The sequence below is a fragment of the Neltuma alba genome, unplaced genomic scaffold (genome assembly GCF_004799145.2).
Source record: "Neltuma alba isolate B1F8T4 unplaced genomic scaffold, ASM479914v2 tig00004416_pilon, whole genome shotgun sequence".
Lineage (NCBI taxonomy): Eukaryota > Viridiplantae > Streptophyta > Magnoliopsida > Fabales > Fabaceae > Neltuma > Neltuma alba.
In genome coordinates this window covers 30,330-102,418 of record NW_021633696.1, presented here as the reverse complement: position 1 = coordinate 102,418, position 72,089 = coordinate 30,330, and the positions used below count along the sequence as shown (strand labels likewise).

The 72,089-nt window shown below is 31.2% G+C and overlaps 3 protein-coding genes and 1 long non-coding RNA gene across 7 annotated transcripts; 1 reads left to right on the top strand and 3 right to left on the bottom strand.

Moving 5' to 3' along the window:
* Positions 1-4,537: 4,537 nt before the first annotated feature.
* Positions 4,538-12,502, bottom strand: LOC114744640 (putative glycine-rich cell wall structural protein 1). Its single transcript, XM_028932807.1, has 2 exons — positions 12,480-12,502; positions 4,538-4,865 (listed from the first exon to the last, which is right to left on the bottom strand). Exons 1-2 carry the CDS (start codon positions 12,500-12,502, stop codon positions 4,538-4,540), a joined length of 351 nt encoding a protein of 116 aa, XP_028788640.1.
* Positions 12,503-14,568: 2,066 nt separating this feature from the next.
* Positions 14,569-33,949, bottom strand: LOC114744636 (receptor kinase-like protein Xa21). Of its 4 annotated transcripts, none has more exons than XM_028932803.1 (6): positions 33,918-33,949; positions 28,981-29,052; positions 26,977-27,048; positions 25,803-26,021; positions 15,244-16,995; positions 14,569-15,067 (listed from the first exon to the last, which is right to left on the bottom strand). In XM_028932803.1, exons 4-6 carry the CDS (start codon positions 25,993-25,995, stop codon positions 14,709-14,711), a joined length of 2,304 nt encoding a protein of 767 aa, XP_028788636.1. In that variant the 5' UTR covers positions 25,996-26,021; positions 26,977-27,048; positions 28,981-29,052; positions 33,918-33,949; the 3' UTR covers positions 14,569-14,708. The 4 variants fall into 4 exon arrangements, with proteins under 4 accessions (XP_028788636.1, XP_028788635.1, XP_028788634.1 ...); XM_028932802.1 differs by lacking the exon at positions 33,918-33,949 and adding an exon at positions 31,032-31,108; XM_028932801.1 differs by lacking the exons at positions 28,981-29,052; positions 33,918-33,949 and adding an exon at positions 31,032-31,078.
* On the bottom strand, positions 33,819-38,479 carry LOC114744639 (LRR receptor-like serine/threonine-protein kinase EFR). Its single transcript, XM_028932806.1, has 3 exons — positions 37,779-38,479; positions 33,918-34,283; positions 33,819-33,829 (listed from the first exon to the last, which is right to left on the bottom strand). The coding sequence occupies exons 1-3, from the start codon at positions 38,473-38,475 to the stop codon at positions 33,819-33,821; spliced, it is 1,074 nt and encodes a 357-aa protein (XP_028788639.1). The 5' UTR covers positions 38,476-38,479.
* A 9,802-nt stretch (positions 38,480-48,281) lies between these two features.
* On the top strand, positions 48,282-49,591 carry LOC114744638 (uncharacterized). The gene is made up of 3 exons (XR_003740123.1): positions 48,282-48,369; positions 48,997-49,102; positions 49,370-49,591. It is a non-coding gene; the product is annotated as an uncharacterized LOC114744638 (long non-coding RNA).
* Positions 49,592-72,089: the final 22,498 nt, after the last annotated feature.

Genomic DNA, 72,089 nt, shown 5'->3' with positions numbered 1-72,089 from the left:
ATGTTTATAATCTTCATGAAAAATACATGATTTTCTGTTTGCAACAAAATAATTCATCTTCTCTAAAAATATTTTTAATCTTATATTTTATGAATATATATATGTGGTGCCAATTAATTAATTAATTGTATTAAACATCAGAGGTTATTATACATGTAGTATGTTATTACAAAAAGTAGTTGCGAAAAAATGTTATGGGATTTCACGTTTAAAATCTTTAAAGAAAATTAATATTTTTCTGTTAGCAAAAAAAAAATTCATTTTTCTATAAACATATTTAATATTATGTTTTATAAATATATATACACATATTAATTATGTATTAATTATATTATCTTATATATTATTAGTTATGTTAGTAAAAAAAATTTTATTAACAATTTTATTTCTTCAAATCAAAATATATCATAAAATCTATCCCTTATATAATTATCATATTAACTTATACCCTTTTTGGTAATTTTCACATGTAAAAAGTGCTTCTGGTAATAACTATCTAAACACTCTCACTTCTCATAATCACTTTTTCTCAGAATCTATTCTCCAGAATCAATTTTCCAAACCACGGTTTGGTTTCATCCAAACACACCCTTAATCTTTCTTCTTGGACCGCATTTTCATTTTCATTGATTCAGTCTAATTTGAGAGAGTAACTCAAAAGATCTTTAGTCTTAATCTGATTGGATCTATTACATCTTTCTATCTCCCATTTGCAGATACATATGAATGGCGTGCTTGACTTAGCAGTAGACCTCAAAGTCATCACACCCATGTCATAAGAGACTGCTTCTGAATATCCCTTCTTATATGAATATGATATCATCTTGGCTAAAATAAAATTACTTGTTAAAGATACATGTAAATAATACCACTTTATATATGTGTGTGTGTGTAATATTTTGCTGTATATTGATGGTCTAGTTAAAAAGAGGAAATGTATATACAATAAATTTAAAAGGTAGTAAAACATAATCACGTTATTTACATGAAAAGAATTAAAAGCAACGCAGTGCACAATTCTTATGTCTAAAAGCATAAGGTTTAATAATATTAACGTTATAAGATCCATTCACTACGCAAGCAATCATCTATAATATAAATATTTACTAAAAGGAAAAGAGGTTAAGAATAAATACTTTTCAAAGTATGTATTCTTGTGTGTGGCAGAAAAAAGTACAGCTTTTTGTCTGCATATTTCAAGGAGCAGAATCATCAATCTAATAATAATCCATTCTTAATCTCGAGACTAATTGGAATTGCTTTATGCAATTTTAAAAAATTTTTTGAAAAATTACACTGAAGAATAAGATCGATCCAAGTTTGAAGGTATGACTTAATATGTACGCAAATGAATTCCAAGTTTGTTGCTGATGTTCGAACAAAGTTATGATTTAAACATGCTTTGATATCTGAGACGTATTCTATTACTAAACTTTGTTTAGTGATTTAAGCAAAATTCTGGAAAAAAACTTGAAATTGGTATTTTCAAATGACAGAAAAAGAAGTAAATCTAAATTGGAATTTTGAAATTCCAGATAAATGACAAAAATGCACATTTGTTAATCCTATTGAAAAAATGTATGTTAATGAGAAGTTTTGTCCCTTAATTAATTTTTTGAGGCATTCTTTCATCTTCTGAGGTAGTCCCTTAATTAATTTCATTGCGTGTTGAACAATTTCACGTCTAGGACCACACTTTCATTATTGAAAAGAAGCTTGCGTGGATATATATTGTCCCTTCAATTGTACTTTCGCATTTCGTTTTTTATTTTTTTAATTTTTGGGTAAGACAATTATTCCTTTCTTAAAACCACCATGCATGAAATCTAAATTTGAGATTAAAGAACACAGTAAAAATGTTAGTATAAAAAATACTACAGTTGTGTTTGTGTGTGTGTGTGTGTGTGTGTGTTAAGGGTTAATTAACCATTCAAACATTAAGTCGTTGTCAAAAAGAAGTTGATGCAATGAAAGAAAAAGAAAATTAAGCTAATGATGAGGAGAAAATTTGACCATATAGATAGTCCGTTCTCATATCATGAACCATATTTTTATTATTATTATATTGTATAGATTACAGAGTATCCCAAAATATATGTTTATGATAAGAATGATTCTTTGTTACTTTATAAAGTGTAATTGGACCACATTTTCATTTTCATTAGTTCAATCTAATATGGAAGAGTACCCAAAAGAATGTTGGTAAGAGGAAACGTACACCTCAAAGGTCTTTCTATCTCCCATTTTGCAAATATAGGCATTGCATGTTTAACTTGGCATTAGACCTCGAAGTCATTGCACTCCATTTCATATAAGAAACTACTAAATATATCCCCTTACATGCATATTTTATTTTGATGATATCATCTTGGTCCAAAGAAAAATGCTGCAACTAAAATGCTTGCATTAATAGCGTAACTTTTTTGGAAAAAAATTTTCATTTATATTTTTTGGAAAATTTTTTGTATTTATTATTATATCATACATATTCACCTATAAAATGATTGCATTAATAGCGTAACTTTTTTGAGAATAGTCAAACAAAGAGTTGATCGCATAAATTATACTTGGTCAGGGCAGATAACGAGAATATACTTTATTTTTAAAATTAAATTTATATAAAATTACTAATTTTAAAAAAGTACCCTTAAGTAAACATTTAATTATAAATTAATCATGAATAAATAAGATATCGTTTGTCGAATCGTTTCAACTTTTATATGACGTGTTTCTCATTCCAGAATGGTGTTTTAAATATAGCAATTTTATGTTTCTTCCTCAATTTATGCCCAAATTATTTATTTAAAGTTTCAATAACTAAGGACTGGTCTGATATTTTACATATTTCACAACAAATGTCACAAAAGTTTTTTTTTTTTACATATTTTGTAATTCGTGTCATTTTCATAATTCAAGAAGATATTAAATTATTTATTTTCTACTTTTTTCCTTTTTAATGTACTTCTTAGTGGTCAAACCATATTTATTTAAAAAGCATTAGGCACATATGGCATGGCAGAAAATTATGTTAGTGATGCGTGAAAGCTTTGATCCCACAAGTAGTTCATTATCGCATATCGAGAACCATATTTTCATTATCCCTTTGTATTGTATGAGTCATAGAGTAACCCTAGAAAATATGTTAATGACAAGAAGGACGTAACCTTTGTCTCTTTAGAATGTATAATTCCGCCTTCTCGGTCCACATTTTCATTTTCATTGCATTGTTTCTTTTACGGTCAGTCTTGTAGGCCATATATAAAGAGTACCTTCAAAAGAAGGTTACTGCTGGGAAGAAGCATGCGTATGTGGACATATTGTCCCTACTCTTCCCAAACACAAACACACACACACACACACACACACACACTCATATATATCACAATAATTGGAGGTATTATATATTAATCACCCCGTATTTATAGATATTATTTTGATAAAATCATTTTAGTTCAGGTTAGTTTACTTTATAAGAATATAGCTCATACCTTATAGAAGTATAAGGGTTGAATATCATTGTTAATAATCATTTTAGTGGTTAATCATTAAATATATTTTTGAATTTTTTTTTAACTGAGAGATATATTCTTGTCTCAGTGAGCCCACACCTCAGCCACGCTTTGTTTAATGCATTTTATGGGGAGGATGTGATTGAGTTTATAAAGAATGATAATTATAGTAGAAACGAACAATGTTTTTTTTTTCGTTGAAGCAGCATGCTTTAGTCATATCTGATACCCTTTAAATTTTAATATATAAAATTGCTTTTTTGAAAAACTGATATAATCTTACTAGAAGGGGTCTAAAAATGTTGCATATGTAAAAAATGGGTCTTATGACGATATTTTTATCACTAAAAAAGATAAAGCACAAGATATTTTCTGCAAACTTGGCTTAACAATTTCAATATTCTGATTGGAATTCCCACATTTATATTATTGACCGTTAATTAAATTTCGATATCAATGTTGAATACTGGTCAGAATAATATCGTGAAAGATAAAGTGAAAAAACGGATCCGTAGATATTGCATTGACATTTTTTTTTTTTGAGGTACAAGGGAGCAGGCTCGAACCTGCACGCACACACCCAACACACACACCACTCGGCCAAGCGGCTAGTGACTGCATTGACATATCTAAAGTATTTGTTAGTACGCACTCACATATTGTCAAAGTGTGTTTTGAAATTCCAAAAATATCTAAAGTATTTGTCAGTATGCACTTTGCAGGGGAAAAAATGTGTTCACCACCACCACCACCACCACTGCTGCTGCTGCTGCTACGCACTTTGCAGGAAAAAGAATGTGTTCATAACTGCTACTACTGCTACTACTGCTACTACGCACTTTGCAGGAAAAAAATGTGTTCATAACTACTACTACTACTACTACACACTTTGCAGGAAAAAAATGTGTACTACTTCTACTACGCACTTTGCAGGAAAAAAATGTGTTCATAACTACTACTACTACTACTACTTTACAGGAAAAAAAATGTGTTCATAACAACAACAACTACTACTACAACTACTACTACTACGCACTTTGCAGGAAAAAAATGTGTTCATAACCGCCGCCGCCGCCACCATTACCATTACTACCACTACCACCACCACTACTACCACTACCACTACTATTACCACTACTACCACTACCACCGCCACCACCACCGCTACTACCACCACCACCACTACCAGAACCACCACCACCACGACCACTACCACAACCACCACTACTACCAAGACCACCACTGCCACCACTACTACCACCACTACCACTACCACCACCACCACCATCACTACTGCCACTATCACTGCCGCCACCGCCACCGCCACCGCCACCACCACCACTACTACCACCACCACTACCATGCTACTGCTGTTGCTGAATAATGCGACTTTTTACAGATTATTATATAAGAGCTCCTTAATTTTATGTCCCTTAGCAACAAAAATTTAACAGAAAAATAATTTCAGAAACTGAAAAAATACTACATTCAGTCCTTAATATAAGACCTAGATGACTAGTTGGGAAATATTAAGAAAGCCCAAAAATTATTTTAAAGTATTTATATTTGACGTTTTTCTCCAAACTGATTTGGCTAACTTATAAACTAGTATATAACCTAATGATACAAATAAATATTTTAGAAAGATCATGTAACATATACTATAATTAAGTATTTTTTTTAACTTAATCTTTTCAATATAGTCAACTAAATCTTATATTAAAGAGTGAAGGTAATATGTTTTAACAGTAACGACCCTCAAGTTTCAAATAAGAATATGCCAACAAGAAGAAAAACTTCGTCTACCCAATAAATAATGACAATTGCCATTGGTAAATATAGAAAATCATATTTTTAAATAATAATAGTGCTACTCATAATCATAATTATATATTTTTTAAAGTTTTTTTGGGATACATTGGGAAAATTTGAATCACTGACCTCTATCCACACCCAATTGGTTAAGATTTTATTTAATTACTCTACAAATATATAAAGCCAACAATTTTATTTTTCTCAGTAAATCCAAGAAATCTCTCTCTATGTTTTAAAAATTAGAAGGACGAAAATGTTGGTTCCTTTTGCTATCGCACTCCCTCTCTCTCCCTCCGTTGCCGAGTCAAGTCAAGGCACGCGAACACAATGCCCCATTCAGCTAAAAAGCAGATTAATTATTAGTTTGGGGACTTGAGATTTTTTTTCCCCATGTTGAAAATAGTGTTGAACTTTCAAAAGTTTAAAATTTAGTTTAACAACATAAATTATAGATATCACAGTTTTTGTTTGGCCAGCACATAAATATCTCTCTCTCCCCCTTCCCTCCCTCTGAATTTTGAATATTCTAAAGCCTTTTTAATATTATTAATAGATGGATATGTAATTAAATTGAATTTATTGATACTTTGATATATAAATTGTATGGAGTCATGGATTATGATAATTTTGGCAGGCTAAAAATAAATACATAAATAGATTATGCGGCTTTTTGAAAAAAAAAATCCCAAAATAAGCAGAACAATATTTCGGTAAACTCAATAACTGAATAATTATGAAGTTTGTTCATAATGGAAACGACTCACCCATCCACGGATCCACCTCAAAAGCGTAGCCACATAACATGGTAGTTAGACTTTTCAAACATTAAGTTGTCCCAAAAGAAATTGATGGAACGAAAGAGGAAAAAGATTTAGTTAGTAATGAGAAGTTTTAACCCTACAAGTGGTGTATTATGATAGTAAGGAGCATATCTTTATTATTATAGCATTGTATGGGCCACAGAGTAATCCAAAATATACGTTAGTGATGAGAACAATGTGAAATTTTATTTTCATTGAGTCTGATGCAAAGAATACCCCAAAAGTATGATTACGAGAAGCTTGCGCGGATACATTATCCCTCCACAAACATATATCTCAAAACCATCCCTCCAAATTTCCGCTGGACCTGCAGCTTATTTTATTGTTGAAATGAAAATCATTTTAGCGGTTAATCTTTAAATACTTTTGTGAATACTCTATGAGATATATTGTAGTCGTAGTGTGCCACATCGCAACTAAACTTCGTTTAAAACATTCAGTGGGAGGATGTGCCTATAAGATTAAGTTAGTATTAACTTTTATTGATGATAACTAAAACCTCAGCAAAACCTGCAATGTTTTATTTTTTGCTGAAGCATTATGAGATATATTCTGGTCATATTTGATCCCTTGTTTGTATTTGGAGACCAAACAAACATATATCAATTTGAATAGATAAAATACATGTATTTTGTTATATTTCTTTCTTCATCCTTTAAAGATCATCTTTTCTTTTCTTTTCTCTCTCTGCTTTTCTTTTTTTTTTGGAAAAGTGATCTAGCCTGAGGAGGGATCTGAAAATATTGCGTACAAAAAGTGTCCTATGAACTTCACTTCTTGAAACACATTTTCATTTTCATTGCGTTATTTCGTTTATGGTCAGTCTTGCAGGCCACCGTTCATAAACATATATATAAAAAGTTTACAAACTTTAATATATTAATCACCCAATATTCATAGGCTCATGGACTTATTGACTTGTGAGGAGACCTCAAAGTCATGCGCCATTTCAAACGAAACAACCTCTATTTTGTGGTCAAGTTTGGTAGGCCATAGCTAGAGATTACCCAAAAGAACGTTAGCTAGGAGACGTCAAAGAAACAAACAAACACATATATATCGTCTTCGTATGGGCAAAAAGTTGGCGTGCTTGACTATTAAGTCACAATCTGTCTCGCGTCCATTAAAGTCAAATCCGTATTTTATATATCACCCCTTTTTAGAGAAGGATAAGAGTGTCATTAGTTAATTGAGATCAGCTCCATATAAAGAGGTCTAATGTGATGTGTGTTTATTGTTGTTTATTGTTGTTTATTCTCATCAAAGGGAGGAGGATAACTTGGATCTCCCTTCTTAATCTCAATAGTTTTGGGTTGTTGATTCTCCGTCTTTAAAGAAGGATTTGGTTAACCCCAAGAGGGTTGTTGTATCTTTATTCATCATTAATGACATTCATTATCTTTTATCTCTTTACTTAACACCCCTTTGTAATCACAATCCATTGACAAGAATCATACAAGAAACAACTTCATTTACGCATGTGTTAAAATTCTATATTGGTAATAATCGATGAGTTTTTGAAATCCTTTAAATTGTATAAGCATGTATCATTTTTTTAGTTAAGGCAAAACCTAAAAAGAAACTTTAGAGATTATCTACTTTTTCCTAAATATAAAATATGAAGTTATCAATATAAAAATTATCTAGTCAAGTATGAAATCATTGTTAGGGGATTTTAAAACTATGCATTTTTAAAAAATCAATATTAGTTATTTAGTGATAATTAAGTTTAGAAAGAAGAAAGATGCGCAAGAATAAACATAAAATTCTCTTGATTGGCCAAAAAAGAATAAAGATCAAATTAAGGAAGCATGCCACAAATAACTTATAAAAAATTAAAAATAAAGGTGTGCGTACTTGCTGAGTTTAAAAGCAAAACATTGCATACTAGGGTCTTCTCTGTGCAATGCACAGAGCAGTGCGTATTATATATTTTATTCATGCGATAATAATTTTATTATGTTTGCCTCTAGAATGTGATGTCTGATATTCTGGACAAAAACACTCTCTATTACAAAATGAATGGTGATAATTGATTTGTCTGGTTATACATTTATTCTCTATTAAATATGAAATAATGAATATTATGTCAAAATTCTTAAATATGAAATGGTTAAGTTATTGTGCTATCAGACATTAAGTATTTTCTCATATATTATTTTCAAGATCATTCTGTGTATCATTTTTAAAAAGCTGATTGAGAAGCAGGGATTTTTTTTTTCCTATTTAACATTATTGAACGGTTTAATAGTCAATAATTTTTAGGAATTAATAGTTGGCTGTCTAATTGAAGTTATTACAGCATTATTATTTGTAGGCTAAAATACCAAAAAATCTCCTAAATTTTGGGTTAGTTGCGTATAACCTCTCTTATCTTTAAAATTTTAAATTAATGACCATAATGTTTTATGTTTTTATTATTAACCCTTTCGTTAATACAGTTACGGCTAACGGTTTTTGTCGCGTCAACTTTTTTAGTATTTTTTATTATATGTCATGTCATGTAAAAAATAACACTTACGGTTTAAATAAGTAATTTTAATTTCTTTTAGATATTTAAAATGAAATACTTAATTACTTTAAAATATAAAATATTTAAATATTAAAAATTATTTAAAATACTTATTTGATTGAGTTGTTTTTAAATAAAAAAATTATAAATTACTTAAACTTACCTGTCAAATGACACTTTTTGTTTTTTAAATGACATGATATATCATAAAAAATATAAAAGAATCTTGATATGGCAAAAACCGTTAACTTAGATGGTAATTTTAACTGTAGGGAGGTTGATAATCAAAACATTAAATACTAGGGTCTTTAATTTAAACTTTTTAAGATAAGAGAGGTTGTACGAAACTAACTCAAAGTTTAGGAGAGTTTGTGTATTTTAACCTTATTTGAAACGTTTCAGAGTTAGAATCTGAATCAAAATGTTGATTGAGAATTGTTGGTTATCCATCGTGGCATTCAAAATAAACTCAGGTGAGCTTAGTTCAAGACAAAATCTTAGATAAGAGTTCTCCCTTTCAGGCTTTGGACTTGGCTTCTCTCTTTTACCATTCAATTCCTTTTCGCTACCTATTTCCACCATTAGATTGAAATTTCAGTGGTTCGGATATATAAAAAATTTTAAAATTATTTTTTAAACATTTTTATTTCAGTTTTAAAATGTTATGATAAAAGTGTAGCAATTTTGAATTTATTTATTTTTTTAATAATTTGACATTTACTAGTTATCTTAAAAAGCATTAAATTTGGGCTGCTCAGATTCCAAGCTTTTCCTTATATGTGTCAGCCCAAATGAGACTTCTTTTAATATGTAATGGGATGGCAATGAGTATTGATAAGAAGGAGTATGAATGGATATTACCATATTTTTGGTACTCATCATTGCTATGGTAAATCCTATTACCAAACTAAAAAGCAGCCAAATATGCATATGTTGATAATACAACCCTTATTACTATTGTAGGCCTGTAATGGGGTTAAACTAAACGGCTTTAATTTTTTACTTGTTCATGGTGGATTGTGAGTATACACTTTTTTTTTTTATAGTATAAAGTTTTATAAAATTAGTAATTCTAAAAAGGTATACTTACGTAAACATTTATATTTAGTCTTGTAGGCCATATATAGATAATACCTTCAAAATAACGTAACTACTTGGAAGAAGCATGTGTGGACATATTGTCCCTACTCTCCACAAACATATATATCAAAAGTCTATAGACTTTAATTCATTGGAGTAGACCTCAAAGCCACCCACCATTTTACACGAAACAATGTCCAATTGCTTTCATTAGCTAGAGATTACCCGAAAAGAATGCTAGCTAGGAGACATCAAAGAAAAAACTAAACATAAATCTTCGGAAATAGGGGAAAAGTTGGCGTGCTCGACTTATAAAATCACAATCTGTCTCTTGCGTGCATTAAAGTCCAATTTGTATTTTATATATCACCTCTTTGGAGTCACAATCGATTTGACAAGTTTACTATTTGTTTTCAAGTCAAAGCAAAACCTGAAAGAAATTTCAGCGATTATCTGCTTTTTCCTGTATATAAAATATGAAAAAACACAGTAAAAATTAGCTTAGTCAAGTATCAAATCATTTCTTAGAAGATTTTAAAACTATTTGTTTTCTTAAATTAATATTAGTTATTTTGTGATAACTAAGTTTAGAAAGAAGAGAGATGCACACGAATAAAGATCAAATTATCTTGATTGGCCAAAAGAGAATAAAGATCAAATTAAGAAAACAAGACATAAATATTTTTTAAAAAAAAATTCCATTTGGTGCAAAATACAAGCGTCGAATCTTTGAAGAGGCTTGATTTTCTTTTTATAAGCATCATTTTGGATTTGTATAAGCATTTAATGCATTTTTAAAATATTTTTAACCCTAATTAATTATATGTGTCTCTTGTCTATTTTTTTCAACTCATTCTCTCTCCCATTTACCCTCTCTATAAATAAGGATATTTCAGAAAAATAAATTATATTTTTTTATATATTTATTGTCTTTAACTAATTTTAACTAACTTTTTAAATTGTGTGACTTAGTTATCTGATGTTTATATTTTGAATCAGAGGAAGTAAAAACAAAGGTGTGCATACGTACCGAGTCTTAAAAAAAAAAAAAGAAATTACATAATAGTTTTAATTTGAAATTTTTGGCAACACTCATTTAATATCTCTAATAAAGAGAAACTAGGGTCTTCCCCCACATGCATTGCACGGAGCATTGCGTATTACATATTTTATTTATATGATAGTAATTTTATTATCTTTACGTCTAGAATTTAACGTGAGTGATATTTTGGATGAAAAAACACTGTCTATTATGCGTTTTCATACATTTATTCTATAAAATAATTGATTATTAAGTAATGAATATTGTGCCAAAGTTATTAAATATGAAATAATTAAGATATTGTACTATCAAAAATTATGTATTTTCTCATATACTGTCTTCAAGACCATCCAGTGTATCATTTTTAAAAAATCTGATTGAGAAGAAGTTATTTGTTGTTTTCTGTTTAACATTATTGAACGCTTTAATAGTTAATAATCTTTTAGGAATTATATCAAAATAGTTGGCTATTTAATTGAGGTTATCAATACAGCCTTATTATTTGTAACTTTTTAGACTCAGAATCTGAATCTGAATCGTTGGCAAAAAACAAAAGAGAAAACACAACATATTTAATAATGGTTTATCAGGAAAAATATTATATGTATATAAATTTTAATATATACAAAAATTGATTTAGGGGATGTTTGTCTAACTACAAAAGTACTTTTGAAAAATATTTTTCAGTAAATGGAGACAAACTCTTTTACATATTTTTTCGTATACCGTAAAAATACTTTTAAAACTATGATTTTATATCTACCTAAGCAGGGGTAGATTTTATATCTACCTAATCTGACTAGAAAGGCTCTGAAGATATTGCGTAAAACAGGGGTCTTATTATGAGAAGATACTTTTACGAGTTTAAGAACAAAGCACAACATATTTTCTATAAACTCGATGGCCAAAAAAAGATAGTATTTTCTATAAACTTAACAATTTCAACATTTTGATTGGACTTTTCATTATTATTATTGAACCATTAATGTTAAATATTTGTTATTATCACGGTCAACATCATCATTACTGCCGCTCAGGGGCATGTTGAAAATTTTGCAAAACTATAGACTTATTCCTTTAAGTTTCCCTATTTTCTTCACCCGTCTAGTTTAGTTCAAAAGAAGACTTAAAATCCATTATTAGTCTATCTATTAAATTGAGACACTGTGTGTATGGATGTAAGGTACTACCATATATATTTAATTGTTTGAGGAATTCTACGATCACGTGCACATTTTAACGTGTAATTTTTTCCCTGATAAACGATTTTATGTAGTAATTATAAATTGAAACTTAACTTTCAAAGCCCACATGTGGGACTCACAAAAGCTTGATTTGAGAGTGGGACGTGAAAGACTCATGCCATCATTTGCTCCGAAATAAAATGGGAAAAATATGGAATACTCTTATATTCGTTGGGACTCTACGGTAAGTACATTCTCATATGAAATGACGAAAGTGCTCTTAGACTCACCCCGTTTCATTGATTTTGACTAGGATTGGCGGGCCAATGGTGAATATTGATCGATCCCTGGTCTGAGTTAAAAATTAATTTTGAAAAAATTAGTTTTTAATTTTTTAATTTTTAACTTAATTGTAATTTAATTCTTCAAATTTAATTTGTGGCGACTTAGTTACTCAAATTTGGTCTGTCTAATAATTTCTTCCTTGCCGAGTTTAGTCCATTGAATATTGCTTACATGGCATCCTTCTCAACATACATGTTGGATTGTGTTAAAGTAATTGGAATTTTTTTTGAAAAAAACAGTCACTCTGAAAAAGGAAAACAAAGGAAACGAAAATAAAACAGGACGCTCTCTGGCTGCTACTGAGGAGAGATGAATTGTTCCAAGAATTGCGTTGTTGCTTCGGCCAATAAAGCAGGAGCAACGGATTGGTTAGGAGATTAATCTGAAAGCGTAATTCCTCTCAGTCCCAATCCAGAAATGGTTTGTTCTTTTTGTTTTTCCCTTTCGGATTTCTTTCTTTAATTTTTTTCCCCTAAATGAGGAGTGACTCTTTTTCTTTAAAAAAAAATTCCAATCCTTTTAACACATAATCATAGATATATGTTGACAAGAATGCCATGTAGGCAAATATTTAGTGACCTAAACTTGGTAAGGACAAAATTATAAGAGACAAAATTTCAATAACCGAGTCATGTTGAGGTAAATTTTAGAAATTGAGTCACAACAGAAACTAAAAGTTAAAATATTAAATAACTATTTTTAATAATTTTTTTTAAAAAATTCATTTAAATATTAATATTTACAAGTTTAGCCTTAGCGATTTGCTAGTAATTAGTAAATCTTTCAAATTTCTTAATCAAGCTTCTTACATTTACAAATTGCTTTCTTACAATATTAATACTTTAACGCACACTCTTAGATTTATAAGTTAATTCATACATTTTTTAATTATTGATTTATTCACCAACGGTGGGTATAATAGCATATTTGTCATTTTACACGAGAATGTATTACAATAGAGTCCCAAAGAGTATAAGAGTATTTTCATAAATTCACATGATTCTTTTTTGTATAAACAAGTCTCATTGTGCTGGTAAAAAAAAAAGGTCTCATTGGTAATTTTCCATATTTTATTTTGGACGTGTATATTTGTATTAAAGACTATCTATCTTTTTTTTTTTTTTTATCTTTTAAAAGAGAGCACATGGAGGCATGAGTCTTTCACGTCCTATTCCCAAGTCAAGCTTTTGGGAGTCCCACAAGTGCCCTTCGTAAGTTAAGTTTCAATTAATACAAAATACTACGTAATAATGGTTTACCAGGAAAAAAAATTAAATATTAAAAATTAGGCTAAAATATATGTTTTGTCTTTTATGTTTACATCAAATTTCATTTTAGTCTCTTAAGCTTATAAACTGCATTTTTGGTCCTTCGATCTTAACACTGTTAACGGAAAATGCATGCTCATCAAACTTAAGTAATAGATGTTCAATTAAATAGAGTTATTTTATTTCAATTTTTTTACTTTTACGAATATAAATATTATATTAAAAATATTAAAATGGAAGTATGATTTGTCATCTTTTAATTGCACAGTCATAATTTAAATTTGATGAGCTAGCATTTATCATATAGAGATATAATATCTTATAAGGGATTACATAAAATCTTTGGGAGCCCTATGCGTGATATATATCTACCAAGAAACTGTTGAAATAGATTGTGTTGCAAATTATTAGACTTGTTCCTTACACCAAAAATAGCTTAATTAAATTACTTAGATAGACTCACTTCATGCTTACATAGTTGTGATTAATCCTTTAAACACTACTCGTATGGGACCATCATACATCTAATAAGAATAAATACTAAATTTTTAGATACAAGAGGTATAATATACAAATTAATATGCCACACATGAACTCTTGCTCCATTTTAAAGCTTGACGGACAAGAGAAGATTAGGAAAAAAATTAATGCTTTGTTCATTTCTCAAGTTTTGAATGCTTGCATGAATGAAAAAAAAAAAAAAAAAAGAAGCCCAATAACCATTTCTATGGAGGAAGAGGGATCCCTTCTTCAAAATCTTGTAATTCAAATAATCTAGACTCCTTGAAACCCAAAAACATTGCAAAATATAATGTTCACATTTGCACGTTACTTACAGAAAGCAGAAAACCCTTATCAACTATGTAAATTTTCTCATAAGTTTATTCAAGATTTTGAATAATAATCCTTTTTCTTAAAAGAACAAAATAAATGAATCAAATACAATTGTAATGAATAAAATAATGTAAGAAAAAGAAAAATAACTCAAGACATAAAAAATGTAGTGACTTCACATATTAATATAACAAACATATAAATCATGGCCATGTTAACATATGACATGTTTCATAGACAAAATAAACCAAAGGATAAAAGAAACAGTAACTAAAACTTCCATATAAAGATTATTCAACTAGTGGTGCATCTCTGACATTGAACATAAATATGACCTTATCTTTTTCAATGAGACCACAACATCATTCATCAAAATTCGTGCTTCAGGTAATTCAGTGCAACAGCTTAATGCCAACTCAAAAATTGATGACATATGCGGCAATATATTGTTGATATTTGGATTTGCTTCATGTAGCAAATTGACATCTAGAATATTGATGATTGAATGTGGTGTTGATTTGCTAACCCAATCTTTCAAACCAAGACTTTCAACAAACATTTCATCGGTTGGCTTCTTCCTTGTAAACATCTCCATTAGCATGATACCATAACTATATACATCTCCTTTGAAAGAAACCGCTCCTTTTGATCCATACTCTATGCGTCAAAAGAGAACATAAGGATTGCCGTTAAACTTTACTTATATAGCTAATACATATTTTTGTAGATAGGAATGGAAAATTTATGTTACTGATTGTATAATATAAAATTTCACATAGAATAATTAAAAAAAATAACATAATTGAACTAAAATATTATTATTAAACTATTACCTGGTGCTATATAGCCAACTGTAGCCAATGTTTTAGTATAAGTTTCCAATTGTCCTTCACCTAATAGTTTAGCTATGCCAAAATCACTAACATGAGCCACCATATCTTCATCCAACAAAACATTGCTTGGTTTTATGTCACAATGAACAATTGGAGTAGAAGTACCATGATGAAGATACTCTAATGCAGATGCCACATCAACCATTATATTCAACCTTTCAAGGATATCTAAACAGTAGTTATGAGAGTACAACCATCTATCAAGACTTCCATTTGACATGAATTCCATGATTAGAGACCTGAAAGCATCATTTGAGCAACAACTAATAATCTTAATAAGATTCCGGTGGCGTAAATTGCATAGGGCAACACATTCAATATCAAAACTTCTGAATGCTTCTTCCATGTCTATGTTAAATACTTTGACAGCAACTATCTTTTTATTTGGAAGAATTGCTTTGTATACTGATCCAAAACTTCCAAAGCCAAGAAGATTACTCTCATCAAATCTATTTGTTCCCTGTAGAAGCTCATAATAGGATATCCTAGCTGCCGCATCCAAATTTGTTAAATCCCTTTTGGTTGCATAGTTAGCATCATCTCTGTTATGTTTTAGAAAGAGAACGCCTATAACAACCAAAATGACAACCATGATAGGCATTGAGCATTTTATCACCAGCATCACTTTATTTGACATGTGCTTATTTCCTCTCCTACAAGGGTGGACTTGTAGTTGGGACTTTCCACAAAGATCTTTATTCATCATAAAAGATTGAGCAGTAAAATTTTGAAAAGGACCACCACTTGGAATTTCTCCATCCAACAAATTGTAGGAAAAATTAATGTATCTAAGATTGAGTAATGACTCTAAGGACTTTGGAATCATACCAGATAAATAATTATGGGAAAGATCCATAGATTCTATGCTTATCATGCTACTAAATGACTTAGGAATAGACCCTTGTAGTTTGTTGTTAGCCAAAGATAGAGTTATCAAGGTTTGCAAGCTACCCATAGTTGTAGGGATGCTTCCTGAAAGTTGATTTCTTGACAAGTTCAATAGTATAATTGCTCTAAAGTTTGATAACTCTTGTGATATTGATCCACTCAATGCATTGGACGATATGTCTAAAACCAAGATATCTTTGAGACTCCAAAGAGAAAAGGGTATATGAGACATCAATTTGTTGAAGCTAAAATTCAACTTCCGCAAAGAAGGACTCCCGAGACATCTTGGTATTGCTCCAGAAAACATGTTGTTGTCAAGATACAACTCACTTAGATTTTTGAGTTGGCAAAGTTCATTTATAATGGAACCTTGTAATTTGTTGTTGCTGAGACTTAAACGTTGAAGGTTATGTAAGTTGCTAATTGTGTCTGGAATCAACCCAGTCAAATCATTCCCATGCAAAGCTAAGTTGAACAAGTTTTTTAAATTTCCAATGACATTGGGTATAGCTCCATTTAATTTATTCACTGACAAATCTAACGTTTTGAGCTTGGAAACATTTGATATGCTTTTTGGAATTTGTCCACTTAGTTCATTGCTATCCAGCCATAAGGTCTCCAAGTTGGGAAGGCCAATCCCTAAATATGATGGGAGAAGGCTAGAGAGGGAATTATCGGTAAGTTCTAACCATTTCAATGTTGAAATGGTGAATATACTGAAAGGAATAGGTCCACTCAAATAATTTGATCCCAAATCTATGATTTCAAGTCTAACAAGATTGCCTATGTCCTTGGGTATAAAACCTGAAAAAAAAAAACTGATTTGTAAAAAGAAACCGAAACAGGTAATATTGTTTGCAGATAACATGGAAAAATATATTGAATGATATAGGTGAATGTTGAATATATTAAAAGGAGTAGGTCCTTTCGAATGATATAGGGTCCAGTTTGACACATTAAGTTTATCGAGTTAGCCTGTGCTTTATGTACAAAACGTGGTCATAAAAAAATTGATGGAAACCATGACTTCCATGTAATTGAATAATGATTTGATAGGATATTAATGAATTTACGAAATAGAAAAGAAACAATTGAAAAAAAATTACAAAAGAAAATTAAACAGTAAAAGGATATATTCTTTAATTAAGGTACGGGGTATGCTACGGCGTATGCGTAACATGTGCGGCGCATATATAGGATGTTTAGCTTTTTTAATGAACAGAGTACAAATCATATGGTACAGAGTACTTAAATAATATATTTTGTGGAAAAGAAAATGTCATTTTAGATTTATTCTATTCAGGAAAATGATTAAAAAAAGAAGAAATAATAAAATAAGACAACAATATCATGATTATAACAATATCATTTTAATATGCTTTTTCACTAATTTATCTCTCTTAGAATTTGTGTTGGTACAGTCGAATTAAAAAAAAGTATTGTTTATACTTTACTCAACAGAGCTAATTTGAAAATATTTATTTAATTTCACAACGGGTAGAATAAGTCTTCTTTAAACAAAAAACGAATTTTTTGCCCAATTAGACAAAAATGAATTTAAATGAAGAAATTTGCTTGTTGAAACAATTGAAAATAATATCTCGTATTATTGTTCATCAGTTTGAGTTATATTTAAATTTTTTATTTAATTTTTATATTATAATTTTAATTGATTTTTATACTTATTTAAATAATTTTTTGTTTATTGAAAATTTTTAATTCTTATGCTGTGGTTTTTTAAAAAAATATCAATATAATTTTAATTCTAATTAAATGATAGATTGTTACCATACATGCATTTGCGCGCATGTGCTCACGTACAGGCTCCAAATTTGTGTTTACTTTAACATTAAACTTACCCTATTATACAAAAGCTATCAAATATTATTAACAATGGTATGTTTAAAATTAATTCTAAAACTTACGATAAATATATTGAAATAGTTCAAGCGATATCATTTCAACCCCGAAAGAGTAAAATATGGAAATAAATTGTTTTTTGTTTGTTTAAAACTTTGTGAAAATTTTGAAATAAGAAAAATTAAGAAAATCATAATTAAAATTACTGCGAAATGACTTGTATATTTTTAAAAAATAAAAATTGCTTACTGTAATTGTTGAATAAATATTTAATTTAAATTAATGAATTTAAAAATAAAAAATAAAAATAGAAGTTAAAGAGATAAAGAATGTACTCTGGAATAAAGAGAGAAAACAAGTGCAAATGTTGATTTTGGGCACACCCATCTACGCACACACCATTGTGTGTATTTTTCTAATTTCATATTTAATAATTATTCAAAACTTAATATAAGAAAAAATTTTATTGTAAAAGCTTTACTTAACTTCACATATAATTGACCATGGAACAGTTTCTCTTAAAACCGACTAAATTCAAATGATGAGATTTAATTGCTTGACTGACTAGTAAAAACATCTTGTGTTTTCGTTCTTTAGTTTGAGTTATGTTATGACGCATTGTTGTGACGCAAATTTGAGAGGGCTTGGTGAAGGCTTAAGGAGTTTCTGGTGGATGTGTATGTGAGTTTTTGCAATGGTGGAAGGCAGTACGAGTGGTTTGTGTCAGAAGGAGGGTGAGATGGAGGTGAAATTGATATGGAGGAAAGAAGAGCAAAGGAAGATTAATGGAGGTGCATTGGTGGGGAAATTGGCAACTGAGAAGAATTTGAATAGAATCGATCACAACGATTCATATGATCAGAAAGGGCTGGAATCTGATCAAGAATGACGATATGGAGATATTGGATGTTGATAAGCATATGTTCATATTTGAATTCAAACACAGATCGGATTATATGCGTATTCTAAATGGAAGGCCATGGTCGATACAAGGTGTTTTGCTTAATGTTCACCCTTGGGAAGAGGATATGGTAATTAGCGAGGTTGACTTTGAGAAGTGCCCTTTTTGGTTTCAGTTCCATGACTTACCACACGGAGCTATGGATGTTGAGAATGCTGTAACTCTCCGATCGCTGATTTGTGACATTGTGATGGTAGAAGATACAAGAAAGAATGACTCATTCATCCGTAGCTTCTTACGAGTCAGAGTCTTGGTAGATCTGACGAGACCTCTAGTTACTAGAATGTGAACGCCTAAACCAGATAAAGATCCTATATGGTAGAATTAGGCATGACTTTAGAAGTCGTGTTGTTGAGTGAGAAAGGCTTGAGCTCCGAGAGGAAATTTGGCAGTTGGTTGAGTGTGCAAACTGCCAAAAATATAGATGATGCTATTAGAGTTTGAAGAGAAGGATCGGAGGAATATGATGAAGCTTTTGCAAGAAGAGATTCTCCTGTAATTACTGAATTTCAAATTGATGTCAGGAGGAAAGGGAAGGATGTTCTGGGGAAGTTTGTAGGGGAGAAGGACTGTGAAGTGAGAGGAGCTTTACAAAGAAAGGAGAACTCACTAGTTGAAGAGGAAAATATGAGCTGTATGAATTCAAATGTGACTGAGAGGCCACAGGAGTGTAACGGGAATAGTTAAAAAGTTGAGTTGGCAAAAAGAAGGATTGATTTGGAGAAGTTGAAGGAAGCAAAGATAACTGGTAGTGTTCTGAAATGTAACTCTAATAATATGAAGGCACGGAGTGTGGAAGTGAAGAGTAGGGGGGATCTTTTGAAAGCAATTGTGGTTGATGGAGATGCCTCTCCAATGTCAGAGGTTATTGCTAGTTTGAAGAAGGTAAAGTTGAAGATAGGATTAGTGGAGGAAGTGGATTGCAATCGAGTAAGAGAAGAAATTAAGTTGTGTTTTGAGAGTAATCCTAATGAATCTGTGAAAAACAAACAAACTATCAAAAACAAAAGAGGTTGTGGTAGTATTAATTTGATTAAACACCAAATGAGAAGGGAGGCAGGAGAAGGGGAGGGAGGAGTCAAGGAGGCCCTGGTTTAATTGAAACGGAGACGGTGGAGAAGCTTTTGAGTCAAAGTATGATGAATTGTGCTTAAGATCTTGGTGGTTGGCCTAAAACAGCTATCAAGGGGCCATGAAAATCCTAGCATGGAGCTATCAAGGTCTGGAAAGAGCCTTGATAGTTGAGAAGTTAAAGGAAAATTTTTTTTAAACACAGACCTTCTATAACCTTCCTAATGGAAAAAAAGATGAAGAAAGAAAAGATTAGCAGAATTAAAGAGACGTGCAGAATGGAGGAGGAATTTTATGTGGAGTGTAATATCCCTAATTTTAAAGCTAGCAATTACTAAGATGTTTAGGAGGCTTAAAGAATTATTTAAGGCCTCAAAAAAATAATTATTCCATAAAACCTATTTTCGGGCGAGAAAATCAAGAAAGGAATAATTATTAAAAATAGATAAGAATAATTATGGAAAATTTATAGATGATCATTTTGGGAAATAAAAAGGTTTATGGAAGATTTTATTTTCCAAAGAGGTTAGAAATAATTTAAAAGCTAATTTCCTAAATTAAAGAGTTATTTTCTTGAGCAATTCAAGAAAAATGGTTAAAGGTTGATTTTTAGTCTAAAAATTTTAGGACAACTATTTTATGAGTTAAGAAAGTTAAATGAGGAGAAAAGTTCATATAATGTGTTCAGATTAATTTTTGAGAGCTGTTTAATAAGGAAATATCAAATAAAAAAGGGAAAAAGAAATAGTTAACTCATTACCCGTGGGTTGAAAGTTATGTGGGGCACATTCCAATTAGAAGCCCAACTCGTGGGTAAATTCAAAATTTCCTTTGCCATGACATCCCTGCTTCTTCTCTATAGAGAGCACACTTTGCCCTCACTCCACTCGCGCACAAACATGAAAAGAGAGGGGCAGAGAGGGTGCGATTTGGTGGCAGAAGAGACAAGGAGGAAGAGAGAAAGGGAAAGAGGAAGATTCGACGCATATAAGCTAGGATCCAACCAAGGTAAACCTTCTAATGCTCCTCCTACCCTCTTTCTCATCGTTAGAATACTACTTGGAGAGTTACAGTGACCGTAAGTTGTTGTTGAGGGGAAGGGGGAAACATCGACAGATTTAAGAGATGCTTTATAGGAGTAGAATAACGCTTAAGTAGGAATTTTGTGGTGTGCATGCGTTTGTTCTGTTCTGACTTTTGATTGGCGAGACCGAGAATCTCTTGTTTCTTCTCTATTATATTGATTATCATAAAAAGGGGTTCTTGAATTTAGATGACCGATTTTGTGTTTAGATAAGAATGGCATAAAATAATCGCATGCTTGTGTATGTGTGCGTGTATGGTATCGATGGATTAATGCTTGGGACTGTGAGGTTTGAATTCTGAAATTTAAGAGCTGGAATAAGTTTATTCATTGAAATTATTGTGAATATGTCGTGATAATTCAAGGTCGCGTGGTTATTGGATCAAAAGTACTAATTGCTGTCTTTGATTCTCTCTTGCTAGCTTTGCTTAATCAGTTTAATCTTGGAAATTTAATACTCAAGGTGGCTTGGTATTGATTATTCTCATTAAATCAAGTCTAAAGGGTGGCTCTTGGATTCTTTTGAAGCTAGCTAACTCCCAAATTAATTGAAGTAATGATTGTCTAAACTGTTGTGCTAGAGGATTGCCATTTCATTGTTATCGCTTGTTAGTTTGCATATTTCATTTCACTCCTACCATTTTATAAACTAAAAACCCAAAAATATTTTACTCTTTTTGCATTTTAATTTTTGCCAAATACTTGGTTAAAAAAAAAGACAATCCTTTTCCAAGTCAATTTTTATAGTTTTGCATACTTAGCTACTTAGGAATTTCTCTAAAGGCTCCCTAAAGTGAAAACGACCCAGATTTTGAACTATATTACATTAATCGGTTTATTTTGAAGTGGACTTAAGGTGACTAACACATTTTTCTTCACAAGAAAGTGTCCAATGGTGTCTCACTACTTTTTTTGATGGTGATGCTTTATTTTTTGTGAATGCAAGAAAGCAGAATTGTAAAATATTGAAAGGCATATTAGATTGCTATTGTAAGGCTTCAGGACTAGCAATCAATTTTGATAAGTCCTGTTTGTTTTTCTCAAAGAACACAAGCGAGGATTTTAAGAGGGAAGTATATGAGGTTTGGATCTTTAAAGCAACTAGTGATAGTCCTAGTAAATATCTGGGAATGCCAATGATATGGGAAAGTCAAAGTCAGAGGCTCTTTTGTTTGTTAAAAACAAGTTTAGTTTGAAATTACAGAGACAGAAACAAAAGTTGTTGATGTTTTCTGGGAGGGAAGTGATGATTAAGGCAGTACACAGTACCTGTGTTTCCTATCTCCTGTTTCAGATTTTCAAAGAAGGTTTGTGTTGAATTGGATAGCATGATGGCAAGGTTCTGGTAGGGTCAGAGGGAACAAGAAGGTAGAATACACTAGAAATCTTGGAGTTCGCTAAGCCTTTCAAAAAGTGAAGGTGGAATGGGTTTTAGGAATCTAGAGTTGTTTAACAAAGCTCTCCTTGCTAATACTACATGGAGGTTGGTTCAAAATACAGATGCTTTATGGTGTAGGATTTTAAAGGGTTTGTATTTTTCGGATAGTGACTTTTCGCAAGCAAAGCAAGGTTAGAGATCCTCTTCAGGTTGTCTAACATTTTAGAAGGAAGAGATTTAATTAAAAAAAGATCTCTGTTGGAGAGTAGGGACTGGAGAGAGGATCAGAGTTTTTGTTGACAATTGGATTCCTGATGCTAATGGGTATGCATTGGCTTCCAGAGATTTGGATGAAGAAAAAAAGAGTTTGACTGTGAAGAGCTTAATCAGGAATAATTCTTGGTGCTTTGAAGCAATGAAAGATTGATTCAGTGATGAAGATAAAGCTCTCATTAACTCTTTTAATACTGCTGGATCAAATTTGGCAGATAAGTGTCTTTGGATGATAAGTAGAGATGGTAATTATTCTCTGAAGTTGGGGTATAGGGTAGCTAACTTTAGGCAGAGAAGACGGTGGAAGATTGAGAGATCCAGGAGGTATCTAAACAGCTGTGGAATCAATTGTGGAAGCTGAAGATCCCTCCTGAGGCAGCTCATTTTATGTGGAAAGTAGTGAGTGGAGCTTTGGCCATCAAGGAAGCTCTTTTTAGAAGAAAATACTCTAGTACACCTACCTGATATTTGTAGATGTCAGGTGGAATCAATTAAGCATGCTTTATTTTTACGTCTATGGGCTGAGAGATGTTGGTTTGGGTCACCTTTGTCACTAAGATTCAATAAATCAAGGATGTGTGGTATGGCCAGGTGGATGGAGGAATCGATGAATCAAAAGATGGGACATGATGATTTTAGTATCACTCTTTTGCTACCACCTGCTGGAAAATTTGGAAAGCTGGGCGCAGGCATATTTTTGGATGCTATTAGATGTGTAGCAAGGGTGTTAAGGCTAGTTAGAGATTATGATGAGGCTCAAAAACAAAGGGGGAGACATAAGATGGAGGGCAATGGTGTTGAAAGAGCGAGAATTTGGAGGGCACCTGAGAATGGAGCAATCAAGTTGAACATGGATGCTTCTTTCAAGTTATTTGATATGGCTGCTTCTATAGGGTTGTTGGGAAGAGATGAGAATGGTGTGTTTGTTGGTGGTTTGGGAATGAAGGTTAAGGCATATTCAGCTCTTATTGCAAAACCTTGGCAATCCTGGAAGCTTTGAATTGCAGTGAGAGGTGGGAAGAAAAGAAGGTGATAGTTGACACTGATTGTCAAGAGCTGTTTCACAGATTGAGAGCTTCATAATTCAGGGGATGCGAGTTGAGCTGTGAAGATGTCATGCTAAGCAGCTATTCAAAGTTGTCTTTGTCTTTGGTTTTGGCAAGGGCAATAGAGCTGCTGACTGTTTAGCAGCAGAGGTTTTAAAAGGAGTAGTACCAAAAGGATGGTTTTCTGAACCACCACCCTTTTTGTTTCATATTCTGCGGCATGATTTTGAGCTTTCTAGGACTGGTATTGGCTAAATACTTAGAGTAATTAAGAGATAGATAAAATCTTTGAAAAAAAGGACATACAAAAGTAAAACGAGTTAATATTCAAATATAATTCCTTTAAAATCTCATTGATTGTGCATAATTGGTCTCTGTCTTTGGTTTCTCACAATGGCGGTAACCTACTGATTATTTAGCAGCAGAGGCTTTGAAAGGAATGGTACCACAAGGATGGTTTTCTGAACCACCCTTACTATTTAATATTCTGCAGCATGATCTTGAGCTTTCTAATTGTGACTCGTTATCTGGTGTTGTCTAACTACTTGTTGCTTGTTGTTCTTTGTTAAGTGTTGTTTTGTTGTTCTACTGGTATGTTGGGTTGTATGCTAGGATTTTCTTGAGTGTTTGCTTTGGCTTCGGCTATTAGTTATTTGCGCATTGCCAATAAATCATGTGTTGCTTATAGCATTAAACTACTTATTCGGCAGTTTATCCCTCCTGGAAGTTGACATGTGAAAACTTTAGATTGAAAAGCTTTGTTTAATTTCACAACATGCAGACCAGTTCTTCTATTTGTTGAACAATTAAAATATCTCATATTATTCTTCATCAGTTTGAGTTATATTTAAATTTTTATTTGATTTCTATATTATAATTTGCAATTGATTTTTATATCTATTTTAAAAAAATCTTTTGTTTATTTCAAATTTTTAATTCATATGCTGTGATTCTTTTAGAAAAATGTCAATATAATTTTGATTTTAATTAAATGATAGAGCTGTTACCATGTGTTTGCGTGTGTATAGAAAAGAAGAAATTATCAAATATTATTAAAAATGGTATGTTTACGAAAAATTCTAAAACTTACGTTAAATATATTAAAAATAATTTCAAGTAATACTCATTTCAACCAAAAGAGTAAAATGTACCAAGAAATTTTTTTTTAATTTGTTCAAGTCTTTGTAAAATTTAGAAATGAAAAAAATTAAGAAAAATCATAAATTACACTGGAGGTGAAATGACTGGTATTTCTTTTGAAAAATAAAATTTTTTGTACTGTTAATTATTGAATAAGTATTTAATTTGAAATGAACGAATTTGAAAAATAAAAAATTGAAAAAGAAGCATAACAGAGGAAAAAAATGTACTCTATGGGAAAAAAATATAAAATTAAAGTTGTTAGGAAACACAAAACCTGGAAAAAAGGACTGGCATATAATAAGGATGTATGTTGCATTTAAACTTGGTTGGACAAGCATATTATGAGTTACATTTATTGTATAATTTGTAATTGATCTTTTATACGTATCTAAATAATTTTTGTTTATTGTACATTTTTTAATTACTACGTAGTAATTTTTTTTGAAATACTATAATTTTAATTTCAATTAAACAATGTTGAATTGTTGCAACTTATATATACATAATAAATAAGTAAAAACAATTCCAAACTCATCTGTATTTTAATATTCTTTAAATATTAAGATGAGAAAAAAAATTAAATTAAAGTAATTAAGAAACAGAAAAAAATTTTGATAAAAAAGTATCGTATGGTTCGGAGTGTTGTCATCAAAGAGTATATGTGAGGATTTTGTTTTTCTTTGTTACAAATTTCACGACATCCATCTATTCGTGATTGCGATTTTTGAGAAAAATAATATCTCATTTTAGAGAAACATATTAAAAAGGAAAGAAAACACTCAAGTAAGTGCATACCTGTAAATGAGTTACCATCCAAATATAATTCTTTCAAGGATGTGCAGTTGCTTATTGATTGTGGAATGCTTCCCTCTAATTGATTAACAGCAACACTAAAGACTTCAAGTAAAGGGAGTTGATTACACATTTCTTCAGACAAATTACCCTTTAAATGATTGATGCCAAGGCCAATATGTTTTAATGACGGCATATTCCAAAGAAATGAAGGAATTTCGCCTATAAATAAATACAAAATATTTGTTAATTACTAGATATTATGGCAAGCATGTTCCTAATAAATCCATCCGTACACAAGCATTTAAATAATACGTGGAATTTTGGTAATTAGATGCTTAGAATTAATAGAAAATAATTTATTTTTTGTTGGACCATAGTTTAAAAGGACTCTTCCAACATTAATGACCAATTGGATGTTAAATTTCTTTCAAAGAAGAATTGCTGAAGATCAGAGACTATAGAATTAATCTCACCTAATCTAAAATGAACATCCAAATTATTTATATTTTGTATTATAGTTATTGAACTATTTAAACAGGCTCTAACTTTAAGATGTGAAGACGAATTCATCATAGGCAAAAAAAAAAGGGCTGAAATTTAAGTTTTTCTTTAAGGAATTAAAATACTTTTAGTTACAAATTTTGGAGATAAAGCATAAAATTAAAGATGAAATTTTACCCGTTTTAATATAAAAGTAGATAAGATACGAGAGTTACGTAAATGTTGATGAGAGAATTAGAAATATTATGAAATCTTTTCAAGTACAAGTCCTATCATCAAATAGAAACAAGCATTATATTGATAGCCAACACATACTTATTCTATGATCCAAAATTAAATTTTATTTCTCTTTTTAAAGACATTTTTGCTGGGGCAAAAATTAATTACTATACCACATCACATATTGATAGTCCACAAAGTTTTTCAGACCAGTTTTTATAGGGTTTCTCTAATTTTTTTAATGATCTAAAATTATATTTTATTTCTCTTTTCAAGGATTTCTATTATGAATACAAAATCTTTAGTAAGCTTCTCATGATTCTTTAACATGAATGAAAGAAATGAAAAGCAAATTAAAATTATTTTTTATTTAAGAGATGAAAACAAAAACAAAAACAAAAACAAAGACACATACACACACGATCTAAGACAATCATATAACTAAAACTATTACCTTGCAAATTGTTGTAGTTCAGATCAAGAATTTCGAGGTTTGTCAAATTTCCAATCTCACTTGGAAGGATTCCTGGACAAAGTACATATGAAGCCATTTTATTGATCAAAGTATACAAATGATGTGGTAGATTAAGACTAAAATTTAAAAAAAAATTGTTTTTTCACATTTTAAATATAGCAAGTGGTCCCATCAGTCCATGATCTTACCTTTTCTTTATTTTGACATTGTAATATTGTTTGCATATAATATACACAAATAATAAATAAACTTCACGTGTCTTACGTACTAATTTCAAAAACTTGAATATGTGTGCTATACTATTGATCCATGCATAAATATTAAAAAGGAAAAAGGCAAATTTCCTCTAACCATCAAATTTCTTACCTTTTAATATTGCAAACGAGTACATTAAGTTTATTATATAACTTTTATGCATTGCTAATTAATCATGTACGGCATAAAGCGTTAGACAACTCTTTCAGCAATTTATCTCTAATGAAGGAATTTGTTTTGTACAGTTTCAGTGAGAAATTATTAAGTATACTTTGCTCTGTTTAATGAATCGACATTTTTTTTTATGTAATCTCCCATGCTTTCTCCCTGATGTTGATTTTTCATACTTCTTTTAATTTTAAAATAAAATAATGATTAAGAAGTTATTAGTGGAGGGTTTTATGTTGAAGATAATTATTATCAATTGAACGTACTGAATAATTCCACTTTATAATTATTCACAATTGATATTTTATAATTATTTTATTTAAATAAATTTTTTTTTATTGTAATGAATAAGGAAAAAGACACCTGCAAACTTTTCTGTTTTTAGTATTAAACTTATCCCATCCTACAAATAAGTCGAGAACTTGCGTTAAATATAACAAAAGAATTTCAAGTAATACTCATTTCGATTTGGAAGAGTAAAATACAAAAGAAAAATTATTCTTTACATTAATTTCAACTCTTTTAAAAAATTTTAAAATAAAAAATATCAAAATTATTTAATTTTTTGTTGGTAAGAATCATTTAGTTTGAAATTAATAAATTTGAAAAATAAAAAATTACATGTGGACAAGTGGGCACATTATACGCTGAGTACTTGACAAATTCTGTTTTTGAAGTGGGCCCATCAGCTCAGTTGATGAGGTCATGATCCTATCTTTCCGTTATTTTGGGATTGTATGAAGGAAAAATGGCAAATAAAACATTATCAAAAGAAAAAATGGCAAATAAAAACCCCCAATATGTGAAATTGTGATTTAGAACCCTTAATTTAAAAAATGATAAATAAAGACCTGATCCTATATTGAAAATATGAAATTTTAATGAAATGTCTGAAAATGACTAGTATTGCTTTTAAAAAAATAAAAGTTTTTATACTGTAATTATTGAATAAGTGTTTAATTTGAAATTAATGAATTTGAAAAATAAGAAATTGAAAAAGAAGCATAACAGATAAATAAATATACTCTACAATAGAGAGGGGGAAAAATATAAAATTAAAGTTGTTAGGAAACAGATAAAATCTAAAAAAGGTACTGGCATATAATAGGCATGTAAGTTGCATTTAAATTTGGATGAACAAGCATTTTATGAGTTTCATTTATTGTATAATTTGTAATTCATCTTCTATACATATCTAAATAATTTTTTTATTGTACATTTTTTAATTAGTACGTTATAATTTTTTTAAAATATTATAATTTATGTTGAATTGTTACCATTTATAGATATAATAAATAAGTAAAGCCAACCCCAAACTTATCTGTATTTTAATATTTTTTTTAATGATCCAAAATTATATTTTATTTCTTTTTTCAAGGATTTCTATTATCAGCGTAAACTCTTTAGTAAGCTTTTCATGATTCTTTAACATGAATGAAAAAAATGAAAAGCAAAATCTCATTTTAAAATTATTTTTCATTCCAGAGATGAAAACAAAAACAAAACAAAAAACAAAAACACACACACGATCTAAGACAATCATATAACTAACATTCTTACCTTGCAAAATGTTCTCACCAAGATTAAGGACTTGGAGGTTTGTCAAATTACCAATCTCACTTGGAATGATTCCTGGACAAAGTATATATGAAGCCATTTTATTAATCAAAGTATACAAATGATGTGGTAGATTAAGACTAAAATTAAAAAAAAATTGTTTTTCACATTTTAAATATAGCAAGTGGTCCCATCAGTCACGATCTTACCTTTTCTTTATTTGGGCATTGTAATATTGTTTGCATATAATATACACAAATAATAAAGAAACTTCACTTGTCTTACGTACTAATTTCTAGAAACTTGAACATTGTGTTATACTGATTAATCCATGCATAAATATTAACAAGGGAAAAGGCAAATTTCGTCTAACCATCAAATTTCTCACCTTTTAATATTGCAAATGAGCACATTAAGTTTAACTATATAACTTTTATGCATTGCCAATTAATCATGTACGGCGTAAAGCATTAGACTGCTTTTTCAGCAATTTGTCTCTGATGAAGAAATTTCTTTTGCGCAGTTTTAGAGAGAAATTATTGAGTAAAACTTTGCTGAACAAAAAAGTTCCACAATAATGTTTAATGAATCGACATTTTTTTATGTAATCTCCCATGCTTTCTCCCTCATGTTGATTTTTCATACTTCTTTTAATTTTAAAATAAAATAATGATTAAGAAGTTATTAGTGGAGAGTTTTATGTTGAAGATAATTATTATCAATTGAACGTACCGAATAATTCCACTTTATAATTATTCACAATTGATATTTTATAATTATTTTATTTAAATAAATTTCTTTTTTATTGTGATAAATAAGGAAAAACGCACCTGCAAATTTTTCTGTTTTTAGTATTAAACTTATCCCATCCTACAGATAAGTGGAGAACTTGCCTTAAATATAACAAAAGAATTTCAAGTAATACTCATTTCAATTCGGAAGAGTAAAATACAAAATAAAAATTATTCTTTACATTAATATCAACTTTTAAAAAAATTTTAAAATAAAAAATATCAAAATTATTTAATTTTTTGTTGGTAAGAATCATTTAATTTGAAATTAATAAATTTGAAAAATAAAAAATTGCATGTGGGCAAGTGGGCACATTATACGCTGAGTACTTAAGAAATTCTGTTTTTGAAGTGGGCCCATCAGCTCAGTTGATGAGGTCATGATTCTATCTTTCCGTTATTTTGGGATTGTACGAAGGAAAAATGGCAAATAAAACATTATAAAAAAAAAAAGACAAATAAAAACCCCAATATATGAAATTGTGATTTAAGACCCTTAATTTGAAAAATAATAAATAAAGAATCTAATCTCATATTGTAAATATGAAATTTTGAGGAAATGTCTGAAATGACTAGTATTGCTTTTGAAAAATAAAAGTTTTTATACTGTAATTATTGAATAAGTATTTAATTTGAAATTAATGAATTTGAAAAATAAGAAATTGAAAAAGAAGCATAACAGATAAAAAAAATGTACTCCACAATAGAGAGGGAAAAAATATAAAATTAAAGTTGTTAGGAAACAGATAAAATCTAAAAAAGTTACTGGCATGTAATAGGTATGTATGTTGCATTTAAATTTGGATGAACAAGCATTTTATGAGTTTCATTTATTGTATAATTTGTAATTGATCTTTTATACATATCTAAATAATTTTTGTTTATTGTACATTTTTTAATTAGTACGTTGTAAATTTTTAAAATATTATAATTTTAATTTCAATTAAACAATGTTGAACTGTTACAATTTATATATATAATAAATAAGTAAAACCAACTCCAAACTTATCTGTATTTTAATATTATTTAAATATTAATACAAGAGAAAAAAATAAAATTAAAGTAATTAAAAGACAGAAAAAAATCTTGATAAAAAAGTATTGGGTGGTTTGGAGTTTGTCATCAATAGCATATGTGAGGATTTCATTTTTCTCTGTTGCAAATTGCACGACGTCCATGATTCGGATTTTAGAGAAAAACAAAATCTCATTTGAGAGAAAAATATTAAAAAGAAAAAAAATACACAAATAAATAAGTGCATACCTGCAAATGAGTTACCATCCAAATATAATTCTTTCAAAGATGTGCAGTTACTTATTGATTGTGGAATGCTTCCCTCTAATTGATTACCAGAAACACTAAAGACTTCAAGTAAAGGGAGTTGATGACATATTTCTTCAGACAAATCACCCCTTAAATGATTGTCGTCAAGGTAAATATGTTTTAATGATGGCATGTTCCAAAGAAATGAAGGAATTTCGCCTATAAATAAATACAAAATATTTGTTCATTAGTTGATAGTATGGCAAGGATGTTCCTAATAAATTCACACGTACACAAGCAAATAAATAATACATGGAATTTTAGTAATTAGATGCTTAAAGTTAATATAAAATAATTTAATTTTTGTTGGACCGTAGTTTAAAGGGGACTCTTTCAATATTAATGGCCAATTGCTGCACATCAGAGACTATGAAATTAATCTTATCTAACTGTAAAATGAACATCCAAAGTCTTTAAAAAGGCTCTAACTTTAAAATCTGAGGATGAATTCATCATAGGCAAAAAAAGGGCAGAAATTTTAGTTTTTCTTTAAGGAATTTAAATATTTTTAGCTACACATTTTGAAGATAAAGCATAAAATTAAGGATATAATTTCACCTGTTTCAATTTAGAAGTGGATAAGATACGAGTTATGTATATGTTGATGAGAGAATTAGAAGTATTAGGAAATCTTTTCAAGTACAATTCCTTTCATCAAATAAAAACAAACATTATGTTGATAGCGAACACATACTTATTCTACTGATCCAAAATTAAATTTTATTTTTCTTTTTAAAGACATTTTTGCTGGGTAAAAATTGGGAGGTACCCCTAAAGATTATTACACCATATCATATATTAATAGTCCACAAAGTTTTTCCAGACCAGTTCTTACAGGGCTTCCCCAATTTTTTTTTAATGATCCAAATTATATTTTATTTCTCTTTCCAAAGATTTCTGTTATGAATGAAAAAAGAAAAGAAAAGTAGAATCTCATTTTAAAATCATTTTTCATTTGAGAGATCAAAAACAAAAAAACAAAAACACACAACACGGTCTAAGACAAATCATATAATTAAAACTATAACCTTGCAAATTGTTGTAACGAAGAAATGATTCCTGGAGCCATTTTATTGATCAGAGTATATAAATGATGCTTTAGATATCAAGTGGTCCCATCAGCCCATGACCTTACCTTTTCTTTATTTTGGCATTGTAATATTGTTTGCATATAATATACATTAAATAAAAAAGAAAATTCATAAATATTAAAAGGGAAAAGCAAATTTCCTCTAACCATCAAATTTCTTTCCTTTTAATATTGCAAATGAGTGCATTAAGTTTAACTATAATTTTTATGCATTGTCAACTAATCATGTACGGCATAAGACATTAGAATACTTTTCAGCAATTTATCTCTGCATGAAGGATTTTTTTTTTTTGCGCGTGAGAGTCCGCATTTTTTTTGGGTGCAATCCCACCTACTTTCTCCCTCATGTTGATTTTTCATACTTCTTTTAAATTTCAAATTAAAAAAATTATTAAGAAACTATTAGTGGAATTTTTTTTTTTTGTGAAAAGCTTTATTTAATTTTATAAAGAATTGAATGTACTGAATGCTTCCACTTCAATATGAATGACTTAAAATAAAACAGTTTAATTATTTATCAGACTATTTAAAACATCTTATAAGCTCTCTTTTTTATGAGCTTTTTTTCTCAACTACGGTTGAACTTGTGTTTATTGAATTATTATCGCGTTTAAATTTTTTAAATTGAATTCTTTATAATTATTCACAATTGATATTTTATACTTAGTTTATTTAAATAAATGTTTATTGTACTACTAATAAATAAGAAAAAACACAACTGAAACCTTTTCTGTTTTTAGTATTAAACTTGTCCTACCATAGAAAAATTTTCATATATTACTAACTCTGGCATGTCTAAAAACAAGTCGAGAACTTGCCTTAAATATAACCAAAGAACCTCAAGTAATACTCAAATATAACAAGTCGAGAACTTGCCTTAAAAATAATAGGCTACTATCTTCAACCAAAACCAAAATAATAGGCTACTATCAATTCATAATTTGATCTTTTAATATGTTGGGATTGTAAATTATTATTTATATTTAAACCTCATTATGGATATGCATGGAGTTGTGTTAATTAGAGGCTTTAAAATTATTAGGAAATAATTTAGTTTTTATTGGAAAGCAATTTAAAAGGGACTTTTCTAATATCAAATAATTCGAAATTAAAATTTCTTGTAAAGAAGAAATGCTAGAGGCAGATAACGCAATTAATTTCACCAATTTTAAATGAAGAAGCAAATTATTTATATTTTGCATTTGAGTTTTTTAAACCCTGTGTGCAACGACATAACTTTTCCTGATGTCAATTAGTTAAGAAAAATGGATTGTGTAAAACATATCATGTATACTAGAATCTTCATCACTCTTAAAGCAATTTCAGCTAAAACATTTTGCAAGCATTATAGAACAAGCATATTATATATAAGATTACATATAAGATTCAGCTTTTATACTATTTATAATGTTTTATCATTCTATAGTATTAGTAGATAATATTTTTCTAATTTTATTTAAGATATATTCCATTTACATGTCATAAGAACATATGTTATCGACACATATAAGAAAACGCAGGAGAAAGTGAAAAATAAGAACAGAAGGAATGTGATTGGTGCAAATGCTGATTAGTTTATTTTTCAATGATGCAGTATTTCATTTTGGGATGAAGAGAAAGAATCAAGTTCCATGTCTTTAGAAGTAATCTAATAAAAGTATTATTCATTAAATTTGTAACGCAAATTCATGACTTATCAAAATTTAAGACAATCATATAATAATGAAAACTCTTACCTTGCAAGTTGCTGTTGAAAAGAGATAGCCACTGAAGTTTGGTCAGATTTCCAATGTCAATTGGTATGTTTCCTCTGTTGAATTTGTTATCATCCAATTGTAACTCTAATAATTCTATGCATTGATGCCAAGTGGAGGGTATTTGGCCAGACAAGTCATTTCCATTCACATAAAATATTTGTAGCTTTGGAAGCCCAACACACACATTTATTGGGAGACTGCCAGATAAATTATTTATTCCAAGTTCAAAGTCTTGCAACACTGAATTGTTGAATAATGAAGATGGTATTGAACCAGCAAGTTGATTATTTCCAAGATACAATGTCTTCAATTGTGAAAGATCCCCAATCTCACTTGGGATGCCCCCTTCAAATATTAGAGGGGAAACAAAAAGAATAATGTCAGTAACGATTTTTAATAAGTTATTATGCACATAAGACAAATTTGTATTTTTCAAAACACATATGGTAAGACTTTGCACGTTTCTGAGAAATAACACAAATTGATTCTAAATGATAAAACACAACTACAATTATTATTTATAAAAAGGAATAACGCTTTTCATTTGGCTGGGCTATTGACCATAGACCAAATAATTTGGACATGTGATTTGTTGAGAAATTTGGACAGCTTAATGTCAGAAAACATAATGGGCTGTTTCACAAGGCCCATTACTCTATGTTTTCTACTTCCCTTCATTTTGTTGTCTTTTCGGATTTTGTGGATTCATTAATTCATATTGAGTTCCTCCAATAAAAGTTAAGAAAACAAACTAAGGGACACATGGAAATCCCATTGACCTTCGTTTTTCATCATGAGACTCCCAGAAAAATAGTTCTTTCAAACTACAAAATTTTTTTAAAAATAAAATTATTCATTTAGATTATCCAAAACAAAATTAAATGTTCCAAGTATGTTTCTTCTAAGGCAAACCTATTTTGAAAAAATAAATCCTTCAGAAACTTTTAATGACTACATTTATTTTCAAACATTGATGAGGAACCTTTAGATCCTTTTGGACTAATATTCTTTTCCCCAACCATTTTAAAAATTGGATGATGAATTTTTAATTAAAAAAGAATAGAAAAATTCTGAAAAAAAATAAGAAGAAATGCATAAAAATATTAAAAAATTAAAAAAAAACAATTGAGACAAGCCAGAATTTCTCTAAAAATACCTAACAAACTGTTAAAAGACAGATGAGCTAAGGAATTATATGGATCCAAAGTGATAGAAGATTTAAGAGTAAAAAGTACAGATTTATCAGTAGAATAATGTTCGTCTCTACCCAATTAACAAGAGAAAAACAAACGCTAGATTTTTTTTCCATGTTTCGCTTTGCAGAATTATTAAAAAAAATTAGTTGGTTTTAAAAATATCCCTAAATATGTATAAACAGCTAATTACTAAAGACCCCATAAAGAGATAAGATATCATCAATGGAAGTTTTAATATCGTGCTGTGACCCTAAGTATGGAGGTTGAGCTAATTTGTTAATACTGCTACGATTATTTATCTAAAATCATTTTCAGAGCATTGAATCATCATCTTAATCATTTTAAAAGAGCCGCCATCCTTGAATGACATATAAATATAAATATAAATATAAATTATTTTTCAGTATGTTGTTTTTTTCTTGGATCAATGTGAGACTCGCTTTGATAAATTCGAATGGATTGTCTCCACATTAGAAAAGAAAAAATTAAAAAATTTGCAATTAAAAAGAAAGTATAGAGGAAAATGAAAAATTAGAAGCTAGAAAAAACATTGAAATCCTAGCTAACCCTTTTTTATCATCCTTGTCAGGTTATTTTTTATGGGGCTTCCTGTTTAATGATTCAATATTTTACCAATTTATGAAGATTTTAATTTTAAGCAAGTTATGACCCCACCTTTACATGTGTGTGAAACTTATGACATGAACTAACTGACGGAGAACAAAATCTCAGTTCACATTTATTTCTATTCCAGAGAAACAAATCTTCTGTTCTGATTTGTGATTTACTGAAAAAAAAAATGATGACTATATTGGGTTATTCCACAAGGCCCATTACACATGAATTCTGATAAGATTATGGGTTTCTTCGATTAACTGATTATAGAAACAAACCAAGACATACATCGAAATTCAATTAGCCCATGCTTTCCATCATGAGACTCCAAGAAAAACTATTTTTGTTAACTACACAATTTTTTAAAAATAAATATGATACACAATTTAGATTGTTTAAATAAAAATTAAATGTTCCGAATATGCTTTTTGCAAGGCTTACTCATTTTTGGGGGAAAAAAAACTTCAGAAAATTTTTAATAACGAAATAATAAACATTTATTTTCGAAGACTGATTATGAGCTTTTAGATCCGTTTGGACTGATATTGTAAGTTTATAACAATATTCTTTTGCCCATGGTTTATGACTTCACTATCCATTTTAAAAATTGGTTGACAATTTTTTTATTTAAAACAGAATAGAAAAATACTGGAAAAAAAAGAAATGCACAGAAATATTTTTTTTTTTTAAAAAAAACAATCGAGACAAGCCCGGATTTCTCTAAAACATATCTAACAAACTGGTAAAGACAAATAAGCCAAGAAATTATATGGATCCAAAGTGATGGAAAATTTAAGAAAATTTGTCATCATCCTTCTCACGTTATTTTCCATGTTTTTTAGATCCAATATTTTTTAGAGATTTTTTAAGCAACTTATGACCTCACATTTACATGTGTGTGAAACTTATAATATGAACTAAAGGATGGGAAGCAAATCAGAGTTCAAATTTATTTCTATTCCAAAGAGTTAAAAAAAAAAAGAAGAAAAAGCACAGTATTAGATGCATCAGCACACATGGTACTCATAGATTCTGAAAAGTATACCATTTTAATTTTATTCATATTCACTTTGTGATTGAAGGAAAGCATCATATTCCATGTCTTTAAAAGCAATTTAGCAAAATCATTATTCAGCAATATCTTGTGAAATATTGGAATATAATTTAATGCAACCACGTAATTAAATCACTAAGCTGATTCCCACATATATTGTATTTTTACTTTTCATAAAGATAAGATACAATAATTTTAGTTGAGAAAGATCTCCAATCTCAATAACAAAGTTTTTTTTTTAGTGTGACAAGTTATTATATACATGAGACAATATATATATATATATATATATTAAAATACAGTAAGAGTTGCACATTTTTTGAAAAATAACAAAAATATATTCTAAATGATAAACCACAACTACAATTATTATTTAAAAAGTATAACCCTTTTTCTTCATCAAGGCCAATAGCCATTGATTAAATCCATTGGATGGACTCATGGTGATTGACATTAAGAAATATATTGAAATCCAATCGGTCCTTCCTTTTCATCATTCCTATCAAAACCCGTTTTTTGGGAGACTCCCAGAAAAATTATTTCTGTTAACTCTAAAACTTTTTTAAACAACAATAATTATTAATAAAAATAAAAATTAGATTATCCCATTCAAAATTAAATGTTCCAAATATTTTGTTCTAAGGTTTACTCAACTTGAAAAAACCATTTAAAACTTTTTAATGGCAGAATAATAAGCACATATTTTCAAAAACTTATGACAAGCCCATTATTAGATATATATGTTATGACACTTGTGGCGTGACTGTATAAACCGTTTCATGATTTTGATGATGAGTGGTTTTTTCCCTTTAAAAAATAATAGAAAAATGTTGGCAAAATTAAAAAAATTCATAAAAATAACAAAAAAATTAAAAATTAAAAACAATCAAGAGAACTAGGATAAGATTATGCTAACCAAATACGCTACTTTAAAACAAAAACAAATATAAATATTAGAAATAATCAAGGACATACCTGACAAACTGTTATAAGACAAACTCAATAACTCAAGTGAAGATAAGTTGGAAATTGTTTGGGGAATGTTTCCTGAAAGCTTGTTACCCGCAAGACGTAAAATCTTCAATCGCTCAAGTCTTCCCACTTCGAGTGGAATGGTCCCTTGAAGTAAATTATCATTCCAATCCAAGGTGTCTAGTAGTGTCAGATTAAATATAGATGGTGGAATAAATCCACTAAGACTGTTATTTTGAAGATGTAATTGCTCAAGTGAAGATAAATCTTCTATCCATACTGGAACTTGTCCATGAAAGTCATTGTAGCTCAAATTGAGTAGTTCCAATCTACGCAATTTAACTAGCTCGTTTGGTATTTGATCATGAAAATCATTGTCACTAAGGTCAAGTTCAACAAGGAACGAGAGATTTCCTAGTTGTGGAGATATGGTACCCTTAAGATCCATGCCACCAAGATTCAAGGAGTGGACTCTTCCATGACGAGTATTGCATGTGATACCAATCCAGCTGCATGGAGAAGAAGAGACAGACCAATTAGCTAAGAAATTGTGTGGATCTGAAATGATAAAGGATTTAAAGGCAAGAAGTGCAGATTTGTCGGTAGTGATATTTGTATCACTCCAAGCTAAGGAGGCCATGAAGGAATGGAGTAAGAAGAGGAAAACAAAGGAAGAAGGTCTTCCCATTATGTGTAGCATATCAGACTTGTCAAAATCTCAAGTATTCTGCATCCAGGAATTAACATACACGGCGTTTTATACTTCTTTGATTCCAAATCAAACAAATTGCCTAGTTGGAAAAGGACATCTTTCGTGATAAGGTTAGAAGAAATTCAACTAAAAATTAATTATTTTGCTTGTGGTCGCGTGTGGCAGGCTATGAAATAAGGAGAAGCTTTGCCCTTTAATTTCACTGCGTGTTGAACAATTTCATTTCTGGGACCGCACTTTTATTATTGAAAAGAAGCTTGCGTACATGGATACATTGTTACTTCAATATTTTTGCATTTTCTTTTCTATTGTTTTTAATTTTTGGGTGAGACAGTTATTCTTTTCTTCAAATTAACCACCAGGCATGAAATCTAAATTGATGAAAGAAATTTGTGTTTTGTATTATTCCTCTTTCCCATTACATGTGGTCAATTCAATTAATCAATTTACGCATATTTTTATAAGCTTGCAGCTAATTATTCAAGGAAACTACTGCATATTTTAATACATATGAATATTAAAATTATCATTTGATAAAAGATTTGCGAGTAGAGCAAATAATAAAAATGTTAGTATACAAATTATTAACTACTAATGTGTGTGTAAATATTTATATTAGTGGTTGACTTTTCAAGCATTAAGTCATCCACAAAAGAAAATAGAAAAAGAAAGAAAATGACATCAGTGAGAAGGATAAATTTTAATCTACAAGTAGTCTGGTATCACATGGAAGACCACATTTTTATTTTCATTGATTTGGTCTAATATGAGAGTTCCAAAAGAACGTCGGTAAGAAGAAACATACGCGTCAAAGACATCACACTCCATTTGGTAAGAAACTACTTCTAAATATCTCCTCTTGTATGGATATTTTATTTTGTTGATATCATCTTGGTCCAAAGAAAAATAACACTTAAAAATGCAAGTAAATAATACAACTTTATGTATATTGGGATACACTGGGAAAATCTGAATCATCGACCTCTATATCGACGCCTAATTGGTTAAGAACTTATTTAGTTACTCTATAAATATATAAAGCCAACAATTTTATTTTTCTCAGTAAACCAAAAGAAATCTCTCTCTATCTTTTAATAATTAGACAGACAAAAACGTTGATTCCTCTTTTCATTGCACTCCCTCTCTCTCCCTCTGTTGCCAAGTCAAGACACCCACATAAATAGAAGATTAATTATTAGTGTGGGGACTTGAGTTTTTTTTTTTTCATTTTGAAGTTAGTGTTTAACTTTCAAAAATTTAAAATTTAGTTTAACAATACAAATCATAGATGTCACAGGTTTTATGTGGCCAGCACATAAATATCACTTTTTATCTTTCATACTTTGTGCATTTATGAATATAGCCGAAGTCTTTAAACGTTGAGGAACTCTTCCCCCTACCTCCCTCCCTCTGAATTTTGAATATTCTAAAGGTTTTTTTTTAAACATTATTAATAGATGAATATGTAATTAAATTGAATTTATTGATAATTTGATATATAAATTTTATAGAGTCATGAATTATGATAATTTAGGCAAGCCAAAAATAAATATATGAATAGATTATATGGATTTTTTTTTAAAAAAAATCTCAAAATAAACAAAACTGTTACAAGTAAAGAAGAAATAGAGAAGAATAATAAAGAAGAAGAGAGGATCAACGAGAAAGAGTATTTCTCATTCCATGCAAAGGTTGCTAAATACATAATACATTGCTTCTATTTATAGGCATAGCTTTACATTTTTTATAGAATCTACATATTACATAATAATAGAAGATAATTGTGGGATATAGAGATAATTGAAGATATTAGGAGAAAATGGGAGATACATGGACATCTACAAAGATATTATTATATTCACAACACTCCCCTTGGATGTCTAGTATATATGAATGTGTCTCATTAAAAAATTTTAATTAGGAAAAACCCTGTGGGACAAAAACCTAGCAGAAGAAAAAGAGTATATCATTCAGTGATATACTATGCAATGCTGCCTTGTTAAAAACTTTGCTAAGAAAACCCAGTGGGACAAAACCATAGACAAGAAAAAAAGAGTACAGCGTGTATCAACTCCCCCTCTTGGCAACATTAGATGATATTTTCGAGCCTGCAAAGTCTAATATAACAAACAAGCCTTCCAAATATTGTAGTGAAATAAAAACGTCAAATATTAATTCTATAATCTTCTGAAAATCATGAGACAAATAGTCTTTTTATGGTTTACCCATACATGGGTTATACTGTGATCCCTTGACATGAGGATCAAATAAGAATACTCTATCTAATAGCCAGTAAAATTAGTCTTGGATACCTTCAGATAAAATAATATTACCTTCACAGTACCCTTAAAGTAACAAAAAATGTTTTTAACTTCATTCCAACATCTTCATATTGATTAAAAAAACTATATCATGCTAATTAGCAAATGATATATCAGGTTTTGTGTGGCTAGATAGACTTATAAGGGCCTTAGTGACAATAAGATATGGCACTTTTGAACCAAGTGTTTATTCATCACTTTTTGGAGGTTTAAATTGATCTTTAGTCCATATCTAAAGATCTTGCAACTATCAAAAAACATAATGGATGTGACTTACCCATATAATGGCTGAGATTACCCTAGAAGATCGATTATAGATACAAATACTTTGAAACACCATATATACAATGTTCAAGATATTTTCATTTGAATAAAGCAAACGATACTTTAGGAAAAAAAATCATAGAGATGATACTCTTAAAGTCATGCTAAGAATCAAAGGTATGTCATACGTACCTTGGTTAGAGCTTCCTGCTGATAACGTGTTATAAATAAAGAAGAAATAGAGAAGAATAGCAAAGAAGAAGAGAGGATCAACAAGAGAGAATATTTCTCATTCCATTCAAGGGTTGCTAAATACATGATACATGATCTTTATTTATAGACATAGCTTTACATCTTTAATAGAATCTACAAATTACATAATAATAGAAGATAATTGTGGGATATAGAGATAATGGGAGATATTGGAGATTATAGGAGATATTAGGAGATAATGGGAGATATATGGACATCCATATAGATATTATTATATTCATAACAAGAATAATATTTCCACAAGCTCAATAACTAAATATTTATGAAGTTATTTTTTTTTTAATGAAAAGGACTCACTCATCCACGGATCTATCTCAAAAGCATAGGCTTTTCAAACATTAAGTTGTCCCAAATGGAACGAAAGAGAAAGAAAATTGAGTTAGCAATGAGGAGAAGTTCTAACCCCACAAGTGGTTCATTATCATAGCAAAGACCATATTTTCATTATCACACAGTATTATATAGACTACAAAGTAATCAAAATGTACATTAGTGATGGGAACAAGATTTGTTGCTTTACAAAATGTAATTTCATTTTCATTGCATTAGTCTGATAAGAGAAAATACTCCAAAAGAACGATAGTGAGAAGCTTTCGTGGATACATTATCCCTCCACAAACATATATATCCAATGTCTAAATTTGATTCTGGTAAAAAAAAAAAAAGGTCTAAATTTGATTGGTGCATACCTCAGTCTTACTCTCCATTTCATAAGAAGCTGCCTCTAATTATCTCCTCGTATATGAATATTTTATTTTAGTAGTATCATCTTGGTTTAAAATTAAAATACCCCTTAGTTTACGTCAATAATACACCTAAATAATACCGCTATATATAAATACTATATATATATTGATGTTGCATAGTGATTGTCTAATAAAAAAAAAGAGGAAATAATGCATGTACAATAGTTTTGAAAGGAAGCAAAACATATCACAGAATTAGCATGAAAAGAATTCAAAGCAATGCTAGCTGTGCAAAATTGTTATGTCTAAAAGCCGAGAAGAGTTGCATAATGTTAAAGTTATATGATTCATTCACTACATAATCAATCTAAAGGTTAAATATTTACTAAGAGGAAAAGAAGTTAAGAAAGCACTTTTTGCGGTATTGTCAGAAGCCTTCGAAGATATGCTTATGGCAGGATTTTTAAAGTATGTGGCAAAAAAATATGACTTAAACACCCCTTAAAGTTTGATGTGTACTGACATATTATGATTAAATTTATTAAAATTCTTTTTGCCAACATTGTGATGAAAATATTTTGTGGACGATATAACTAATTTAAAAATGTAACAAAACCGGCAATCTTTAATTTTTACTTGAGGAGGTATGTTTTTGTCTTCTTTAATAACTTGTTATGTATTTGGAAACCAACCAAACAGGTACAACTTTGAATAACGTGTTTTTTTTTTGGGTTAATTTTTATTGTTCATTCTTTCCTGATCGTCTTATTCTTTTTCTTTCTTTTTCCTTCTGGCGTAACTGATCTATAATCTGGACTCTGGTGCTTTAATGGGGTCTGAAAAAGTAGCGTAGAAAAAATGGGTATAAGGATGAGAAGATATTCTTGTTGCTAAAAAAAAAACAGAGAATATAGTATCTTTTGTCACAACAATATAAATAAAAATATGTTACGTACAGTTTTAGTATTATGACTGTAAACCAATATTATTTTTTTAAAATATTAATTTCGATGTAGTCTCAATTTGCAATTGTTCAACGAGCGTATAATCTATTTTATTAAATTGAGCCTTCAATTTATTTTAATTAGGGAATTTTCAAAATGAAAATACATCCACAAAAATAAATTTATAAATAAAAGCTAAGTGTAAAATTGTACTTAGAAATACTTTAGAATGTTGGAGTCTAGATGCACCTAGAAAATATTTTAAAGTACTGGACAAACCACAAAATACTTTAGGATACTTGATGCACCCTTACCCTATAAAAAAATTAAGATCTCCAAAATGGATATACAAGTAAAAGCTGAATTTCTTTAAGGCTAGCCAAACAAAGACATTGACCAAACACTAAATCAAAATATATCCATGTTAATAACCCAACAAATAGTTGAGCATAAATGAAATTGGTACGGTAGACTATTCACACATTAAAGTTGTTCCCAAAACAAGTTGATTAAATAAGGGAGCTAAGAAGATTACGTCAGTGATGAAGAAAAGTTTTGATCCTATAAGTGGTCTGTTATCACATAATTAAGGACCACATTTTCATTATCATTTTCATTATATAGGTTATAAAGTAACCCCATAAAATAGGTTATGAGTAATGAGAAGAGCGTAACTTTGTCGTCTCTTCAGAAAATATAATTCCACTTCTTGGGCCACATTTTCATTTTCTTGGCATTATTTCATTTATGGTCAATCTTGTAGGCCATATATATATATATGATACCTCCAAAAGGACATTAATTACTATTGAGAAGAAGCATGCATCGACATATTGTCCTTACCATTCACAGCATATCTATCAAAAGTCTACAATCTTTAATTCATTAGATGGAAGCATTGGTAGATGGACTGCTTGACTTGTAATTAGACCTCAAAGTCACATTCCATTTCACACGAAACAACTCACATGTGCGTGTGTGTTTGTAATTTTAATTCGGTAATACCGTTTTAGTTTACCCAAAGGAAAATACAACAATTGACTTCAAAAACACATGAATAGTTCATAATTTAATTTTTTTTCCAGATTTCATATATTGTATATGGCAAAAAAGAGCATGTATTTTTGTATGTATATTTTAAAAGACACAGACACTCGATGATGATACAATTTCTACACCACAGACTTGAAGGGAACATTATCCGCAATTTTTTTTAAGCATTTTGAAATATTATATTGAGGGATAACATCCTAACAAAATTAAATTTGGTTTAGTTTATATGAATATAGGATGGCACATACGTTAACGGAGCAAGGGGTTTGAATTTTATTGTTGAAATGAAAATCATTCTAGCGGTTACTCTCCATTTGGATGGGAAGAAAGAAAGAAAATGGAAAGAGAGAAAATGGGGAGAAGAGGAAATGGGAGAAAAAAATATTATCACCCCTCCTGTTTGGATAGACAATCAAAAATAGGAAGGAAAGAAAATGAGTAAATATATGAATGATTAAAACACCCTTATTCTTATATCAAAATGTATCATGATTACAATCAAATTAAATATCATAATGAAAAATTATATTGACATTAACATCATATATTTTAATATCAAATTATTTTGTAAAAAATTATTTTTCTTCTACAAGAAAAAATAACATTGTGTGATGCTAAAAAAACAACCAAAACAATATCTAATAGAAACGAACGATGTTTTATTTTTCGTTGAAGCAGCATGTTTTAGTCATATTTGATTACCTTTTGTATTTGGAGACCAAACAAATGTATGTCAATTTTAATATATAAAATAATTTTTTTGGTTATATTTCATTGTTCATTCTTTAAATATCTTCTTTTCTTTTTTGAAAAACTGACCTAGCCTTACTAGAAGGGGTCTGAATATGTTGTTGCCTGCGTAAAAGGGTCTTACGACAAGATATTTTTGTCACTAAAAAAGATAAAGCGCAAGATATTTTCTGTAAATTCTTTGCTTAAAAATTTCAATATTTTGATTGGAATTTCCATTTATGTTATTTAATTTAATATCAATGTGGTAGCTGAATGTTGGTTGCAATAACATTGTAAAAGATGGACTTAAAATTGATCCATAGATATTACATACACATATCTAAAATATCTGTTAGCAACGCGCGCACATACTATCACCGTGTGTTTTTAAAATTCCCAAAGCATATACATATTGAACTCAAAAAAAGTAGCATTTTTGCAGGGAAAAAATGTGTTCACAACTATTATTACTACCACTACCACTATCACCACTACCACTACTACCACTACAACCACTACAATCACTACTACCACTATAACCACTATAATCACTACCACTACTATCATAACTACTACTATTACTATTGTTGCTACTACTAGTGGGATGTTGAAAATTTTGAAGTAGTATTGTAACTACTTGTAAAAATGTCTTCCCAATAAATAATGGCGATTGTTATTTGTCAACCACTACAACCACTACCACTACTATCATGACTACTACTATTACTATTGTTGCTGCCACTAGTGGGATGTTGAAAATTTTGAAGTAGTATTGTAACTACTCGTAAAAATGTCTTCCCAATAAATAATGGTGATTGTTATTTGTCAATCACTACAACTACTACCACTACTATCATGACTACTACTATTACTATTGTTGGTGCTACTAGTGGGATGTTGAAAATTTTGAAGTAGAATTGTAACTACTTGTAAAAATGTCTTCCCAATAAATAATGGCGATTGTTATTTGTCATCAATGAAAAATTAGGCATAAATTTCATGTAAGAAAATCAGGCAAAAAAATTGATATTTACAAGGTAAAATTTCATACTTATAAGTAAATCAATTTGTAAAATGTAAAATTTGTAAAGAAAAAAGTGAATTTCTGAAGGCCTCTATATATTTAATTTTCTAATGTGGTTCATATGAATAATTTTCCATTTAATCAAACAAACTGCATCTTTGAAGAATCACAACCCAAACTGCAGAGATTTGCAATCGAAGACTTAAAGTCCCCTTACCAAAAGAAGTAATAAGTAAATTGCAATACCCCTATACAAAAATAAAGATATTAATTGAAAAATTGAAATAAAGGACCTAAAGGGAGTGGTATTTATCAAGGAGGATCTTAAAAATTATAATTATTTAGAAAGACCAAAAACTAAAATAATGACCTCCCAATATGTGAAATTGCTAAATGGGTTCCTCAATATAAAAAATGGCTTCAGAAGACCCACTCCTATATTGCCAATATGAAATGATGATGAAATGTCCAAAATGCGCTTCTTTTTTTCTCTTCCTCTCTAGTTCTCTTTCCCTTTCCTTCTTCTTTTCCTCTCTCTCTTCGTCCTTCTCTTTGCTAGTGGCTTTACCTTCACTGATCGATGTAATAACACCATCTTTGATAGGTTTATAGTACTTGGAATTGTGATGGTGCATTAGGGTAGGATTGGAAGAGGGTTTTAAGGATTATGGAGGAGGCTTTTGGGATTTAAGGGATTTACAAGGAGTTGGGAATTGGGATCAGAGGAGAAGGAGTGGCGATGTTTACAGTGGGGTCAGAAGGTAGTGACGTCAACGGTAAGGATGAGAAAGGGTTGGCAAGTAGTAATGCGACAATCATCATGAAAGTTTTGGAAAACATGGATTTTAGTGTAAGTTCCTTATAAATGTTGAAGCTGCCACTGAAATGGATAGCAATTTTGAGCTTGCTGTTACTATTTGATAATCAAAGAGGTTATTAGTTTTAATTTTCATATGTAAATGATTGAGCTATGATATAAAATTATTTGAATGCAAACGTGATTTTCCTATTTTTTGTTGGTAACTTCATAATATTTTTCAAACATGATTTTCTACCACTCTTTTGAATTCAAATGGCTAATTGCAGAAACTGTGATTTTAACACAGAATCTTAAATTTGTATGAATTGTGTCACATTCTGACTTTTGACCCTAGAAATACCAGAATTAGCTTGAAATGGGTAAACTACTAGACCCTTTTTGACAGAGGTCCCAGAGATTTCCTAGAAGGATAGAAGGATTCCTAGGGACTAAATTGCAAAGGGAAAGTTTTTTGGGACTAAGAAAAGAGAAGGTCAGAGATTCTAGTGAAGTCTCGAGACCCAGAAATCAGAAATAGAGATAAATATAGGCTAAAGGCTATGTTGGAGGCTTCAATGAGGTGAATTTTGAGGTTAAGTCAAACTAGGAACAAAATCATAATTTTGCAAAGTTTTAGGCTGGTAAGGGCAAAAATAAAAATTATGCCAGAAAATCCCAAAAAATGGGAAATGGTAGGCTAAGGCCTAAATATCTTAGAAAAATTCTAGAAAAATGACAATAAGGTTCAGAGGCCTATATGAGGCTAAAAATGATGAAAATGCCCTTGGAGGAAATTGTGGAATTTCCAGGGTTTTGTCTGATTTTGAATATCATTGAAAATGAATTATTTAAAGTATAAGGAGGCCTCATATAATTGGAAGAAAATGGAGAAAATTACTTGAGGAATTATCACAGGTTTTAAAAATAATTCCCTCCTCAGAAAGTGAAGAGGTTGGCTTTAATGGAATTTAAAGCCTATTTATGTACTATCCGGGGAAAGTCAAAGTCAAATGTTTAGAGATTGACTTTTGACTTAAGAAAAATTAGAGGAATTCCCTATGATGAATAAATAGTATTGGTACCCAAAGATAGATTCTTGGAGTTGCGGACCAATAGAAAAAATTCGGTCAAGATCACTCTGAAATAAATATTATTAATTATTTAATTATTTTAATGGAAGAACAAGGGAAGAGCCTCACTCTCTCTTTGGGCATCTTATATAATGCCATGTGGATTTATTTGAGGTGAAAAAATAGTGCCATAACATATCCCGATGGTCCCGAGAAAGTCAGGACCCTAAAAAGTACCCTATACGATGCAGAATAGCAAGATAGGTGGAGGAATGCCTAAGGGTTGTATTTTGCATGAATTTTATATCAATTTCTTCCCTATTTTAATGCCTTAATAATGAAGGAATATGGAGGAGACAAGTGTATAGTTAGATGAGAAAAAATGTATTATGTGTACGGCTGGATGCAAGACACGTGTACGGTCAGATTAAAAGCATGTAGATGTAAGCATAATGTCATCATGATGGGGTAAGCATGATGTCATGGGACACTTGTCATCATAAGATTAAAAGAGAAAATGGACGGTCCAAATTAAGCCATATATTTTTAAGATCAATGGTCCAAATTCAGTTTTGTTTTCTATAAATACCCCCTCCCCACCCCTCATTTTTGTCCAATACCTATGAGAAAACTCTAGTAAAATGGTTTCTAGTGAGAGAAAGAAGAGGGAGAAAGAAAGGTCAAGTGGTCTCATGCAAGATCAACTCTAAAACAAGGTATGTTCATGGTTTTTGATGTGGTTTTTGATCCCCTTGCTATTCTTGAGATTGAATGTTGGTTTGGTTGAGTTTTTGATGGTTGAAAACCTAGGCTAAGGTGCTACACGAATTTGATTGGATTAGGATATGATGATATTGATGTTAGGTAATCGTTTAAGGGTTTGAAAACAACAAGAATTAAGTGGTTTTGAGTTGTTTTTGTAAAAAATCCAACTTCCCCATAACTTATGTAATATTTCAGTTCTGACTGATTCTAGGTGTCCGGATTGGATTTTGATGATTTTTTATGCTTCCTATGAGTTTAAATGATGATTTTGTGTAGGGATATATGGAGAAAACATGTTTGGAAGTATTAGAATTGAAAATGGAAATTTTGGATTCCTAACCCATAGTGTTCGGCCAAATTTTGTTTAAGGGGGAAGGAGTTGGATTTTGATTGTTTTGAGCTTGGAAATAGATTCTACATGCAAAATTATGTGGGAATAGCATGTGGAAATGATTTTAGAAAGATTGGAATTGAAACTCAAAAGTTAAGTTTAAAGTATATCCAAGAAAGAACCAAGTAAGGGTAGATTGGTGTCTTGGTTCTAATTAATGTTTTGTGTAATGTATTGATTGGTTTAGGACCTTGAGACATCCTAGAGGATGTTTGCGCACACTAACCGAAGGCTCATGTGCTTGAAAGAATAAGAGAGCTAAAGGAAAAGCAAGAGGAAAGCCATGTTACAAGGTAGTGAACTTACCTATAATGTGTGCTTGATATGTATGCTTGCATGATGTGGTTGTGTTGCCATGATGTGACTAAGCTATGATGAAATGTTTGCAAATTTATGTTGTGTTTTGTCTTGGCAATATGTTATGAAAGCATGAAATGCTTTAGCTTACTTTCCATGGCATTCATATTCTAATGTTGTAACATGTCATACATGTGCATTATGTCTTGCATGCTTATGGGTAGTTCTCTCGAATCTCACCCTCCCTTAACAACCCCTAATAGGTATAAAGAGCATGAAGAAGAAGTCAAGAAGTAAGGAGGCAAAATTGATGGAAGGAAGGAAGAGTTACCATGTTATCATAACATGTCATGTTATGTAACCCATAATGTGGATTGATGTTCCATTATGCTATGTATCCTGTATTATATTTATAAATGCTTATGGCATGTAATATGAAGTGAGAAGATGAATGGTAATGTTATGTGCAAAAATAGCATGGCAAATCATAAGGAAAGAATTTATTAGAAAATATCGAATTGAGATAAGGGAATAGAAGGTCCCTAAATAAGCCACGAATTGGCAACAAAGTGGAAGTGAGGTAAATGATTGATTCTGCCTATGGAACTTGGCATAATTAGATCACACATCCTAAGCTTGAAAACAAGTGATAGATCACTTGAAATGGATGTATGTGCTAAGAGTTATGCTCAATCAAGTTAGGACAAAGGAACCAGAAAGTACAGTTTTGACCAAATAAACAGTAAATTTCAATAAATAAACTATACGAATTGGCAAGGTTCGAGACCAAAATGATATTTTTCTGTGTAGAGAACTGGAGGAGCTTTAAATAGAATTTTGAACCACCTCAATACGATTTTTCTACATTTAGTTATGATTTTTCAAAGTTGGACCAAAAATCTAAAATTTAATCAGTAAACAGTAACCCAAGAACTAATCATAAAGTTCAATGTACGAGCTTGTTTTGTGAATCACTTAAATCATAACGCTTTCAAATGCATACTCTAAGGAATTAAAGGTAGGATGTTTCAAATTGCTTATCAGAAGTTGTTATTTGCTTTACTAAACTTGTCATTCATTTTGCTGAACTTATCATGAATTATTTATAAGAACTTGTCATCTGTTAAAAAAATCTAAAAATTCTATCATTTTAACACAAAAACTTAAATTCTTATGAATTGCATATCAGAAGTTATCATTTGTCTTGCCAAACTTGTCATTCGGCAAGGAATTGTGAAAATTCTGTTATTTTAACACAGAAACTTAAATTTCTATGAATTGCTTATCAGAAGTTGTCATTCACCTTAGTAAACTTATCATTCGTTTTACTGAACTTATCATGAATTGCTTATCAAAACTTGTCATCTGCTAAAGAAATCTGAAAATTTTATCATGTTAAAACAAGAACCTAAATTCCTATGAATTACTTATTAGAAGTTGTCATTTGCTGAGGAATTATGCAACTTGTTATTTTAACATAGAATCTTAAATTCCTATGAATTACTTATCAGAAGTTATCGTTCGGCTTACTAAAATTGTCATTCACCTTACTGAATTTGTCATGAATTGCTTATCAGAACTTGTCATCTGCTAAAGAAATTTGGAAATTATGTCATTTTAATACAGAAACTTAAATTCTTATGAATTGCTTATCAAAAGTTGTCATTTGTCTTGCTAAACTTGTTATTGACCAAGGAATTGTGCAAATTGTCATTTTAATACAGAATCTTAAATTTCTATGAATTATTTATCAGAAGCTGTCGTTTGCCATACTAAACTTGTCATTCACCTTACTGAACTTATCATAAATTGCTTATCAAAAATTGTCATCTGCTAAAAAAATCTAAAAATTATGTCATTTTAACACAGAAACTTAAATTTCGATGAATTGCTTATCAGAAATTGTCGTTCGCTTTACTAAACTTGTCATTTATTTCACTGAACTTGTCATGAATTTTAGTTTTTGATAAGCATGAAGTTGGTCTTTCAAGCCTAAGTGGAGCTTTTAAAGTCACAGATATATTATATCAGTATGAGATGAGATTGTGAAATAAAGAGAGATTGTGGAGAATGAGAGATTTTATATGAAGAGTACTATATCAGCATGGACATTTTGTGTGATTTTGCCTACCGGGAAAAAAAAAAGATAACAGATTTTTCAGAAATGACTATTTCTATTTTACATTTTGCCAATTATATGGAAGCTTTTTCCTACTATTATTTCGAAAACTTGCTAAAAATGGCATGGTTTGAAAAAGGAAGAGATGCTCGATATGTTTCGATGCATGGTTTGTAAGATGGACAACTAGAGAAATGCTTTAATTGTTATATTATTCCTAATTTGTAAATAGCGCAATTTATTATTACAAACTTTATTGCGTAAATTTATATATATTTTTTGGACAACTGTGAATATTAATATATTAAATTATAGAAAGCAAACATGAGATCGAAGGCTATGATGGAGTCAGTATTTCGAGTCTTTGTTGAAACCTTGTGTCGATAATGTTTCTTCTTACCTAATCTAGAAATTAGAGATTAGAAAAATTGATTGCGAACAATAAATTCATATAACTAAATTTAATTATGAAGTTACTTTTTCTAAAATAAAAATGACTCATTCATTCTCCTCAAAAGTATAGGCACATGCATTGACTTTTCAAACGATAAATTATCTCCAAAAAAAAAAATTGATGCAATGAAAAAGAAAGAAAATTAAGTTAGTGATGAGGAAAAACTTCAACCCTACAAGTGGTTTGTTATCACATTAAGGACAACATTTTTATTACTACGACGTTGTATAGGTCATAGAGTAGTCCAAAATATACATTAGTGATAAGAATAAGTTTTGTCACCTTATAAAATGTAATTTAATTTCACTTCTTAGTACGTAAGAGAGAATACCGCAAAACTATGTTAGTAAGAAGAAGTTTGTGTGGATACATTGTTCCTTTACTTATATGAAGAGTACTATACTAGCATTACATGTCTTGCAGAAAATTAAATATGGAAGCTCCACGGTTAATATGTTTTGATTTCTCCCATTTTTTCAGTAGACCAAAGGAAATTTTCCTCCCTGTCTCTTAATAATTAGACAGGTTTCTCTTTTCATCACACGTCCTCTCTCCCTCCGTTGCCAAGAAAAGGTAAGGCACATAAACACAATGCCATGCCCAAATGGCAAAAAGGCATCTCTCATGATAATATTTGAGTTCGGCTAAAAGGCAGATTAATCATTGGCATAGGGACTTGAGAAATTTTTTTCATTTTGAAAATAATGTCGTAATTTTAAAAAGTTAAAAATTTAATTTAACAACATAAATTATAGATATTATACAGTTTTTATTTGGCCAGCACATAAAGATATCTGTTTTATATCTTTGATATTTTGTGCATTTATAAAAATACCCAAGGTCCTTAAACTGTAATCTCTCTCGCTCTCTGCGCATTTTAAATATTTGCATGGTTTTTTAATATTATTAATAGATGAATATGTAACCAGAGATTGAATTTATTGATACTTTGATTTATAAATTGTAGGGAGGGGCGTGAACTAATGATACGTTTGGCAAGCTAAAAATAGATATATAAACAGATTATGCGGATTTTAAAAAAAAATGCCAAAATAAATAGAACAATATTTCTGCAAACTCAATAACTGAATATATTTTTTTTTTTAATGTAAAGGACTCATTCACCCATCCACCTCAAAAGGGTAGGCACATTGCATGATAGACTTTTCAAATGTTACGTCGATGCAATGAAAGTGAAAGACAATTAAGTAATGAGGAGAATTTTTCACCCTACATGTGGGGTATTATAATATCAAAAACCATGTTTTTATTATCACCATATTGTAAGGCCACAATGTATCCCAAAATATATGTTAGTGATGAGAACAAGCTTTTTCATTTTATCAAGTGTAATTTCAGTTATTAGACCACACACCTTTTCATTTTCATTGCATTAGTCTTAATTTGATAGGAAATTATCATTTGATAAAAAATTTGCGAGTATAACAAATAATAAAAATGTTAGTTTGAAAAACAATTACTAGTATATATATATTATTGGTTGAGTGTTCACACACTAAGTTATCCCCAAAAAGAAGTTGATGTAACAAAAGAGGAAGAAAATTACATTCATGATGAGGAGAAATTTTGACTCTACAAATAGTATGTTATTACATCAAGATCATATTTTTATTACGACTGTATTGTATAACCCACAAAGTAACCCAAAATATACGTTAGTGATAAGAAAGATTCTTTATCACTTTATGAAATGAAATTTTTTTTCTTGGACCACATTTTCATTTTCATTGATTCAGTCTAATTTGAGAGAGTAATTCAAAAAGTCTTTAGTCTTAATAATTTGATTGTATGTATTCCGTCTCAAAAAGATACATGTAAATAATACCACTTTATGTGTGTGTGTGTGTGTGTGTGTGTGTGTGTGTGTGTGTGTTTGCCTGTGTCTATATATGTAATATTTTGGTGTATATTGACAGTCTAGTTAAAAAGAAGATATGTCTATACAATAAATTTAAAAGGAAGTAAAACATAATCACGTTATTTACGTGAAAAGAATTAAAAGCAACGCGGTGTACAATTCTTACGTCTAAAAGCAAAGGTTGAATAATATTAACGTTATAAGATACATTCAATACACAAACAATCTATAATACAAATATTTACTAAAAGGAAAAAGGTTAAGAACAAGCATTTTTCAAAGTACTGCTTTTTGTCTGATATTTCAAGGAGCAGAATCATCAATCTAATAATCCATTCTTGTAACATCCCAGATTTTGGGTCTAGAAGTAATAAAATTAGTCTGAATTAGGTAGACTACCAAACCTTTTTTGGCAGAGGTCCTAGAGGTTCCCTGGAGGGACAGAGGGATTTCTAGGGACTAAATCGTAAAAGGAAAGTTTTCTGAGACTGAGAAAAGAGGAAATTAGAGACTCAGAAGAAGTCTCAGAGCCCAAGAATGAGAAATAGAGATAAATGCAGGCCAAAGGTTATGTTGGAGGCCTCAATGAGGTGAATTTTGAGGTTAAGCCAAACCAGGGGCATAATTGTAATTTTACAAAGTTTTGGGTTATAAAGGTGAAAATAGAAATTATGCCCGACAATACCAGAAAAATCCTAGAAAATGAGAAATGGTATGTTAAGGCCTGAACACTTCTAGAAAAATAAGAATAAGGTTCAGAGGCCTGTATGAGGCTAAAAATGACGAAAATGCCCTTGGAGGAAATTGTGGAATTCCCAGGGTTTTGTCTGATTTTGAATATCATTGAAAATGAATTATTTAAAGTATAAGGAGGCCTCATATAATTGGAAGAAAATGGAGAAAATTACTTGAGGAATTATCACAGGTTTTAAAAATAATTCCTTCCCCAAAAAGCGAAAAGGTTGGCTTTAATAGAATTTAAAGCCTATTTACATACTATCCGGGGCAAGTCAAAGTCAAATGTTTAGAGTTTGACTTTTGACTTAAGAAAAATTAGAGGAATTCCCTATGATGAATAAATAGTATTGGTACCTAGAGATAGATTCTTGGAGTTGTTGACCGGTAGAAAGAATTCGGTCAAGATCACTTCGAAATAAATATTATTAATTATTTTAATGGAAGAATAAGGAAAGAGCATCACTCTATCTTTGGGCATGTTATATAATACCATGTGGATTTATTTGAGGTGAGAAAATAGTGCCATAACATGTCCTAGTGGTCCCAGGAAAGTCAGAATCCCAAAAAGTACCTTATACGGCGCAGAATGGCAAGATAGGTGGAGGAATGCCTAAGGGTGGTATTTTACACGAATTTTATATTAATTTCCTTCCTATTTTAATGCCTTAATGATGAAGGAAAATTGAAGAGACAAGTGTACGGTTAGATGGGAAAAGAAGATATTACGTGTATGGCTGGATGCAAGACACGTGTATGGTCGGATGTAAGACACGTGTACGGTTTGATTGGGGACATGTGGCTCGATGATGTAAGCATGATGTCATCATGATGAGGTAGGCATGATGTCATAAGACACTTGTCACCGCAAGATTAAAAAAGAAAATGGACGTTCAAGATCAAGCCACACAATTGTAAGATCAACAGTCTAGATTTAGTCTGGTTCTGTATAAATACACCTCCCCACCCCTCCATTTTGTCCAAACTCCTTGTACCCATGGGAAAGCTCTGACAAAATGGTTTCTACAGAGAGAAAGAAGAGGGAGAAAGACAGGCCAAGTGGTCATATGCAAGATCAAGCCCTAAAACAAGGTATGTTCATAATTTTTGATGTAGTTTTCACTACTCTTGTTGTTGTTGAGCTTGGTTATGGATTTTAATGATTTTTGGGAGCTTGAAACCCTTGGGGGAGGTGCTGCACGAAATGGTTAAGTGTGAGGGAGGATGAAATTGATGTTAGAATAATGTTTAAAGGCTTGAAAGAAACACGAATCAAGTGGGTTTATGCTAAAATTAGTTGAATTTCATGATTATATAACTTGAGGAAATATTTCGGCCAGACTTGGTTCTTTGCCTAGGATGTGATTTTGATGATTTTGATGCTTCTAATGTTTTTAAAATGAAAAATTGTTAAGGAATAAGATGAAAGAATGGAGTTGGAAGCATTGGAATCAAAACTGAAAATTAAGTGGCAGATTTTGTTTTTGGCCTAGAACCAGGGGAAGGAATTGGATTTTGATGAATCTAAGCTCATATTTGGATTCTTTGTGCAAAATTGTGTAGGATTGGCCTAAGGGAACAATTTTTACAAAGCTAGAACACTACATTATAAATTAAGGAAAAAGGGATTAAGTTTAAGGACGTAAGTCTTCCATATTGTGTAATTCTTGGTCCTAATGAGTAATGTGACCCTTGTGGCTGTGATTAGGACCTTGAGACATCCAAGAGAAGGTTTAGATGTGGTTGAGTAAGCAACCTTAATGGTTGGAAGCAAAAAGGAGAAAAAAGAAAGCTTAAGGGCACAAGGTAGCGAAGTTGACCTTACTCTTTTATGCTTGGTACTTGCTTGCATGTATGACATGTTTCTATGTTATATGATTTTATGAACTCATATGTTGTGATTGTGAATTTGTTTGAAATATGTCATAGGCCTATGTGTTTTATGATAAATACATGATGATTTCTAAACATGTCATTATGTTATAAAGATGTTAAGTTGCAAGCATGTTATAAATGCTAAACTTGCCATGTATGTTTGGGGTGGTCATTGTTTGCTACTGAGGTTCTCCCGAATCTCACCCTCCCTTAACCAATCATAATAGGTGATATGATCAAGCGAATGATACATGAAGTGGAAGCAAGGAAAGAAAAAAAGATTTAGGGAAATTTGTTGTATTTCGTCGTACACTATATATACGAATGTATATGGTAAATGTGCCATTGATGGTATATGATGATAAATGATGATGTTGGCTTATGTAATTAGCTATGATGATGTATGGGAATGGTTAGTGTATGATGAATAGAATGGTATTGTGTATGGAAAGTCTTAATCATGAACTGTTAGTGTAAGTCAAGGGATAAGCTATCCCTACTTGAGTAACAAAATAGTGACAAAGTAGAAGTACGGCAAATAATTGACTCTGCTCATAAAATTTGACATGAGTAAAGTAAACATTCTGATCTTTAAAACAAGTGATAGATCACTTAAAACGGATGTGCGTGCTAAGAGTTATGATTGCTCAAAGTTGGACTGAAAATTTGGAATCTAACCAGTAAACAGTAACCCGAGAATGAATTGCAAAGTTCAATCTACGGGCTTGTTTCGTGAATCGCTTGAACCATAACGCTTCCAAACGCGTACTCTAAGAGGTTAAAGGTAGGATGTTTCAATTCTTAAGCTTGATACTAATAGGAATTACCTTATGCAATTTTAAAGAAAAAAATTTGAAAAATTATATTGAAGGATAAGATCGATCCTAACAGAATTAAGGTTGGTTTATTTTGAGAATATGACTTAATATGTACCCAAATGAATTCCAAGTTTTTGGCTGATGTTCGAACAAAGTTATGGTTTAAACATGCTTTGAAATGTGAGCCGTATTCTAGTAGTAAACTTTGTTTAGTGATGTACGCAAAATTCTAGAAAAAAAAATCCTGAAATTAGTATTTTTCAATTTAGACCTAATACTTCAAAATGATAAAGAAGGAAGTAAACCGCGATTAAAATTTTAAAATTCAAAAGAAATGACATAAATGTTCCTTTATTAATCTAGGAGCACACTTTCATTATTGAAAAGAAGCTTATGTGGATATATTGTTCCTTCAACAGTATTTATGCATTTAGTTTATTTATATGTATATTTTTATTTTTTGGGTAAGACAATTATTCCTTTCTTAAAACCACTATGTATGAAATCTAAATTTGAGAGTAAAGAAAATAGTAAAAATGTGAGTACAAAAAATAATACTGGTGTGTGTATTAATGGTTAACCATGCAAACATTAAGTTGTCTTTAAAAAAAGTTGATGCAACGAAAGAGAAAGAAAATTACATTAGTGATGAAGAAAAAATTTAACCAAACAAAACAGTCCGTTATCACATTATGAACCATATTTTTATTATCATTTTATTATATAGATTACAAAGTAACCCAAAATATACGTTTATAATAAGAATGATTTTTCATTACTTTATGAAATGTGATCGGACCACATTTTCATTTTCTTCAATTGCCCATAACAAAATTCCCACATCTCAAGTTTTGATAAGGGATTATTGGCTAAAAAACAGGGGGAATATTAATATTCGGTTATCATCTATTTTCAATATTTTAAAATTTAATCTATACTTTATAAAAATTCTACAAATTAATCATATATACGTTTTTATGTAATAATCATATATACTAATGTTCACTCTGTAAGACCCTTTTCCAAAAACATCAATACTCTTCATAAGACCACTACTATGGTAGAAAAAGGAAAGATGTACAACAACTACCATAGTAGAAAGAAATTGCGTAATTTTAGAAAATTAACATTTAAAACTTGGTTCCATCTCAAACGCAGTTGCATGCAACTATCATCATTCAATCACAATCACTGGGCCTCCGAGCCTCCGGCCCGGGTAACACACACATCAAAATCAGCTCATCCAATTCGTTTTCAACCATATAACAAAGTTCCATAAAACAATAGCAATGGCCTCCGGCCAACAAAACGAGTAGATAATGTATTCTCCAATTTACAATAAGGCCGGGAATCAGAATATTTCAAGAAAACCCTAGCTGTGGCAATATACAACTATCCATACATAAATAAAGCTAGAGGCCTAAAGCTAACCAAGCTCAAGCCTCCGCGTCTCTTCCCGAAGGCACACGCCTAAAACCTTCACCTAAAAACATTGTAAACCACGGGGTGAGACAAAGTCCCAGTAACCAGCCTTTCCAATACTAGGTACTACTAAATAGGTGCTCGTGAGGTGTCAAGTGGGGCAGTTCACAAATAATACATAATGATAGCCACAACAATTTATGCAAGTGCAATGATGCAATCCCATCAACCAAATCCCTCACTTTGGGGGATTTTCAGGAGCCGAACCCGGCCTATCCCTCACTATGGGGGACGTAAGGAGCCATAAAGGCCTATCCCTCACTCTGGGGGACGTAATGAGCCCGAAGGCCTATCCCTCACTATGGGGGACGTAAAGAGCCAACCATCATGCATTAATGGAGGCCTTACCACGTGGTAGTAACTATCAAACTCTCACCAAATTTCCCAATTAATGCATCATGCTCAAATCATAATCGAGAGTAATAATCATTTCACAATTAACCTCATTCAGTGGCATATCTTTCACAATACCACAAATTCATTCATCATAAATCCAAACCCCACAAGACGGTTTTCCATTTTTATATACAACATATAGTTTGAACACAATTACTATTTGGAGCACAAAACACAAATTTACTCACAATACCACAGAAGCAAGTACTAAGGATTGGAAAGTGGTTACCTCTCGCCTGAGCAAGGAACAACAAACCAATGATGTGGCCCCGTGCACCACCAAGACTCACAACCGGTCTACACAAGCACACAAACACACAACCATCATATATTAGCTTTCAAACTAATAATGTGGCCAAAACAACACTTGGGGACACAAAATTCCTATCTCCCATCAAAACTCTACCCAACTCAAAGGGTATATCTATCAAAACAACACTCCAAAGTCCTCAAAGTCTATTAAAACATCGAATCTCCTTCGAAGCATCAATTATAGTTCAAACCTCCAGGACCCACTATAGGAATTCTACACCCAAACATCCCATTTGAGCAATTAAGGTTCCAACAACAAATCTAAACCGATTAAACATCCAATTTAACCCTCCTTAGCATAACCCAATTCACAAAACTCAAAATCAATCTCTACATTATCATCCTCAATCCCAAATCATCCAATTCCATAAACCCTAGCTCCAAAAATTCAAGATTCTTTAAATCCAAGGAAACTACACCGATTAAATACTTAAACTAACCCAATGCAATCAATTAAACTCGAAACAATCGGTCAAAAACCTCAGTTCCATCACAACCTAGAAAATCCTAGGGTTCCACCAAAAATCCTCAGAAATTCCAAGTAATTCCAAGAAAGAAAGAAGATTAGAGGTTAAAATCACTTACTTGAGGTAATGGATCCTTAGAAATGTCTTTCCCAAGCCTTAAAACCGAAACCCTAGCAGAGCTCCTCTCTCCTCCTTCAGATTTTCTAATTTTCGCAACACTGGACCCTCCAGCGACTATATAGAATCGCGACCTTTCGCCGCGGCGAACTCCATCTTCGCCGCGGCGAACTAATCCCGAGAGGGATTACTCGCCTGAAAACCTGACTTCGCCGCGGCGAACTCCAAACTTCGCCGCGGCGAAAGCTTCCAGAGAGGAAACTCTCGCTCACCCAGAAGAACTTCGCCGCAGCGTGCCCTTACCTTCGCCGCGGCGAAACCTTCCCGAAAGGGAAGCCTCGCTCACCAGAACAACTTCGCCGCGGCGTCCCCTAGACTTCGCCGCGGCCAAGCCTTCCCGAGAAGACACTCCCCTCTGAAACTCCCGGTGCGCCGCGGCGAAGTTGCGAACATACCCTGAGGGGGGTACGTTCACCTATTCCTCCAACAAACCTCAAATTCAACCCAAACACCCAGATCAAGATTAAATTGCTAATCTATCCTCAAAATCAACCCAAAAGAGGCCATTAAAACCCGATCAAACTTAGGATGTTACACACTCAAATTCCATCCCTACGATTCGACCGTCCATCCGTTTTAATGAGTTGTGCTTCCCACATCCTTAATATTCATGTGTGTGTCTCTCATTCGTTCTTTTCATTAAAGAAGCAAATTTTATATACGATTTTAATTTTTCCTTTTTTATGACAATAAAATTAGAAGGAGTCAAATTAATGCAAAAGCTTGTTTTTTAAACTTACAAAATAAATTAGTTTAAGTTTGTTCAAAATTTTCATAATAAGTTATGGATGTTGAGATATTTTATGGAAAATAAAAATTATTTTAATTAAGATCATAAAAATAATTTTTATCTTTTGCAGCATCTATATGTTTTCATCATTTCCTTATTTTCAGAAACTACTTAAACTAATTTTTAAAATAATTAAAACTATCACTTTTTCTATTATACTACATTTAATAGTAACTGTCATAATTTTTTCAATACGAAACCGTCAAATTATTAAAATGCGGTTTGAGAAATGTAAGGGATGTGATTAGGGGCATTTTAGTATTTGTATATTTATATTCTGTTTTTTTAGTCTTTCTAAATAATTATAATCTTTAAGAAACAGCCTCCTCTAAACTTTGAGTTAATTACGTACCTCCCTTGCTTTTAAAAGTTTAAATTAAAGACTATAATGTTTCATGTTTTAATTATTAACCCCTGCGGTTAAATTTGTTTTTTTTTTCCGGTTACAAGAGAGGGGATCGAACCCCTACGCATACACCCGCACACACCCACCATACCACTAAACCAAACGGTTTGGTGGTCCCCTGCGGTTAAATTTAATATTAAAGTTAGCGGTATTTTCATATAAACCTTTTTATATTCTTTATTATATATCATTTGAATAATAACACCTACAATTTAAACAGATAGTTTTAATTTTTTTCAAATACTTAAAATGAAATACTTAATTACTTTAAACGTATAAAATATTTAAATATTAAATATTATTTACAATATTTATTTGATTGGGTGCTTTTAAAATAAAAATTATAAATTACTTAAAATTATATGTCAAATGACAAGTGTTATTTTTCTAAATGACAAGATATATAATACATAATATAAAAATAATTATTATTGTTTTAAATTATCATGGCTCAATTTAGTAGTTTGATTTTATTTTTTTTAAAATTAATATTTTATTCGTTATTTTATAGAATATGAAATCTAGACCCTTCTCCCGTAGTTAATGACCTTATTCAAATAACATGCCTAGTTTTTTGTTAAATGAAGCATGTTATTCTGCCAATATAAACTTGGGGAAAGGGGCCTCTTCACTTCTTTTCCTCTCCATTTCCATCCACTTTTTATTTCAATTATTAAATTGTAAATTAAACGATCCAGATTTTATATTTTATAAATTTATAAATAAGATATTTTTTATTGCTGTTTTAAATCATCATTGCTAAAATTTACTAGTTTTAATTTTATTTATTTATTAAAACAACTTAAAATTTCATCTCTAGTTTTAGAAAATATAAAATCAAGATTGTTAAAATTGTAATCTTAAGAGGTGTTTGGATGAAACCAAACCATAGTTTGAAGAATAGTTTCTAGAAAATAAATTCTAGGGATAATAGATTTTGTGAAAAAGTGATTATAAGAAGTGAGAGTGTTTGGATAGTTGTTATCAGAAATACTTTTTATATATACAAATTACTAAAAAAAGTATAAGTTAATATGATAATTACATAAAAGATAGATTTTATGATCTATTTTAATTTAAAGCAATAAAATTGTTAATAATATATTTTTACCAACATAATTAATAATACATAAGATAATGTAATTAATAAATAATTAATATGTCTATATATTTATAAGATATAAGATTAAATATGTTTATAAAAAATAATTGAGGGATGTTAAAGTCATATTATTGTTGAGATCTATTCTGACAGGCACAATCATACTCTTCAATTTGAGCCAGAAGCACAATGGATTCACTTCTCTTGAAACCATGGTTTTAGATTCCAGAACTATAGTTTCGGCCCAAACCATAGTTTCAGGTTATTGGCCCAAAATTGATGCTATTTGGGTGACATTCCGCCCAAACCATGGTTTTTGAGGCCACCTAAACAGGCACTTATAGTTGGGATGGGAAGTAGAGGGAAATAGAGGGAGAGAGAAGTGGAGAGACGCCTCTCCCTAGAAACGTATATTTGTTTTTATCATTTCCCTTAAAGTTTAATTTATTTTTTTATTTTTTTTAAAATCAAATAATGTTATTCTCTTAATTTTCAAATGTTATCTTTATATTCTATAGCTTTCCGAATTTGATATATATCCAATCAAATTTTATAAGAGCTACGGTCCATAACATGAGTTAACAGCAATAAATATATGAATGATATTGAAACTTATATGACTTATTCAGTTCGAAAATTTGAAAATTTTGGTAGAACAGATTATATAGCTTAGGGTGTGTTTGGATGACTTCAAACCGTGGTTTGGAAAAGTGATTCTGGAGAATAGATTCTGTGGAGAATAGATTCTGAGAAAAAGTGATTCTGAGAAGTGAGAGTGTTTGGATAGTTATTACCAGAAGTGCTTTTTACATATGGAAATTACCAAAAAGGGTATAAGTTAATATGATAATTATATAAAGGATAGATTTTATGATTTATTTTGATTTGAAGAAATAAAATTGTTAATGAAAATTTTTTTACTAACATAATTAATAATATATAAGATAATATAATTAATACATAATTAATATGTGTACATATATTTATAAAACATAATATTAAATATGTTTATAGAAAAATGATTTTTTTATAACAGAAAAATATTAATTTTGTTTAAAGATTGTAAACGTGAAATCCCATAACATTTTTTCACAACTACTTTTTGTAATAACATACTACATGTATAATAACCTCTGATGTTTAATACAATTAATTAATTAATTGTCACCACACATATATATTCATAAATATAAGAGTGAAAAATATTTTTAGAGAAGATGAATTATTTTGTTGCAAACAGAAAGTCATGTATTTTTCATGAAGATTATAAACATAAAATGGGATGATATTGTTTGATAAAATAGAATAAACACGTCTTAAAATAATTTATTAATTATTCAAGTAAGTAATAATTAGCTTGAGAATATAAGGCATAATATTAATAAGAGAAATATAAATAAAGAAGTGTCATAATCATTAAGATGATGCATCGATACAAAGCATTTGTAATAGGTTTTGTTTTTAACTACATATTACAATCTATGATAAAAGGAAATAAATAAGACATGACTACTATCCTCGTATTGAATTAACAAGTTCGTCTCTTATGCTGTCACGAACCTGAGCCATGTAAGATGAAGATTGAATTGATGAATGTATACGTGAAAATCTAACCCCATCATCATCATCTTCTGCATAAGTACCTTCTTCTTCCAACTGAACGAATCCAGGATCAGTAATAGATGTCGTTCTAATAAAATTATGTATAGCCATCGTTGCACAAACGATTTTAACTTGTGTTTCAAAATCATAAGATGGCATGTTTTGTAAGATTGCGAACTTTTTTTCCAAACTCGAAAGTTCTTTCAATTGTACTCCTTAAACTTGAATGGAAATAATTAAAGATCTCATTGTCATTTTCAAACCCAGATGTCCTTCAAAAATCAGGCAAATGGTAACGCTCCCGTCTGTATGGCCCGAGATATCCATTCGGTGTTGGGTATCCAGCATCCACCAAATAATATTTTCCTATATAAAAAATGAAATTATTGTAAATTATGTTTCTATTGTTAAGCTAAATATAAAAAAATATAGGAAATAAAAAAATACCTTCAGGTGGATGGGGAAAGTTCATTGAAGGAGTTGTGAGGGCATGATCAAATATCCAAGCATCATGTGCGCTACCTTCCCATCCGGCGAAGACAAAAGTAAAACACATGTCCCAATCACAAACCACCATGACATTTTGTGACACTATTCCTTTCCTAGAGATAAATTTAGTTTGATCTGTTGCACTGACAATGCAGGAAACATGTGTGCCATCAATTGCTCCAATAGCATGTTTAAAAAAAGGCCAGTATTTACCAAACCGAATTTTTGTATGAACATGCCGGAATGTTGGATCTTTTGGTTTGATATTAGACATGGCAAGTCTACAGCATGCCATTAGGACATTATGAAAATGTCTACTAATTGTCTCCCCTGAATGTTGAAATCTTTCTTGCTGCATTCTGCTACTAAGTGCATGCCCAACGGTATGTAAAAACATTGCAACTGATTCATGTATCCCTATATTTTTAGTTTCTTTTAGACCATGTTGTTGCAATTGTTCCACCAGACTTAAGAACACATCCCGTTCCATCCTAAACATGTTATAACAACGACTGGAGTTGCCATCTAAAACATCCCTTACCCATATGCAGCCTGTATAAGCACTTGTATGTCGAGGCTCCTTACACAAGTTCAAAGTAGCGTATGCACCAACCAATGCTGCAACTTTGTTAACCCTTTTTTTCCGTCCTTAGCATGCTCTTCCACATGTTTAGTTTCATCATCCATATTCGTTTTATCCTGTGCACATACACATAAAGTTTAGAATTCCTACGTAGAAATTACGAAACATTTATAAAAGTTACAGAGTTGTCTGATTCATATAACAATCACTGGTCACATAAAACATACACATATGGAACTGTCTAATATAATAAGCAAGTCATAAATCCCTAGTGTAAAACTCCAAAATAGGTAGAAGTTGTTCCTTCTGATCCTTCAGAGCTGCATACATTTCCTGTGTCTCCGGCCGTTCCATAAGGAGTTGTGTGCACCGTCTAAAGAAATCAGGATCACTGACAACTTCAGGAATTGTTTTCAGGTGAGACAGGACTCCCCTAATTGAAATTTCATAAGCACGCGCTTCTTCTTCCAACTTTCTAGCTTCTGCTCGTGAAATGACCTCATTTCCACGCTCAGCCTCAGAAATATTTGTTTCAGCAATCTTGCTAATTGCATCCGCTATTTTCATAGAGGGAGATGTGCGTTTCTTCTTGACTTCACTCTTCCTTCTGACCCCCAGTGAGCTACTAGGTCGACTCCTACCTCTGCTTGTACCCCCACCACTGGTATCCTGCCTCAATTCAGTGTTGCCTCCACTACCTCCACTATTATCATTGAAGTTCACTGTGTTAAATTTCCCACTTATACCAGTTGGTGCGCCTAAAATTTCATCACTATCTCCGGACCCTTCTTCCAAATCTTCATTCGGTGTTCCTTCACTTGGAAGTGTCATGGAAGAAGGTGCCCATGCTTGTGGTCCAATTGCAGCCACACTTCCAAATAGTTGAGTCAATTGATCCCTAAATTGAAGTCCTCTTTCTCTGAATTTTTCGTAGTTTGGAACTTCCTGCACATTAGACACCAATAATATCATAAAATATTCCAAAAACAGTAAATATACACAAAACATTAACAAGTAGAGAAAATGTAAGATCAAAAGGTTCAATAATTACCCTTATTTTTCTCTCCCACCAATCATCAGTTGCACTGACAGTATTCCTTTCAGTATCCCATCCCAATCCTGTCTCACGAAGCAGCTTATCCCATGTCTGCCACTCCTTTCGTAGGGAATCATATTTATTCTTAAATTGACCTTTTTCATACACTCTTCCAGTTTTGGTAGTAAAGTTATCACCAAGAATATCCCAAGCTTTCTTTGTTAAGCTAGTACCTTTTCTTTCCCCTTGTTGCACAAGTTCAATGCAGAGGTCAATAAACACTTTTGTGGTTCGTAGGTCCCAGGAAGCTTTCACCGTATTCTTACCCATTATGCTATAGCACAATTATAGCTTTTCAGTCATCACAGGTTAATCAACTCAAAATCAATTGAAATAACAAAAATCATATTGTCTACTGTAATAGGTGAAAAAGTTGATCACATTTTAAATCTCAATTCCTTCCTACCAAACCAAGTGTGACAAAATTAACAAACACAAGAAAATTCTAATTTTACATGGTTGGAAAAAATACACCCCCTCCTTTCTAAACTTCATTATCTGTTTTTACTTCAAAATACTAAAACTTTTAAAACGTCCAAAATAACATGTTAATTAAATAACATTATAAAGCACATTATTGTTTTTAAAAAATAACATGTTGCACAAGCCTTTCATAATATTTTTTAAAATTATATCCTTATCAGATTTGTCAACCGAAAATAAAAAAAACTATCAACATAAACCTCTGACCAAAATACAAATCACTTCCTTCAATATATATACATGGATTTCAGTTGTGATTTCATTTTCCTCACTCTCAAAAGTTGGCCATAAGTTTATCAAAATCCTTAATACAACAATACAGAACAATACAATTCTTATCTCATCCCAAATCAGATCAACTCTTAACAAATAATGTTCATTATCACAAGTACTATCCACAGCAAAAAAAAAAAAAAACCAAAGTCTCGACTTCACAGCTTCTTCTCCGGGGGAAATCTGGACAGAAAAAACGATCCCAAGCAACAACAGGAAAAACAAATTGCATTGAATTTATATAACAATTGCCAGACTTTCTCATCCATATACGTCCCCTGCCTCCAGAACCAGACATTGATTACCAGAATTTGTTCCCTCTTCGTTTCATAAAATCAGATGGATTAAAACAGCCCCTAATTAAACCCATAAAATAACGAGATTACATTCCCAGCACAAGAAGCTCAATTAAAGAAATCCAAAAACACGATAAACCCCGAAACAATCCATGGCAAAAACGAACAAGATCTTGGGCAATAATCCCCAGAAAAACCATTGATCAAAATCCGCCGAATGACGCAAAGGAAGACCAAGGAATATCCAGACAACAATTATGACAGAGTATGGAATTACAGACGGCATCGCTTGGATCCACTAGGCATATCAGAACCACCGAACCAGAACCACCGAACCAGAACCATAAGCAAGAAGCTGATAGATCAATGAATGGAGGAAATACGAACAAAATTTTGGGCAATCACCAGAGAGAGCTCACCAGGCGAACTGAAGAACGAAGATTGGAGACAGAGGATGGATGGATCGGACTACCCAACGCTTCCTTTGGTTTTGGCGAGCCGAGAAACGCACGACCACCCCTGTTTTCGCGAGGCCAGGACGATCTCACCGGTGTCGAGTTTCAGAGCAGCGACGGCGAACAGTCGAGCTGGCGAAGAGGCGAGCTGGCGATGAAGCACGGCCGAAGACGCGACCTAATGATGAAGCGGCGAAGAGACGAGCTGATGATAAGGGGCGAAGGGTCGAGCTTCGAGCTGAGTCCGATCGTTCGGCGAAGAGGAGGAGTGTCAGCCAGCGAAGAAGAGAAGGATCTGGGAAATTGCCTACCGGAGCCGTCCCAAATTTTTTTCCAAAAGTGAATAATAGCTTCTGCTGAGGGTCGACCTTGAGCTGAGTAGCAATGTTCGAGCTGAGTAGCAAGCTAATAATACGAAGATGAAGAGGAGGAGTGTCGGCCAGCGAAGAGAAGAGAAGGATCTCTGGGGTGTTTTTGGAATGACCATTAGCTGTCCCCGATTTTTTTCCACAAGCGAATAATATCAGCTTCTGGTGAAACCATGGTTTCACCCGGTGAAACCATGGTTTCAGATGAAACCAAGGTTTGTATTTTTTATGAGGTTGTTTGGGTAGCATTTTCCCCAAACCATGGTTTGGGGTGCTCCCCAAACAGACCCTTAGAAAAACACGTATTTTGTTTAGTTTAGTTTAGTTTAATTGATTTATGCTGTAGAATTAAATATGTGAAAGAAATTATATTTCATAAAGTTTAAATGTAATTTAATATGACTAATTTTAATTATGAAATTATTTTCTTTTTAAGAAAAGGACTGATCCACTCATCTCAAACACACAAACACATGGTAAGGTAGACTTTTCAAATATTAAGTTGTCCCCAAAAGAAGTTGATGTAACGAAAGAGAAAGAAAATTATGTGACGAGGAGAAGCTTTGTCCTAACAAATAGTCTACTATCACATCAAAGACCATATCTTTATTATCATTGCATTGTATAAGTTACAGAGTAATCCCATAAATTATGTCACATCACGGATTTTGGACCTAAAAGTACTGAAATTAGACTGAATTGGGAGGCTACCAGACCCTTTATGGCAGGAGTCTTAGAGATTCTCTAGAAGGATAGAGGGATTCCTAGAAACTAAATCGCAAAGAGAAAGCTTTTTGGGACTGAGAAAAAAGAAAGTTAGAGACTTAGAAGAAGTCTTGAGACGTAGAAATGAGAAATAGAGATGAATGTAAGCCAATAGTTATGTTGGAGGCCTTAATGAAGTGATTTTGTGGTTAAGCCAACAAGAGGCAAAATTGTAATTTTATAAAGTTTTGGGCTGATAAGAGTAAAAGTGCCCGAAAATCCCAGAAAAATCCCAAAAAATAAAAATAATAGGTTAAAGTTTGAATACTTCAGAAAAATTTTTAAAAAAATAGTTATAAGGTTCAGAAGGCTGTATGATGCTAAAAATGATGAAAATGCCCCTAGAAGGAATTTGTGGAATTCCCAGGGTTTTGACTGATTTTGAATATTATTGAAAATGAATTATTTAAAGTATAGGGAGGCCTCAGATGATTGGAAGAAAATGGGGAGAAATACTTGGGGAATTATCACAGGTTTTAAAAATAATTCCGTCCCCAGAAAGCGAAGAGGTTGGCTTTAATGGAATTTAAAGCTTATTTACATACTATCCGGGGAAAGTCAAAGTCAAATGTCTAGATGTTGACTTTTGACTTAAGAAAAATTGAGGAATTCCTTATGATGAATAGATAGTATTGGTACCTGGAGATAGATTCTCGGAGTTGTGGATCAGTAGAAAGAATTCGGTCAAGTTCACTCTGAAATAAATATGATTAATTATTTTAATGGAAGAACAAGGAAAGAGCATCACTCTATCTTTGGACATGTTATATAATGCCATGTGAATTTATTTGAGAAGAGAAAAATGGTACCAGAACATGTCCCAATGGTCCCGGGTAAGTCAGGGCCCGAAAATGTACCCTATACAGTGCAGAATGACAAGATAGATGGAGGAATGCCTAAGGGTGGTATTTTGCACGAATTTTATATTAATTTTCTTCCTAGTTTAATGCCTTAATGATGAAGGAAAACGGAAGAGACAAGTGTATGGTGTGATGGGAAAAGAAGATATTACGTGTACAACTGGATGTATGACACATGTATGGTCGAATGCAAAGCAAGTGTACGGTTGGATTACAAGCATGTGGATTGATGATGTAAGCATGATATCATCAAGATGATGTAAGCATGATATCATGGGACACCTGTCACCATAAGATTAAAAGAGAAAATGGATGGTCCAGATCAAGCCACACATTTTAAAGATCAACGGCTCAGATTCAGTCTTATTTTCTATAAATACCCCTCCCCTCTCTCTCATTTCATCCAAGCCCATGGAAACGTTCTCTTGGATGCCTCAAGGTCCTAATCACAGCCACAAGAGTCATATTACTCATTAGGACCAAGAATTACACAATATGGAAGACTTATGTCCTTAAACTTAATCCCTTTTTCCTTAATTTATAATGTAGTGTTCTAACTTTGTTAAAATTGTTCTCTTAGACCAATCCTACACAATTTTTCCCAAAGAATCCAAATATGAGCTTAAATTCATCAAAATCCAATTCCTTCCCCTGGTTTTAGGCCAAAACTGAAATCTACCACTTAATTTCCAGTTTTGATTCCAATGCTTCCAACTTCATTCTTTCATCTTATCCCTACACAATTTTTTATTTTAAACACATTGGAAGTATCAAAATCATCAAAATCACATCTTAGGCACAAGAATCAGGTCTGGCTGAAATATTTCCTCAAGTTACACAATCATGAAATTCAACCAATTTTAGCATAAAACCACTTGATTCGTGTTTCTTTCAAGCCTCTAAACATTATTCTAACATCAATCTCATCCTCCCTCACACTTAACAATTTGGTGTAGCACCTCCCCTAAGGGTTTCAAGCTCCCAAAAATCATTAAAATCCATAACTAAGCTCAACAACAACAAGAGTAGTGAAAACTACATCGAAAACCATAAAGATACCTTGTTTTAGAGCTTGATCTTACATGGGACCCTTGGCCTTTCTTTCTCCCTCTTCTTTCTCTCTCTAGAAACCATTTTTCCAAAGCTTCCCCAAGGTTTTCATGGCTTAGGACGAAATGAGAGGGAGGGAGGGGTATTTATAGAAAATAAGACTGAATCTGGGCTGTTGATCTTAAAAATATGTGGCTTGATCTAGACCATCCATTTTCTCTTTTAATCTTGTGATGACAAGTGTCCTATGACATCATGCTTACCTCATCATGATGACATCATGTTTACATCATCAATCTATATGTTTTTAATCCAACCGTCTACGTGTCTTGTATCCGACCGTACACATGTCTTGCATCCAGCCGTACACGTAATACTTTCTTTTCCTATCTAATCGTACACTTGTCTCCTCCATATTCCTTCATCGTTAAGGCATTAAAATAGGGAGAAAATTAATATAAAATTCGTGCAAAACACCACCCCTAGGCATTCCTCCACTTATCTTGCCATTTTGCACCATATATGATACTTTTTCGGGCCCTGACTTACACTTACTCGGAATCATTAGGGCATGTTCTAGTACTATTTTCTCATCTCAAATAAATTCACATGGCATTATATAACATGCCTAGAGAGAGAGTGATGCTCTTCCTTTGTTCTTCCATGAAAATAATTAAAATAATTAATAATATTTATTTCGGAGTGATCTTGACCAAATTCTTTCTACCGATCTACAACTCTGAAAATCTATCTTCGGGTACCAATACTATTTATTCATCATAGGGAATTGCTCTAATTTTTCTTAATTCAAAAGTCAACCTCTAGACATTTGACTTTGACTTTCTCCGGATAGTATTTAAATAGGCTTTAAATTCCATTAAAGCCAACATCTTCGCTTTCTAGGGATGGAATTATTTTTAAAACCTGTGATAATTCATCAAGTATTTTCTCCCATTTTCTTCCAATTATATGAGGCCTCCCTATACTTTAAATAATTCATTTTTAAAAATAGTCCAAATCAGTCAAAACCCTGGGAATTCCACAAATTCCTTCTAGGGGCATTTTCATCATTTTTAGCCTCATACAAGCCTCTGGACCTTATTCTCATTTTTCTGGAATTTTTCTGAAGTCTTCGGGCCTTAACATACCATTTCCCATTTTCTGGGATTTTCGAGCATAATTTCCATTTTTGCCCTTACCAGCCCAAACTTTGCAAAATTATAATTTTGCCCCTGGTTTGGCTTAACCTCAAAATTCAGCTCATTGAGGCTTTCAACATAACTATTGGCCTATATTCATCTCTATTTCTCATTCCTAGGCCTCGAGACTTCTTTTGAGTATCTAACTTTCTCTTTTTCTTAGTTCCAGAAGCTTTCTCTCTACGATTTAGTCCCTAGGAATCCTTGTATCCTTCCAGGGAATGTCTGGGACTCCTGCCATAAAGGGTCTGGTAGCCTCTTAATTCAGCCTAATTTCAGTACTTCTAGACCCAAAATCTGGGATGTGACACGTGTTGTATTCAATACTTTGTTTTCTGTACCGAACTTGAGTGCTTAGAATATATAGTCTATGAGAGAGTTCAAAATTTTTTTTGCTTAAATTTGTGAGTTACTCAAGAGTGTTGACTCTTGAGGGGTTATAACCTTACGAG

Coding starts and splice junctions, on each gene's coding strand:
- LOC114744640 (XM_028932807.1), bottom strand. CDS start 12,502: ATGTATGTTGAGAAGGATGCCAT. Junction 4,866..12,479: donor TATGTTGAGAAGGATGCCAT/GTAAGCAATATT, acceptor GTAGCATGGTAG/TGGTGGTGGTAGTAGTGGTG.
- LOC114744636 (XM_028932803.1), bottom strand. CDS start 25,995: ATGCCGTCATTAAAACATATTGGCCTTGGCATCAATCATTTAAAGGGT. Junction 16,996..25,802: donor GGATGGTAACTCATTTACAG/GTATGCACTTAC, acceptor TTTTTTTTTCAG/GTTTTATACCCAAGGACATA. Junction 15,068..15,243: donor AGTTGGCTATATAGCACCAG/GTAATAGTTTAA, acceptor TTTGACGCATAG/AGTATGGATCAAAAGGAGCG.
- LOC114744639 (XM_028932806.1), bottom strand. CDS start 38,475: ATGCTACACATAATGGGAAGACCTTCTTCCTTTGTTTTCCTCTTCTTA. Junction 34,284..37,778: donor GTCTTATAACAGTTTGTCAG/GTATGTCCTTGA, acceptor TAATATTTGAAG/GGGGCATCCCAAGTGAGATT.